The sequence below is a fragment of the Triticum aestivum genome, chromosome 3A (genome assembly GCF_018294505.1).
Source record: "Triticum aestivum cultivar Chinese Spring chromosome 3A, IWGSC CS RefSeq v2.1, whole genome shotgun sequence".
Lineage (NCBI taxonomy): Eukaryota > Viridiplantae > Streptophyta > Magnoliopsida > Poales > Poaceae > Triticum > Triticum aestivum.
In genome coordinates, this window is record NC_057800.1 from 98,896,050 (window position 1) to 98,968,138 (window position 72,089).

Sequence of the window (72,089 nt, forward strand, 5' to 3'; positions counted from 1 at the left end):
TATTACGATCTAGTACGTGTTTCTTTTCAAAGATGTTAACTATTCAAGTATCTCTGCCCTCTACAACGACTCAACGTCAAACGACTAGTCGAGACATGGACGATGCACACAGTCACACCAACTCTGAGCTCTGAACGCAAAACATGCGTGATTACGAGGAGAGGAGACACCGGATATTCGCCTCGAGGTCCGTCCTAATGCGAGGTCTTTGTTGGAACATTGGACAACTGTGGCGATGGAGACCATGAGGCTGGTTGTAATGGTAGTATCATAGTTAGTATTATGCATTGGCAACTAGGCAATTTTGATGAGATGTCATAACATTAAATGAAGAAAAAGAGGGTGTAGTATCATATCATGATACCATATCATAATAAATGTTATACTACTTTGCGTCATGCATGCCAATAAATAGAGTAGTACATGATACTAATATATGATACTATTCATTAGGAAGGTAGTATCATACACTAATATCATATACATTATACTAGTATATGATACTCCCCGTTACAATCAGCATGATGTAGCCAAGCAGCTGTTCTTGCATTGAATCTTATGATACCTATTACCTAGATAGATTAATTATTGGTATATTATACAAGAAGCAGAGCAGGTGGCAATGCTTTTCGCCGTTCAGCAGTTGACTATCGTATGTGTGCATTCAAGTCAAGTGATGCGTGACATCCAAACCGCCTCCGTATAGATGGTTGGCGTTGATAAACATAATATTCAGATCGGCACGAGCTCCTACGGCACCTTGTAACCAACGTTGACGGGAGAGATAGACTACTGCACGGATGTTCTTATAGCAGAAGCCTTACCTCTCAAATTTAGCCTAAATTTAGCGCAAAGGGTGGGATGTCATCGCCTAATCATCAACTCTGACAATTTTGAGGTGATTGAGACCATGCAGGACGGAGGACATTCAGCGGGAGCGGCGGCGGCAATCTTCGATGACTGCTATCACTATGCTTGTGACTTTATCATGACTAAATTCGAACATTATAATAGAGAGGCAAATAAAGTAGCACATGAACTTGCTAGATTAGCTAGATTTTTTTCGACTTCGGATTGGTTTAAGGAGCCTATTAATGAAATTGTGACGCTTTTCTCACAAACGATGTATTGGTTATTGCTAATGAATAAAATTTCGTTTTATTTCAAAAAAAAAATGTTGACGGGAGAGAGACGGAGCCACGTAGCCGAGGCCCTGTTTGGTTTCAATAAATCACCTGACTTATAAGTCAGGTGACTTAAAACCAGTGACTTATAAGTCACGCCTGTTTGGTTGTCATCTGACTTATAAGTCATCTGAACATACCTTCTCACCTTGTTATTTAATGTAAAGGTGATGGTGATGGGACCCATGCAAAAAAGGTGACTTATAAGTTTTAAGTTGGGGTGGTGCAACTTATGACTTATAAGTTGGGGTGACTTATAAGTTGGGTCCGTTTGGTAAAATAAGTTACTTTTTTCACTTTTTGACTTATAAGTTGGTGACTTATTTGGAACCAAACAGGGTCTGAACCAGGTCCATACATACGTCAACAAAATGTTACTATTAGGACTCCTTTGACCTTTCATAGCACTAGATGACCCGTTGCGCCGAAGGCGCAAGGGGCAAGAGTAAGGCATGTATTGTGAGAGTAAACATAAAAATATTTAGGGGCAGATTGGTACACAGAATATTTATAATGCTATTAGAAAGAAAGGAATAAGCATTATGCTTGGCGAAAGATCAGTAGATGGATGTGGTGCACATGAGTAATAGCATCTGGGGTTACATAGATTATAATATAGGCGGCAGTTCTACAAAAGCAATGCATGGCATCATTGGAGACCACAGGTAAGGTTCATCCTATCATAGAGCCAAATTAGATGTTTTTAAAGCCACAAGCTATGCGTGCAGAAGGCTTGTGTTGCTGTTGATGGTCCATTTAGAGCACATGGATGATGAGAGTCAGGCAGTGCTCTGCGGTAAGGTTGAAATGGAAGGTGCATATATCTCCTTCATGGATGCTTGCACAGCGGCGGAACTCTGACCAGTTTCTGGTTATTGTTGCTCTCTTGTCTGTTCCCAGCATGATACGACAATTGGTGTGCAGACTGCTGTTTGCGAGCTTGACCTTGAGCATGTCATCATCTGGCTTAATGTACTTTTTGAGGTTTTCTTTGGTGTAGTGGACTGGAAAATACTGGTACACGAAAGGAACTAATTAAGTGGATTGCAGAGCGTTGTTTGACTTTGAATAAAAAGCTTCGAATGAACACAGTTTAAATATAGTCAGTGAGAACAATTGTAAGTAAATAATGGCAAGAAAGAAAAGAAGGGTGCAGAGCTACATTCTCTCGTATGTAGAATATAAGTTGTAAATTGGTTGTTTATGGATGTATGGAACTGTAGTGAAGCAGAACAAATATAGTAAGGATGGAAACATGTATATCAGACAATATGAATATTCGTGCTAATAGCGGTGTACAAAGTTTTTTCAATATTTCGCAATAAAGTTTAGTTGTCGGGCATAGTAAAGATAATCATTTTTTTCAATTAAGTGGAAGGAAGGAGCGTACCATCCGTTGGCCTTGCTGTGTGAATGTTTTGTTGACGGTGCAGACATAGTATTTGATATCTGGTATTTTGCGGGGGAATATTGCATACAACTTGTCCACATGGTGCCGATAGAGCTTCACTTCATTTCCCCAGTGACAGTACTTTTCAAGCTCTCCGCAGTATTGGATATTAGGGGGTGGTCCTGAATTTAGTTTTGTTTTGGTAAGATCGAAATGAAGCGGTACAAGTACGAAGGTCGAATAATATCTATTGTTAGGAGACTAAGATTTCATCAAGAGAGTAGTAGAGTTAAACTTTAAACCTATGGTGGGAAGAACATAGTAAGCAAGTTAGTTTAGTTGAGTATTATTGATTGGCCTTATATATGTTTTTCTATGATCGGTACTGAATTTAAATGGAAAATAATTGCCCTTGATTTCGCGTAGCATCAGAAACATAAGTCAAGGTACTACAACCTCTCAAGCCCCAATTCAAATTCACCAATCTAACCACCATATATACATATCTTAAGTTGTGAAGAATAGGTAAACTATGGAGAATAATAGAACATGTTGGTAAGCACTGTAGCCTGGCATTGGCTCACCTCGAATGATGTACTCCAGATGTTCGTATTCTTCACCCTGTATAAATACCATGAGAATTGTTAGTGTGAGACATTAGATAATTGGTTGATGGAATAGCAATTGTGGGTGTACAATTAAATCATGCACTGTAAAAGAGCAGTCAAATTGAAATTTTGTCTTATGAATGAGCAGTTTGATGCTCTCACACGTAGTACCGCATGCACCCGTGATTGGATTACTTCTTGTTGGGGGGAAAAGCAAGCGCAACGAAGTTTCAGAAATACCACTATAGGGAGTGGGGTAGGCGAAGGATCAAGCCTGATAAGCTCCAACAAGGGTTTTAAACCAGTTCGTCAGTAACACACGAACTGAAGGAGTAGATGGATAAAATAATTAGCTTTGACTATCTTAGGCAATACTCCGACAACGAGGACATTTTTTTGAATTAAAGGTATTCCTCCCTTGATTTCATATGGAGAACCCAAGTGTTGTGACAGCCAAAACACCCCCACCTCAAGCATACCAAACCGCACACCAACAAAGATTAGAATACTTAGATGGTATGTAGCATAGCAGGGAGCAGAACTAAGCAGCAGGACAAAGATGAAAATTATACCTGAAATAGTAAAGAACCATGTTTCTAATTATTTGCCTCTCAGGAAAGATAAGGCTTGCATATAATGACCTTCGGATATGATCAATCCATACCATCACCATACTCTTCTAGGCAGGCAAGCAAACGAAAAAAATATAGGGGAAACATTTATGTGTGCCCGTCTCTTGGCGAGGTTGCCCAATATTTAGAGACATACAGAAACAAAAGAGGAACAGATGATGTTTTTTTTGGGTACAACAAAAAAAACTGAAGATTTTTCACCACACATGTTTACTCGATAGTAAAGTATTCTGCTAGAGTAACAGAACAATATCCCTTCTTTGACCACCTATAGTTTAAATTGTCAGCACCACGCCCAGAGTATGGATCGTGTGATGCATAGCAGGTATATAAACCATTGAAGTAAATAACGACAGAGGTTGTATGTAATTATGTCAGAAAAGTCTGAAAATTTGTGAAAATGTGAAGTATTTGCCAAAGGATGGAGAGGCAGGTCAAAGATGAGGTGGTGGATTCATGGATAAAATAAGATTGAGTGATTCTAAAACTCAGTGTGAGTCGCACCTGTTGGGATTCGGAATCGGTGGCCGTCGTTGAGGAAGAAGAAAACGGCGCTTGTCGACGGGGTTCGTCCCGCGCGTGAGATTGGGTCATTGCCGTAGAAGAAGACGAGGGCCGGCGATGATGACTGGGTGCGCTACGGCGGCTTGGATCTGCGTAGCCGTGGTGCTTGGCAAGGTGTCTCCAGTATTGGCGGCAGATCCTGCACTTCGCCATTGTATCGGGGGAAACCCTAGAGGCAGAGGGTGAGTGAAATGGGGAGAAGGGCGTCTCTGAGCAGCCGAGTAGGTTATTTATGTGCTATAATCAGGGTGATATTTACGACTGAAAGCAGAGGCGTCTTTTTTGTAGGGGTCGGAAGTGTAGGCGTCTGCTCCTATTTTACTTGCGTTGGGATGGTGTACATGGGCCTGGGGTGACTCGCGGTGCAGTAGTGGGTGGCACTACCGTGTTTCGAATGGATGAGGTTTTTTCCCTCTGCGAGGAATGGAGGAGGTATTTTTCTTCCTGTGAGGAATGGATGAGTTGTTCTTAGTTTAGTTAGTATTTTTTATAAAATTTATGAAATCTTTTAAAAATATTTGTGAATTTTGTATGGAATTAATGTTTTTTGGGGGACTTATGTTTTTTTGTAAGCCATGTTTTTCTTTTAAGCTTCTTAGATTGTCTTTGACATAGATTTTTTTGGGAAGCATTCTTAGTACATGGCGTTGATATAGAAAAGGCATTTTGTTTGCTAGCTCATGGGCCACTCAAAAGCGTACACAGTATGTGAGTAAATACGGTCATGGACTTCAATACATGGACAGTAAAGAGGTGGTTTAACTATGTAGTCTTCTGAAAATAGTAGGAGAAAGACAATTATTTACATAGAGAACAAGCGATGACAAAGTGAGTTTAACCATAGAGATAACAACACAATTTAAAGTTGATACACTGCTTTTAGTCAAAGATGTAGCAATGGAAGGCTACAATACATATCTTACTTAGAGGGCTCCAAAAGGACCCATAGACCATGTTGCTTGATATGAAACAAAAGGAAGCTGTTCTAGTAAGCTTAGAAGCGTCCTCGTGAGCGCATATTGACCGAAGTTCACCAAAAGCTATCTTTTGTAGTCTCCAGGCGTTGTTCAGACTTCGTACCAATATAGCGCAGCCTCTGTGTCAGTTTTTCAATGCTTGCAAGTGATGATTTCACAGCCCCTTTGGTGTTATCTTGCCCTTTCAAGTGTCGAGCAGTTGTTGTGTTTTGCATTTGAATAGAATATGAACTCATATATCTGACAGCGTAGTACCGGCCTTTGCGTAGCTTCTTGATTGTCTTGTTCGCTGCTACTAACCATCTGACCAGATGCTTGACTTCATTTTCTAGCCTCTTGACATGGGTGTAGTGATAGTCTCTCATTTATCTGCCGTATGCATTTTCCATGTACCTAATAGCTGCGATAGCAGCACTGTCTTCCGCATCTTCATATGCATGTAAAATTGCACCCGATATTGAGGTCGGAACAAGCAAACCATCAATCAATTGCAACGAAGAATTGAAAGTAACCTTCACACGATTCTTGCCGCCTGGACATATCTTGTGATAGTAACTTGCAGGGGGAAACTTCAAAGCTTTTAGCATAAGGTCAAATATGTGGGCATAAGGAATTACTATCAGGTAGGCATCTTCCTGTGGAGGAAAAGTAATGGTATGTCAAATATCATGATTAGGAACCAGTGAGAATGATTGTTAAAATAATAACGATGTATTCTAAATGCATATATAACGCAAAATATAGTGCACTATATTTTCTATGATGAACTATCTATATGAATTCAAAAGCGTGTCCCTGACTATATGTATTGCATCTCAATATGGAAGAAGTATTTCAAACATTTCCTAAAGGATTAGTGCAAGAGAGGTCAAACAGAATTATGTTTTTTCGAGTCTTCTGAGTTTGAAGCACAACATGGATTTGAAACAATTCACCCTTTCAAGTTTCTTTAGTTGAGATGACACTATTATGTCCTGATGACATAAATATGCTATGTGCCTCACATGGAATAAGTGCTACAAAGTGAAAAATTAGTCTAAACATTCTCACTAAGGATTTAGCTACAGAGAAAGGGAAAAAAGAGTGGCATGACCAGTACATTCAAAATGTAGAACAATAATGCTTTCAGCACTAATAACCTGCGAAATTTGACATCTCTAGGACCAAATTATGTGTAACAGAGGCCGCATAACATATATTAAAGTGGCACATTCTAAAATCTGAAATCTTTGTGGATTAAGTGTGATCAAGTGGCCTCCCACTTCCGAAAGATATAGAACATGCAGATTTGTGATGTACGTATGCAAATGTAGTTTGTTTTCTTGGAGGCTGGTTGTTTCACGGAAAACGGTTGCACTGTTCATATGAAACTCTTCCTCTGAGAAATGAGTCACAATAGGGATTCAGAATGTTACCCTGGGTTCAGGTGTTCTTGTCCTGGATAATGCCGAGGCTGAAGATCCCTCGTCACATATAGCTCCAATGTCCATGTCGTCCATGCGTGATTTGTTGGATCTCAGCTGGAAGAAAGAAATTGAGGTGAGGGGAAAGTGGAGAATGAGGGATCAATGAACTTGGGTGGTGAATTACCTTTGTTGTCACAGGCGTGGATGACTCTTGCTGACATCGCTGAGTAGGGGGGAGGCTAGGTGTACGGCGAGGTGGAGGGGAGGAAGGAAAAGAGGCCTTGGAGGGGGCGAGGGGACGAGTAGGAGTGGGTGGAGCAGGTGGGAGAGGACCGAGGAGGCGGGGGCATCTTATCCTCTCGTCGGCGACGTGGCGGCGCCGGGTGCCGCACCTGGTCCAGGGGGGACGAGCGGTGAGGAAGGGGTCACGGTCGGAGGAACAGTGTGCGGGGTGGGAGATGATAGAGGGGGAGGCCGGGCCAACTTGGCCTGTTGGGCTGGCGTGGCCCAGGGTGCAGGGGAAGTTCCCATTTTCTTTTCCCCTTTTCCATTTTTTTACTTCCTGTTTTCTTTTTTAGTGTACACACCCTAGCTTTTCTTTGATCTGCTTTCTATACGGAGGTTGGCTATTGATTTCATGGTTGCAAGGAGGGCAATACCTAGCTAAATTTCATGATAATAGTGCGTGAGTTTGCCACAATTTGCTTGTCGACTGGAATTAGTATTATGTTAATGAGAGCCTAAACCTTAGGATTAAATATTAAGTTTGTAACGTTTACCATACAAGCATGGACTCTAAAGCAGGAAACATTACACTGGTAATTATAGATACGGTAAGTAAATATTTTATAACAGATTTCAATGCCTAACAATGATATCCATAGAATATGAAAATAGCTTAGTTTGAATTTTAAATAAGGGAATGTATGACTGGGGTTGACCATGGCTTTATGAGTGCCAAACACTGGTTTTTCAAATATGCGACAAACATAGTATTTGGCTATTGTGGGTACCTGGACAATCGTGTGAAAACAGCAATTTGTAGGCAGCCCTCTCTTGAGAGTTGGATTTTTTTCTATTCCCAGAAGTAAATGAGGCAAAAGTGTTGACCAGGCCCTGGAACTTTAATCTACCTTGTTAATAGCAATATGTTACTATAGTTTATAAAAGCATACAAATGCTAAATAGATTGTAGAATCATTTTTAGTAGATGAAATCATGAAAGTATAATACATTGATATTGAAGAGGTGTTTTGTTTGTTACCTCATATAGGCTACTCAAAAGCGTACAACCAAGAGTTCCAGCATATACTACACGAGCTAATAGAACTTGTGCTATTGCTAATTGATCCCTTGGCATCTAAGCATTGGTGGATTCTTTCTTGGTGGCAAACAAAGTCCTTATTGCGCCAACGCCATCCTTTCATGTTAGAGTTCTGGCACTGACAAGATAATTTGTGAGTTTTTGAGTGATAAGATATTGGAAATGTGTGCATGTACTCGCTTACCTAGAAGAAGGTAATTTATGAGCTGATGTTGTAGCTGACAGCAAGGGGCCATCGCCTTTGTTGTTCTCTTTGGACTGCACATGGTCAGGACATGTTATTACAGAGGTATTGAAAGCGTACTTGCAGCATGCATATAGATTAGCTGAAAAGGGGAAATAACTGACCTTCTTGGCAGCAGTGAAAAGTTCAGTCCAATGATGTTCATGTGGTGGTGTTGACACCCGTAATTCATTTGAGGTTTTTAAATACAGAGTTAAAAGAGGTGATACGTCTCCAACATATCTATAATTTTTGATTGCTCCATGCTATATTATCTACTGTTTTGGACATTATTGGGCTTTATTACACTTTTATATTATTTTTGGGACTAACCTATTAACCGGAGGCCCAACCCAGAATTGTTGTTTTTTTGCCTGTTTTTAGGGTTTCGAAGAAAAGGAATATCAAACGGAGTCCGAACGGAATGAAACCTTCGGGAACGTGATTTTCTCACCGAATAGAACTCAGGAGACTTGGACCCTACGTCAAGGCACATAACAAGAGGCCATGAGGTAGGGGGCGCGCCCTACCCTACCAGGCGCGCCCCCACCCTCGTGGGCCCTCTGTTGCTCCACCAACGTACTTCTTCCTCCTATATATACCCACGTACCCCCAAACGATCAGATACAGAGCCAAACCCTAATTCCACCGCCGTAACTTTCTGTATCCACGAGATCCCATCTTGGGGCCTGTTCCGGAGCTCCGCCGGAGGGGGCATCGATCACGGAGGGCTTCTACATCAACACCATAGCCTCTCCGATGAAGTGTGAGTAGTTTACTTTAGACCTACGGGTCCATAGTTAGTAGCTAGATGGCTTCTTCTCTCTTTTTGGATCTCAATACAATGTTCTCCCCCTCTCTTGTGGAGATCTATTCGATGTAATCTTCTTTTTGCGGTGTGTTTGTTGAGACCGATGAATTGTGGGTTTATGATCAAGTCTATCCATGAACAATATTTGAATCTTCTCTGAATTCTTTTATGTATGATTGGTTATCTTTGCAAGTCTCTTCGAATTATCAGTTTGGTTTGGCCTACTAGATTGATCTTTCTTGCAACGGGAGAAGTGCTTAGCTTTCGGTTCAATCCTACGGTGTCATTTCCCGGTGACAGTAAGGGCAGCAAGGCATGTATTGTATTGTTGCCATCGAGGATAATAAGATGGGGTTTTCATCATATTGCATGAGTCTATCCCTCTACATCATGTCATCTTGCTTAAGGCGTTACTCTGTTTTTAACTTAATACTCTACATGCATGCTGGATAGCGGTCGATGAGTGGAGTAATAGTAGTAGATGCCAGGAGTTGGTCTACTTGTCTCGGACGTGATGCCTATATACATGATCATACATAGATATTCTCATAACTATGCTCAATTCTATCAATTGCTCAACAGTAATTTGTTCACCCACCGTAGAATACTTATGCTCTCGAGAGAAGCCACTAGTGAAACCTATGGCCCCCGGGTCTATCTTTATCATATCAATCTCCTACTACTTAGTTGTTTACTTTGCTATTTACTTTGCCTTTATTTTAATTTGCATCTTTATCATAAAAATACCAAAAATATTATCTTATCATATCTATCAGATCTCACTCTTGTAAGTGGCCCTATAGGGATTGACAACCCCTATTTGTGTTGGTTGCGAGGATTTATTTGTTTCATGCAGGTACGAGGGACTTGCGTGTAGCCTCCTATTGGATTGATACCTTGGTTCTCAAAAACTGAGGGAAATACTTACGCTACTTTGCTGCATCATCCCTTTATCTTCGGGGAAAACAACGCAGTGCTAAAAGAGGTAGCAAGAAGGATTTCTGGCGCCGTTGCCGGAGAAGTCTACGCAAAAGTTAACATACCAAGTACCCATCACATACCCTTATCTCCCGCATTACATTATTTGCCATTTGCCTCTCGTTTTCCTCTCCCCCCAAGTCACGCTTGCCGTTTTATTCGCCCTTTCTCTCTCTCTCTCTCTATCCTCCCTCTCTATTTTCCCTTTTTGTCTGCTTGCTTTTTGTTTGCTTGTGTGTTAGTTTGCTTGCTTGTCGTTATGGCTAGTTATTTACCCTCTGCCTCTATGTCTGAAATTGGGGATACTATTGTCGATAATAATTTTGATGCTCCTACTAAAGAACCCACTATCTCACATATAAAAAGATTCCGTGTTGGTAGTGGTAATATTATTGGAAAAGGAGTTATTCAAGATTTTTTTGCTTGTGCCAGTGCTTTACCTTCTGTGGGTAGTTCTATTCTTCATAGAAGTAGTAGTCTTGCGGACGCTATTGCCATGCTCGTAGTTGAACTTGAGAGACAATTCATGCACATGCATCCTTCTATACAAAGTATTTTCCTAGAATTTTCTAATATTGAGCATTCTTCTGTTAAGCGTGTCGTTACTATCTTTTTGGCTCATGAGTTTTGATTCATAATAAAAGAGGCCAAAGAAATCTTTGCGCATTATAGGGTGGACGCTTGTCGTCCTCCCATAGAGACTATCCTCTTTGATCAAGAAGAAATAATGTGTTTTCAATCTTTAGACTATGTTGCTTTCAATGAAAATCTTAGAAAAAGGGTTCCTACCAATGTTTTAGTTGATAGAATTTCTGAACTTAATGATGATTTGGCTACTCGAGATAATGAATTGGGATATTCTCTTGAATATAGGCTCAGAAAGTTCTGTCAAAAGAATGCTTATAATGATGAATTGGTTGTGCAATATGAAGGACCAAAGGAGGAACCTATACCTCCCATGGTTGATCTTGGAGACTTTTGTCCCTACAAATTTAGCCATTTTGATTACTTTTGCTTGCCTCAAAGAAAACTTGCTGCTGAACATAGAGAATATGAAATGAGTTTTAACAATCTATCTTATTATTATGGCAATACCTAGATCTATTCTTGCTTGTTATGCCTATCTAGGGGCGTTAAACGATAGCGCTTGTTGGGAGGCAACCCAATTTTATTTTTATTCCTTGCTTTTTTCTCCTATTTAGTAATAAATAAATTATTTAGCCTCTGTTTTTGTTGTGTTTTTTGTGTTTAATTAGTGTTTGTGCCAAGTAGAACCGTTGGGAAGACTTGGGGAAAGTCTTGTTGAACTTGCTGTAAAAAACAGAAACTTTAGCGCTCACGAGAACTGCTGTAATTTTTATTTGGAAAGTGATATTTGGTTAATTCTTTTTTAAGATGATTAATAGATAAATTCCTCACGTCCAGCAATTTATTTTAGAATTTCTGGGGTTCCAGATCTTGCGGTAGCTACAGATTACTACAGACTGTTCTGTTTTTGACAGATTCTGTTTTGCGTGTGTTGTTTGCCTATTTTGATGAATCTATGGATAGTAAAATAGTTTATGAACCATAGAGAAGTTGGAATACAGTAGGTATAACACCCATATAAATAAAGAATGAGTTCATTACAGTACCTTGAAGTGGTCTTTTGTTTTCTTTCGCTAACGAAGCTCACGAGTTTTCTACTTTAAGTTTTGTGTTGTGAAGTTTTCAAGTTTTAGGTAAAGATTTGATGGATTATGGAACAAGGAGTGGCAAGATCCTAAGCTTGCGGATTCCCATGGCACCCCCACGATAATCTAAAGACACCTAAAAGCCAAAGCTTGGGGATGCCCCGGAAGGCATCCCCTCTTTCGTCTACTTCTATCGGTAACTTTATTTGGAGCTATATTTTTATTCACCACATGATATGTGTTTTGCTTGGAGCGTCTTGTATGATTTGAGTCTTTGCTTATTAGTTTACCATAATCATACTTGATGTACACACCTTTTGAGAGAGCCATATATGATTTGGAATTTGTTAGAATACTCTATGTGCTTCGCTTATATCTTTTGAGTTATATAATTTTGCTCTAGTGCTTCACTTATATCTTTTAGAGAACGGTGGTGGATTTGTTTTATAGAAACTATTGATCTCTCATGCTTCACTTAGATTATTTTGAGAGTCTTAAATAGCATGGTAATTTGCTTAAAATCCTAATATGCTTGGTATGCAAGATTAATAATAAAAATTCTCTTATGAGTGTGTTGAATACTATGATAAGTTTGATACTTGATAATTGTTTTGAGACGCGGAGATGGTGATATTAAAGTCATGCTAGTTGAGTAGTTGTGAATTTGAGTAATATTTGTGTTGAAGCTTGTGATTCCCGTAGCATGCATGTATGGTGAACCGTTATGTGTTGAAGTTGGAGCATGATTTATTTATTGATTGTCTTCCTTATGAGTCGCGGTCGGGGACGAGCGATGGTCTTTTCCTACCAATCTATCCCCCTAGGAGCATGCGCGTAATACTTTGCTTCGATAATTTGTAGATTTTTGCAATAAGTATATGAGTTCTTTATGACTAATGTTGAGTCCATGGATTATACACACTCTCACCCTTCCACCTTTGCTAGCCTCTCTAATACCGCGCACCTTTCGCCGGTATCATACATCCACCATATACCTTCCTCAAAACAGCCATCATACCTACGTATTATGGCATTTCCATAGCCATTCCGAGATATATTGCCATGCAACTTTCCACCATTCCGATTATGACACACTCCATCATTGTCATATTGCCTAGCATGATCATGTAGTTGACATAGTATTTGTGGCAAAGCCACCATTCATAATTTTTTCATACTTGTCACTCATGCATCATTGCATATCCCGGTACACCGCCGGAGGCATTCATATAGAGTCATATTTTGTTCTAAGTATCGATTTGTAATTGTTGAGTTGTAAGAAAAATAAAAGTGTGATGATCATCATTATTAGAGCATTGTCCCAAGTGAGGAAAGGATGATGGAGACTATGATTCCCCCACAAGTCGGGATGAGACTCCGGACGAAAAATAAAAAAAGAGAAAGAAAAGAGGTCATAAAAAAAGAGAAAAGGCCCAAATAAAAAAAGGAAAAGAAAAAAATGAGAGAAAAAGAGAGAAGGGACAATGTTACTATCCTTTTACCACACTTGTGCTTCAAAGTAGCACCATGATCTTCATAGTAGAGAGTCTTTCATGTTATCACTTTCAGATACTAGTGGGAATTTTTCATTATAGAACTTGGCTTGTATATTCCAATGATGGGCTTCCTCAAAATTGCCCTAGGTCTTCATGAGCAAGCAAGTTGGACGCACACCCACTTAGTTTCTTTTTGACCTTTCATATACTTATAGCTCTAGTGCATCCGTTGCATGGCAATCCCTACTCACTCACATTGATATCTATCGATGGGAATCTCAATAGCCCGTTGATACGCCTAGTTAATGTGAGACTATCTTCCCCTTTTTGTCTTCTCCACAACCACCACTCTATTCCACCTATAGTGCTATATCCATGGCTCACGCTCATGTATTGCGTGAAGATTGAAAAGGTTTTGAGAATGTCAAAAGTATGAAACAATTTCTTGACTTGTCATCGGGGTTGTGCATGATTTAAATATTTTGTGTGGTGAAGATAGAGCATAGCCAGACTATATGATTTTGTAGGGATAACTTTCTTTAGCCATGTTATTTTGAGAAGACATAATTGCTTTGTTAGTATGCTTGAAGTATTATTATTTTCTATGTCAATATGAACTTTTGTCTTGAATCTTTCAGATCTGAATATTCATACCACAATTAAGAAGAATTACATTAAAATTATGCCAAGTAGCACTCCGCATCAAAAATTCTATCTTTATCATTAAAATTATGCTTAGCTTTGGGTTCAATCTTGCGATGTCCTTTCCCGGTGACAGTAAGGGCAGCAAAGCACGTATTATATTGTTGCCATCGAGGATAACAAGATGGGGTTTTCATCATATTGCATGAGTATATCCCTCTACATCATGTCATCTTGCTTAAGGCGTTACTCTGTTTTTAACTTAATACTTTAGATGCATGCTGGATAGTGGTCGATGAGTGGAGTAATAGTAGTAGATGCAGGCAAGAGTCGGTCTACTTGTCTCGGACATGATGCCTATATACATGATCATACCTAGATATTCTCATAACTATGCTCAATTCTGTCAATTGCTCAATAGTAATTTGTTCACCCACCGTAGAATACTTATGCTCTCGAGAGAAGCCACTAGTGAAACATATGGCCCCCGGGTCTATCTTTATCATATCAATCTCCTACTACTTAGTTGTTTACTTTGCTATTTACTTTGCCTTTATTTTACTTTGCATTTTTATCATAAAAATACCCAAAATATTATCTTATCATATCTATCAGATCTCACTCTCATAAGTGGCCCTATAGGGATTGCCAACCCCTATTTGCGTTGGTTGCGAGGATTTATTCGTTTTGTGAAGGTACGAGGGACTTGCGCGTAGCGTCCTACTGGATTGATACCTTGGTTCTCAAAAACTGAGGGAAATACTTACGGTACTTTGCTGCATCATCCCTTCCTCTTCGGGGAAAACCAACGCAGTGCTAAAAGAGGTAGCAAGAGGCTGAAGTGAGAAGTTAGAAAATATATTCATTGGTTCATTGGTATTGTTCAACCTCTGTTTGTATCAGAAATGGAATTACATGTGGTTGTAGTGGTATACGAAGTGTAGTTGAAAGATATATATCACGTTAAAACACAGGATATGACTGACCATGTCTGCAACTGGAATAGGCTGTATAAACTGTTGTTCAGTAGGCAACATTGACATTTGCAATGCAGCTGAGGGCTTTAAACACAGAGTTAAAGGAACATCAGGCAGGAAGACAGTTGAAAACATAAAATGCTTAGTAAAGCTAAGATTCAAGCCGTTGAATGGAATCAGCTTGTGCGTAGAAGTTCTTAGATGAAAATGGTGGCGCGTGTTTTCAATACACAAACAAAAAACTTGTTCAATTTTCTCAGCAGCATAACAAAAAATTTAAGCTAAATCATATGAGGTACATATCTGTACCATTTATATTTTTTAGAGGTTATACATACACATTTGTATCGAGCAATCAATAATCCTAGATAAACAGCAATGGATGTTTGATTATTCTGCAGCATTTTCTTTGTGTTCTATTCCAACACAACATAATGAGCCATCCCCTGTTTGTACACAACACAATGAGGCATCCCCTGTTTTTTAATTCTAGTCTAATATGAATTTAGGATATGTGTTAAGATAGATAAATATATTCACTAATTAGGAAGAACTAAGCAAAGAATAATTAAATTGCATGATGTAGAAGGTTCAGCCTGTACCTGTTGGTCGGGCTCTTCTATTGCCTGGGGTTGCTGGATTGGCTTACGAACATCACTGTTCTCTTTAAGAGATGCTAATTCCCTCTCTAACGAACCTAATTTTCTCTTTAGCTTGACTGTTTCATGCTCAAATATGTCTGACCATGACTTGGCTCTGACCACCTCTTTTTTGCACTTTTGAAGCTCAAGGAAATTCAGGTCATTGATAATTAGAATGCCTGCTTGCTGTATGTAATGTAGAGCAGCAACGCTCGCTGATTCATGAGCCGCGTTTGTTGTTTGGCAGTTGTGTCCAGCAAATATGGTTGTTTTAAACTGAGGAATATTTTCATGTGCTGGAACATGTATTTCAACAATGGCAAAGAAACTGTCATCATCTTTGTCATAGTGTACTGATTGGCTTGCCATAACTCTAAGGGCATTTACGGATAACTGCAGCATGTGCTTCCTGCTGACGGTGACCAGTGTTGCAACAAGTTGTGGAATGAGTAGTTAACAATGAACATGATTCCTCGGAGATGCTGCAGAGACGAGTAGGTGGCAACAACAGGTTATGTCAGGCGATCTTACCTTTGGGAGCAGATGCACAAATAAGTTGTCATCCATGGCGAGAAGGATTTGACCTTGCAGCGATAAGTGTTTAGCGAGGTTGGAAGGCAGTTGCTCACATACATTGGGCCATCAGGCTATAAGCAGGAGCAGGTAATTTTAGCCAATTGGCATAAGGTGAGACGGTATGAGCATCTAATAATAAAGCGCACAACAGTAAACATCTATAATGGAAACTCTGTGTGAAAGAAAGATGATCTATAATAATAGCTAAGGATATGTTCTTTATGTATTTATCGTAGTGACAAAATATTCTAGTTACTTTATCTTTAGCCTAAATCACATAGTCTATAAGGTATAGGTGCATTTAGGATGTATAATTGCCGACAATTTATAACATTTCTTCTGACAGAGGTGGTGGGCTCTGGTGTGATTTTCGCAGATCTGTGTTATTTTTTCTTTGTGGGATGATGTCATTAGGTGGCAGCGTGTGTTATTATAAACCACAGATGAGACTGCTCAAAGGAAAGAGTTGGTAGAAGAGGCATGCACAGACTTCGTTTGAAGCCGCCGCTTGCTCCTTGGATTCTGAAGGCATAACGTGGCATAATTATTCAGTTAGCACACACAACTATGTAACTAAATCTAAAAAAACGTGGCATAACGCTGAGATAAACTTGGAAGCATAAGAATGCTATTAGAGATCCAAGAATGCTATTAGACATATGATTTAAACACAGCAGAGCGTAGCGAAACAAATAAATAAAGCATGAACATCTAGCAGTAGATTTGGCATAATGGAGAGTGGCATGGTTCGATAGGACATATTACATCATTAGGTTCACATACACACATATATCATTAAGGCTCAACAGATAGCTTCGGAAGAACCGACTGTGCCATGGTGCGATAGGATATATATTACATATGGCTATAGATAACTATATTAGTAGGGAGCAACAGCTAGCTCTAATGATGATAGCAGTGATCTGAAGATTCTTGCAAGGCTGTTAGAAGTTATCTTCAGGTACGACACATAAATCATTAGAGCATTCCTTCATTGTCGAAGATCTGCTCATCATCAAGTGAGGTTGGCAGGTCCTCATCGTCGTCTGTTAACTGCTCCTGGCCATAAGGATATACACACCAGTTTCTTGAAGGTTGACCATGGCCTCATCAGTGTACTGCTGAAGGTATTCACAACTGGCCTATACATTGAGAAGAACATTATTGAGCTCCAGGTCATCTGGAGTAGACCCTGGGCTTAGCCTGCTGTTGACCAGATGGTTAAGGTTGTTGATGATGGTCTGTTCCGTGCTCAAGGATCCATCCCATCCTTTGCTGAGGAGCTTGTTTATGCCAAGGCTCTCTTTCAGCTTTTGTTTCAGAGATGCATTGTCCCTCTTCATTGCCTTAAGCTGCTGACCCAATAGTATATTTGCCTTTTCCACAGTCCGTAGTTGATCATAATGGTAATCTTTTGGAACCGCACCCTCGTAAGCATCCATGTACTTAATTGCTGCAGCAGCCACATAATCCTGAGCTTCTGCTAGATCCTGGTGCTGTGAGGTAGACATTGAAACTTTGACAGGTGACCTCCCGAGCTTGCTCTTGATTGGGTAAAAGGTAATGGTGACCTCCAGACGCGTGCCCTCTGTTGGGAACGCCGAGTAGGTGGCCGCTGGAAGGCCAACCTTCTCTAACATAGCATCAAGCAGAAGAACAGAAGCCATTGCTGGGACCTGCCGCAAGCAAGACAAAACGTCACTGCAGAAAAATCTGGCTCTAAGTATAGTATCACCTGCAGGTCTATATGGGTAGGAAGAAGAAGGGAAAACGGTGGGCGAGGAGTTGTTTCTTCGGGTTGGATTTTGCGATGAGAAGAGTGATTCTAAGTAGATACAGATGCCCAGGGTCAATTTTCTATAGGTGCATCATGCATTGGTGCCTCAAAAGCAGTCACACGCTGAAGAAAAGTGGGACGGAATAGGACTTTACCTGCCGAGAAAGACGACGTTCAGCAGTGGGAGAAGGGGCGCTGGTCAGGTCGGCAAAGAAATCGTGGATCTAGAACAAGCACGAGGGAAAAGGCATGAGAAGGGATCAAAGGGAAGTAAAACACAACGGTGCGGAAGGAACACCGTCGGGAAGAGTCAATTGGCAGCAGCCTTCGTGGCTTCCATGTTGAGCTTGGCGTCGATGCTGCCGCAGGCTAGATCTGAGTAGGCGATGAGGAAGAGTGTGAGGAGATGGATGGATAAGACGAGAGGAGAAGGAGAGGATAAGGGCGTCTCGCCTGGTCGGGGGCTCGGGGGTGAGAGTTACCGCCATCGGGCCATAGGTAGGCTGCGGCTGGGCCGCATAGTTTTTTGATGGCCCATGTATCATTTAGTCAGCCCACGAGTAGCGACGCTTGTGGCCCATGAGGAGCCGAATATGAAGCGGTAGCGAACGGCTCCACCGAATCTTTTTCCTTTGTCCCTTTCTTCGTTTATTATTATTTTCCTTGTTTTTAATTTTCTTCTATTGTTTTCTTCTACTTAAGCCTGCGTAAGATATATAGTTAGGTTGAGCATGTAGGATTTATGAGTGTGATAGGAACGAGACTACCATTGTAATTGCACATACCTGGGCCTAGAGATGCAACGGCCGAGGAAAAGCCGGGTGTGTGTAGGGTCGGTACAATTTATTTGGGCATTTTCAACAGTAGTAGGCTCATGAGCGCCTAAACCGTAGGATTAAATATCAAGTATGTTTACCATGCGAGGATGGACTTCAAAACAGGACACGCTACAGTGAAATTGTACGTACGTTACGTAGCCTGGCTAAATAAATATTTGTAGTAAATTAAAATAGCCATGAGGTACAGAGGGCACACCAACAAAGGGTTAATAACGATATCCATAGAGCATGAAAATAGCCTAGTTCAGATCATAAATAAGGAAATGTATGATTGGGGGTTGCCAAACACTTGGTTTGGAAACATGCGACAAACATAGTAACAGGCTATTCTGGGCACTTGGCCAATCGTGTGAAAACAGCAATGGCAAAGCAATTTTCACTTGTCTTTGTGGACAGGGCTTTAGTTATTAGATCCAAAGCAGCGAAGTGCAGCCTCCATGGCATTATCATGTGCAATCGCAAGAGCATCATCATCAACATTAGTGGACGCAGATCCCTGTGACATGGGCAGCTTAATTATTAGGAATTCCGAAAGAAGAAACCATGAAAAAGAAAGAAGAATCTAAATTTGGTAGAAATACTAATAGCAGATGAAAGAGAGGATTTAGTGAAGTTGGTGTTATGACCTGCCCATAATCTTTTTCAGCCAAACAAGGACATGTGCATGGGGCAGAGTCCTCTTCTGGAAGTCCACGCAGTGGAGGACTGGAAAACAAGACGACAAGTGCAGAACAGGGAAATTAAGATGCATGGAGAAGAAAAAGTTAAGGAAACCAAGGGAAGACACTGGCTACATTACCAGTAACTACAGGCCCAAACACCTGTCCGGTCTTAATTTTTTCCACGTATTCAAGGAGTTTCAGTTGATACACTTGAGCAGTAAAATCAGCCTCATCGACTGCTTGTTGTCCATGCTCAAGACCCTGAACTATCTCAGGCCAGTTTGGATCATACGTGAAGTCTGTGAATATATCAAGTAAGCCATGGACACGTGAAACAGCGACAGCATCATGGAAGTTTTCAGTCATGTAGCGAAGTTTGCCCGCATAAGATACTGGCATTATATTTTTCTTATTGACCTCAGACTTGGTAACTCTATCAAATCCATTAGCATCAGCAACATATTGGTGATTTTCAGTGTTCATGTTGTCCTGAAGATTTTTACAGGATGTTAGTTGAGAAGTGAGAATATCATGCAGTGGTGTAATGGTGTTTCATCGAAGGCAGGAAAGCACATACACGAGGTAAATAGCAAGCAGAGACGACATGATAGCAAGCAATCTATGGTTAATATAAGCAGATGAATCTTCTATATGTATAGATGGATGAAGCAAAATGTGCGGTGCTTGGTGAGTAACAGTCGATTCAGTAGCTGGTATATGTAATTTTATGAGCAAGAACAAGGCAGGAAAATAAAGAATTTGTTGCAGTATAGGAAAACCATGAACTCGAGCGGAGTGCTTTGTTCACCTAGACAAAGTCAAGGGTAAATATCAGACTATTTGACTGAGCCAGTGAATAAACAGGGATTTCTCTCATTTTCATATGACGTTCATAATCTTCAATGTAACGAGGGCAAGCACAGGCGCATTAAACGGTGGAGCGAGATAAGTTGAATCTGAGATCTACAAAAATACCTCTGCAGGCAGAACGGACGGGGCAGCAAGCGGTAGAAATCGTCGTCAAGGAAGACAGAAGGGCGGACGAAAGTCTGCAGATTGAAACAAACTGTAAATTTCCAGGGAAGTAAGGAGGCCTAGAAATCTGGTGCTACAATGGTAAGAGAGCATTGAAGAAGGGATGAACTCACCCGAAGCAGAGAGGATTAGGTTTCGGTTGGTCTGAAGGAGAGGATAAGGCAGAAGGAGTGGACCTGGCAAAAAAGGATGTATTTGTCATGAGGTTCTTAGCCCATGAAATAATGGGCCTGCATATGGGCTGGCGGGTGGAACCTTTATATATGCTGAAGTTTATGTACGTGCCATTTTTTTTGTGGGTGTGAGCGAAGGTGTGCTTGCAGAGTGTGAAAATAGACGTGATTTATTATAGGGTTAATAATTAGTTTTATAGGACACGTATTATATCGCAAGGCTAAACTAATAGAAGTATCCGTTGTATACAGAACATACTATGTGTGTGGAAATAGTGGACATAAAAATATAAGTTTTCAAAAATGTTAATCATGGATTTAAAAAAAATTAAACATGTATATAAAAAAATGTCCCAGATGTAGAAAAAAATTCAATGTGTATGGAAAAAGCAGCATAAAAAATATATGTGTTAGAAATTAGTAGTCATGTATATGAAAAAAATAAGTGTATATATTAAAAATTCCTATTGCAAAAAAGTGTATAATTTTCATGAAAAGTTATACATCAAAAAATATAAGTTCAAAAGTATGTTAATCATGTACTTGCCAAAAATTAACGTGTATACAGAAATATTCCTGATGAATACAAAATATGTACAATGTGTATGAAAAACGTAGACATGAAAAAAAATTCAGACTTTTTAATCATTTGTTTGAAATAAAATAAAATGTGTATATATATAAATGTTCCTGGTATATAAAAAAATGTACAAGGAAAACCAACGAAAAACAAAAGGCACAACAAAGAAACAAAGATAAATTGAACAAAACCGAAGAAAGAAAGAAAGGGAATCAAAAACCAAGTAATAATTAAATAAATACAAAGAACTGAACTGCCTATTTTTTATTTGGGCGGTATGAAGGCAGTAAGAACGTTAATAAAGACTGTGAAGATAACATGTGAAAAACAAAACATTTCCTCAGTAATGAATAATCAGGTGGATCACCATTCTGTAATTTCTACTGCAGTAGGCATATATCAGTTATATATTAGGAAAAAATACTTAGATTGGAAGGGTTCAAAGAAGTGTAATTAAAATCCAGTATCGCGCATGTGAATTTTAAACAACACAACATCTGTTTTGCGAAATGGGCTGGTTAATTAAAAAGAAAGATTGATAAGGAAGAGTTATCCTTAGGAGGACAGCTCTGGAGTGGCATAGCCAGAACATAAAAAGAAAAGGTACGCAAGGGAGAAGTAGTTGGCAGCAAGCGACAGATTGCATGGCGCAAAAGCGTAGACATAGTAGTCTGACTTATACTTATTTACAGAAACACCTAAATAATGAAGGTTGCCCAGTTCAGGTAGATATGTCAGCACTGTGATCTCAGCTCCTGAAGCATGGTGTTATTAGTTGATAATAATTCTTTCATGGTACAACTGCAGAGGAACCTGAAGATCTTGAACAGGTGACTGCTCCACTGTTAATCCATTTGGAGCAGCCCAAATAGATATGACCTCTAGAATATCTTTGTTTTCATTTGTCCACATGGCACAATCATAGAACCAAACATCAGGAGAATCATCAACTTGATGGCTGCTGTTTTCTAACATGTAGTGAGGGCTCATGATGTCTGCAATTATAGCCGGTCTGTAAAACTCAGTTGTCAGCCCTGTAATTCTTATTTGTTCTTTTTGAGAGAGGCTAGAAGATACTGCTCCAGCAGACGTGGACCATTTCTGAACTAAGAATGCACCACAAGGTAGCTGGATTCCAGCAGCATCAGTACACAACATGTGAAACAAAGTTGTAGTTACTAACCCTTGGAAATATATAAGGTATTTGAACCTACCAACTTGCTTGACTATGACTTTTCCAGGACATTCAATCTGCATTTGCTGCAAACAACGTGTTAACTTATCCTCTGTGATAATTTTTCCCTCGTCGCAAGACGTCAGGAGGAATGATGATTCCAATATCCGCATTTGGTCAGCTGGTATGTCAACATCATTTAAATATGAATGGGAAACCATTCCTTTCTTTAGTGCCTGCAAGAAAGAAGGAATCCTCCTGTGTGTTCTTTGAAGAGACTTGTTATGATGAGCTCCAATATTAATTCTGTCAACACCAATACAAAATGTCTCTCTGTTCTTGTGGCCACTACTTTGGTTTCTTCCTTTGTCATACTTGCTAGAGACATGAACGAGTATGTACCATGGGAATGGCACAACAATTCTAACAGCCCATGCCGTGCAATTTACCGATCGAAGCTTGTGAAAGTTGAGATTGGCTTGACTAACATTCTCAACAATGCAATGTGGCTGCAGGGCACACTCAATTGCTCTTCTAGTCCAAAGATGTAACGGCAAACCATAGATCTTTACCTTTAGATGTTCAGTTGCCGTCTCCATCATTTCCTCAATCTGAAAATCGTATAGTATTGCTTCCATTGGCACACCAACATTTTTCACAGGGTAACATAGAACTTCAGTCCCATCTAGTGCCATGGTCACTCCACTGGACAGAACCGCACATGCATAAGCTGTGGTTGCCTCATTCATTAAATCTAGCACCAACCAGGATTTGTTTTCATATGGAGCATACAGATGGTTGATATGGCAGATGAATATGTTTAGAAATGAGTGGCGTGACGTGGTGCTCATCCATAGGCAATCCATCCCACCGTGCTATTATGTAGTGGGAACACAGCTCCAGAACCTCTCTGGTCTTGTGTTCTACTGCGCTTATAAAACCTTGTGAGGAAGAAATACCATCAATCATGCATCTCTTTGTTAACATCCACTCTCTTAATTGATCGGCCGTGGTAGCAATAAGTGTGTTAGGAAGTTAGAAAGATAAAAAGATATGTATGCCTGCTCAAATGGCACTTGGTGTAGCATTAGTAAATTCATACACCTGTGGGTAGGTCGAAAGGCCAGGATTTGTTCTTCTTCATGAGATGCCCTCTGGTAACACCGAATCGATGGGTGAAGAGGGTTGTTTTTGATCTGTTGATGAACAAGGAGAATTGAGTAAAAAGGGCAAATAGTTATCTGTATATTACGCTAGCAAATGTTCATTGATTTGATCTTGGAAGATTAAAGAAAATGAATGTATGTTCGTAGCGAAGATATTGAAAGGAAGAATCACAGCGGATAAAACCAAAGGCGTAGCACATATAAATAACACTGCCTTAACATGAGGACATAGACTTTATACTTATACATGTCCAGATTGAAGTTCAGAAAGGATAAAGATTTCTAGGCCGAAGCTATGAGTAGACAGCTTCGCATCTTATTTAAGCAACCTAGGAGACTAAATACAACAAACACAGAGCCGCTTCCTAGCGATGAAGCCATACATATACAGCTTCACATGGCAACGAGACAGTTCAGCAGGCTCAATATGACGCTCATGGCGATGGGACATAGTCATCATCCAGGTGTTGATGAATATCATCGGCTGAATCTTCATCTAAGTGACCACTGTAGCTTTGTTCAGGCACTTCATCATCTGAGTACATGCCTTTTTCCTCTAGGAACCGAGATGTCGTAGTTGTAGAGCTTTGAAGCACGACAATTGAACTGTGAATCTCCATGATAGCTTGCTTCATATTAGAAACACACATTGAGGTAGCAGGGTCCAAGAAAACGGCAGCAAGGTCTTGTATTCTGTTTGATGCATTGCGCACTTGTTCCACATAGTTGCATGCTTCTTTAGTTATCTGCTTGATGGTTTTGATGTGCTGGTTGATTTCATCTGACTGTTCTGGCAACCTGGTTGATAATCTTGTATGTGCCATTTTCATTTGCTCTAGCTGATAATAGTTATAGTCCACAAGCACCTTACCCTCTCTGTTCTGCATGTATTCGATGGCCTTATCGAGTGCATGATTCATTGATGCTACCCCATTCTGACATGTACGGCTTGATACTTTAGTCCGGCGCGCTGAAGCATCGTACCGTGCTTTTGTGCGGTGAAATTGAATCTCTGTTCTAAATCGATCTTGTGAAAGATGATGCACAAAATACACTGGTTTAGGAAGACCGAGTTTCTCGAACATTGCTTCAGCCAGTGATGTGCTGGATAGCTCAACCGACTCCATGAGAATAGATCCACAAGATAAACCCAGAGGGCTGGCAGAAGGTATAAACACAGCGTCCATTAAGAACAGTAAGCACTGAGCTTTAGATTATATATATGCACTAACAATTAAAGAACTTTGTACCGAACCTATGGAAAAATGAAACTTTAATATCATGAGGACATCGGGAGAGCCAAGCATGTACCAGGACAGGAAACGAAACCTATCAGACCATTCCTCCAACCGATTTTATGTGGATAAGAAAATAATAATAAAGCATTTATACGGGCAGTGTATTGTAAAGCAGGAGTATGGCTGGAGCTAAAATATAAGGATATACCTTGGTAATTAGATTTGTCCTGGGTGGAGGATCTTGTTGCCCTTGGTGAGCATCAGAACGGATGAGCGGATCTAAGATGCAAGAAATCAAAACGAGTCAGAGAGAGAGAGAGAGAGAGAGAGAGAGAGAGGGATGGGGATTTCTCCATCCAGCAACACCACGGGGGAATGAGAAGGAGGGAGCGAGAGGTTTCCATGAGGATTACCTGCAAGTTGGCTGGCTGGGAGCTCCTCTGCTTGCGGGGGATCCAGGCGACCGCGGGTACAGTGCAGGTAGAGAGCAGACGAGGGTGAGCGGACGGATTTTTTTTCAAAACTATGACGTATTTTGTAGCAATTTCGGAAACTATAGCACATAATGAAAAAAATGCAAAACTAGGACCCTGTGCCACGTGCGGGCCGAAAAGGTAGTTTTCGGCCAACTGTTGGCCGAAGTAGGGTTTTCGGCCTTGCCATGGCCGAAAAGTGGTTGAGCTGGCCGAAATGGCTGTTTTCGGCTGCTGTTTGGCCCAAAAGGTTTTTTTGGTCAAATGTAGGCCGAAAAGTACTTTTTGGTCTATACTAGGCCGAAAAGTACTTTTTGGTCTAGTGTAGGCCGAAAAGTTCCTTGGGCCCACCTTTCCGTTATCTGTTGGGCAAGACTTCTACATCCTCGAAGGGCAATAGTTCTGCATCGACGGATGGCAAAAGGACCACATCGTCGAAGGGCAAGAGGGTTGCATCAACGAAGGGGTTGGCGGGACAATACATTGGCCAACAGTTAACGGAAAAAGGTGGTCCAAGGGACTTTTCGGCCTAAACTTGACCAAAAAGTACTTTTCAGCCTACGATTGACCAACAAGTATTTTTCGGCCTACACTAGGCCAAAAAGTCCTTTTCGACCAAAGGGTGGCCGAAAACACCCCTCTTCGGCCAGCTTTGCACCTTGGCCGAAAACCCTATTTCGGCCTAGAGGTGGCCGAAAACACCCTTTTCGGCCAACACCTGGCCGACAGGGTGCTAGACTTGATATTTCTCCAAAGCATGCTGTAGTTTCCGAATTTGCTTCAAATAATGTGATAGTTTTGAAAAAAAATCGAGCAGACGTGGGTGAGCAGATGTGGGAAGGAGATAAGAACGGGGCAGCAGACATAACTATTTTTTTAGAGCAACATGATAAGGTTGGGTGGATGTGGCAGGCTAGAAGAAGGGCCTCGGTTATGGTTCGATAGAAATGCCATTGGGCCATAGAGTAATATTAGACAATATTGCAATATATTGGTATTATAAAGTATAAGGATAAGGACGGATAATATTTTACATTATAATATATGTAGTGCATATTTTAAATATAGTTGAAAATAGTTATTAGTTATAAAAATATTTTGTAGAATGTAAGGATGATATAATAGATTAAGATTATATAATTTTGCATGTTACTATAATGAGTAGAATAATTAAATAAAGTGTATATTTGTTTGATGTTTAAATACGGTAATCGCTGTATTGTGATAAAATAATAAGAGGTATAAATAATCTATCTACTATACGGATATAAAAATGTTAATAATAAGTTTTTCTCATAATTTATTATAAGTTTATAGTATATAAATATAATTGTAAAAAATCCTTGCAGGGCGTGAACATGAATTCTATGCTCATGTTGTGAGGTAACTAATATTGATCTTATTAAAGGAGTGAGGACTTAAAAATTAGCACCGTATTTGATGTGACCATATATAAACCTACAACCTCTGATACAGCACAAGGCGGAGCTTGTGCGCTCAAGGTAGGGTCGGACATGGATGAGGAGAAACTACAAGAGCTTCTCCTTCTTTGGGACGGAGCAACTCCATGTGCTACGCCCGTGGTTTCCAACATGGAAAAGCAGAGCGTGGAGCATAGCCAGGCTCAAAGGCGAACCCACCACCTTGCTCGGAGGTTTAGTTAGTTCAACGGAATGAGTGGTTAGCTATGTAGGTGATCCTAAGGGTGTGCACTCTTGCAATTAATACATTGTAAGAATGGTATGCGAACGGGGCTCTTTTCCCCACTCCTTTAATATATGATTTTGATTCCAGGGAAAAACAAATGAACAACAGAAATCAAGCTTTGTGAAGGACCGGGACACGAGAGGCAGCGAGCATATGGATCTACTTAAATCTAAATAGGAAGGATGACCTGCATAAGTGCTCGAAAAAACACCTGGTAGCAGGTAATAACCCGTCAAGGACACAAGGAAAATGAAGTAAGGATGATACTATCGGTTCTAAAAATTAAGATTTCATAGCTTTTAATCCCTAATGCTTGTACTAACAGAGAGAGAAGAGGAAAACAAGACTTGAATGATGCAGTGTTGCAGTCAATCAACTGGAAAAAATTAGTATGTCTGGCAATGTGAGATAAACCAGTAAAGGAGAACCATTTTTAGATCATCAAGCCCAGCAGTAAATGAAAAGCACAAGCAAACACACATAATATAGTAACAACGGTAAGATCTAGATAAAGCAGGATATCCTAGCTGTATTTATAGAGAGCAGAAATTGTCATGCGAAGGAGGATAATGTAGGAAAGGATAAAGGTGATATTTACAATGCATAGTAGCTGGTCTTTTTAACGGCTTAGATAGAGGAATTGTTACGGCAGTGGCTTGACATACGTCTGTAGCTGTCAAAGCCTTGCCTTACAAAGACACACAAAATATATTAAGTGCATGTCCAAAAGTGTGCTGAGTTGACGACCTTCAAATCTGCTATCTAGATCGTTCTTGTGGTGCAGCAAAGTCGAAATCTCTCGTCAGCGACACAACCATCCAGCGGTAAACGTAGCTTGATAAGCAGATAGAACACAGAAGTAGCCCTGAGGAGAACAAAAAGCACAAGCATTGTATGATTACATATCATCTAGCATGGTAACAGCAAAAAGCGAACGGAAAGCACGCTAGTCATACCGTATGTACATATCTAGTGCAGTTCATGGAAGAACTACTGTCTTGCCTTCTTTGAAGCGCTACTCCCCTTTGCAGCAGGGTTTGCCCTAAGTTTTGTCCATTGGCAAAGCGAGGAGGCGTGTTAGCAAGTCCAATTGCATCGAAAAGGACCCAAAGACATGGAATGTAATAAAAACAACAAGGTCATAAAGATTAAGCAGATGAAATGGACGATGCCATAAACAAGCAGAAAGGAAACCAAACGCTAACACACAGCTAATTCCACTGTATGGTTAATCAACTCGAGTTCATGAATCAAGTTATCTTGCATGGGACAAGGAAAATGGCATGTGCATGTAGTAATATAAAGTAAGGAGAATGAAGTCACATTCTATGCTAAAGGCACTGAATATAACAATTATGAATTTTAACCTTTTGGTTATAGACTGGACAACAAGAACGCCCTTTGAATCCTCAGCAGCTGCAGCTTCGGTTTCCTCGCCAATCTGTTTAGTTTAGCAGCATTAAATTCTATTGAAAATGAAGCTTTGTCTATACATAAGCAGAAACATATTTGCATAGTAAAAATGTCCACGAACATTTGTCACGGATGTAGGCTGAACAGCTTTTCCAGCAGAAGCATCGCCTTCAGCCTGGGGATCTACATTTGTAGTTGAGTCAGATAGGGTGGCGTCCTGAGACAGCGGTGGTCCAACAAGGAGCTTGCGGCGAGCGTTCTTAGGACACGGTGATTTGCTGTAAAAAAATAGTTATTTGCAAGAGAACACACTGAATTTTCAATATGCATGACATGGCAAAGACAATGACAATACCTTGGTGTTTTAGGCTTTATACCATGTCCTTTCCTTTGAACACAGATATAGGAGTGTTCATCTGCCAAACAAATAGTTCAGGAGTCAAACGACTGAAAGGAAATTTGAGAAAGAGAATCAATAGCAGATATACCTCATTGGGAGGCAACATGACAAGCGTAGACGATCCTATAGGGTAAGAAGTGAGGATAGGCACGGTCGTGCCTGAGCTATCAGCAGAAGATGATGCGCCAGGTGCATGTGACGCACCAGCAATTCCCAAGAGAACAAGATCAGGTTTAAAGGCTTCAGCAATCCTGCTAACTTGAAAGGACAGCTGGGTGCTTGAAGGCTGGAAGCTCTTCGTGGAGATAGTGACGACAAGGGTAAACTTCCGGGTAACAAGACGGGAAATTTCAACAGGCAAGCCTACATCAGCACCTCCTATCTCGGCAAGTTCAAGTGCACTTGTAAAACCTGGGTACTTGCGGTAGATCAAAGTCATGAGTGGCCTGCCAACAACACTCTTTGCAGCCCTATCAAAGAACATAAATTCTGCCTCATCTGCACCATCGCTTCCGAAGGTGCATAGACAGTACCTAGACATTGCAAGGCAAACGGATTGAGAAATAATTTATCAGATAAACCAGAACAGAAGCTCTCGTGGGAAAAGCACTCATGAAGGATCTGCTGCGACAGAAGAGCACGTGTTGTCTGAGCATCGATAATGTCTGTCGCAGGTATATGTTGTTTTATGGCAGTCCTTGCATGAGAGAAACCACCAGCGATTGTCGACGCCCAGACCTATAATATTAACCTTGACCATGAACTTTTTTTCTGCGTTGATGAGAAACACAAGCGCAGTGAGAAGCAAGTAAAAAACATAGCAGGAACATCACAGGGGAAATGAAGAGAAGGAGAGAATACCATATTATCAAACGGGTCAAGAGAAAGCAGCTCCCGAACGCTCATCTCAACAGGAGGTTCACGAACAGGCGTCACAACCACTGCCTATTCTCTTAGGATGTGAGCAGTGACAACAGCAAGACCTTCCGGAAGGCTGGATGAAGAACAGTGTAACACCCACGATGCGGCTATATCTCCCACGTGTCGGAGCATGACTTAGAGGCATAACCGCATTGTTGGCAATGTCGCAAGAGGGGTAATCTTTACACAACCCATGTACTGAATAAGAAAGAGGTACATAGTTGGCTTACAATCGCCACTTCACACAATAACATAAATATAACATTACAATCATCCAGATACAATCAAGGTCCGACTAAGGAACCAAAATAAAGACAACCCCAAATGCATAAGATCCCCGATCGCCCCAACTAGGCTCCACTACTGATCGTCTTGAAAAGAAACGTAGTAACGTCCTGAGTCCTCATCGAACTCCCACTTGAGTTCAGTCGCATCTCCTGGAATGGTATCATCGGCACCTGCATCTGGTTTTGGAAGTAATCTGTGAGTCACGGGGACTCAGCAATCTCACACCCTCGCGATCAAGACTATTTAAGCTTATGGGTAGGGAAAAGGTATGAGGTGGAGCTGTAGCAAGCACTAGCATATATGGTGTCTAACATATGCAAATGAGAGCGAGAAGAGAAGGCAAAGCACGTACGAGAAACTATGATCAAGAAGTGATCCTAGAACTACTTACGTTCAAGCATAACACGAGACCGGGTTCTCTTCCCGGACTCTGCCGAGAAGATACCAGCACGGCTACACAAGTTGTTGATTCATTTTACTTAAGTCTAGTTTCAGGTTTTCTACAACCGGACATTAACAAATTCCCATCTGTCCATAACCGCGGGCACGACTTTCGAAAGTTCAAAACCCTGCAGGGGTGTCCCAACTTAGCCCATCACAAGCTCTCACGGTCAACGAAGGATATTCCTTCTCCCAGGACGACCCAATCAGACTCGGAATCCCGGTTACAAGACATCTCGACAATGGTAAAACAGGACCAGCGAAGACACCCGAATGTGCTGACAAATCCCGATAGGAGCTGCACATATCTCGTTCTCAGGGCACACCGGATTGTCCAAGGTTCCGGTAGGCCAACCCAGAGTTGCCCCTGGTGGCCACCGGCAGCTGACAGGTTGGACCAACACTCAGAGGAGCACTAGCCCGGGGGGGGGGGGGTTTAAAATAAAGATGACCCTTGAGTCCGCGGAACCCAAGGGAAAAAGGCTAGGTGGCAAATGGTAAAACCAATGTTGGGCCTTGCTGGAGGAGTTTTATTCAAGGCGAACTATCAAGGGGTTCCCATTATAACCCAACCGCGTAAGGAACGCAAAATCAAGGAACATAACACCGGTATGATGGAAACTAGGGCGGCAAGAGTGGAACAAAACACCAGGCATAAGGCCAAGCCTTCCACCCTTTACCAAGTATATAGATGCATTAAAGTAAACAAGATATAATAACGATATCCCAACAATAAACATGTTCCAACAAGGAACAAACTCCAAACTTCACCTGCAACTAGCAATGCTATAAGAGGGGCTGAGCAAAGCGGTAACATAGCCAAACAACGGTTTGCTAGGACAAGGTGGGTTAGAGGTTTGACATGGCAATATGGGAGGCATGATAAGCATGTGGTAGGTATCGCGGCATAGGCATAGCAAAAGAGCGAGCAACTAGCAAGCAAAGATAGAAGTGATTTCGAGGGTATGGTCATCTTGCCTGAAAGTTCTCCGAGTTGATGTGAGGTTGATCCTCGTAAGCGTACTCAATGGGTTCCTCGATCACGTACTCGTCTCCCGGCTCTACTAAAAGCAAGAACACAAGCAAAGGGGACCACAATCAACCACGGTGCAATGCGCAAGCAACATGATGCAAAACATGGCATGTATGCGGGATGTGATATGCAATGCATATGCATACTCCGAGAGGAAAAGATTGAACCAGGCCTCAGCTTGGAAAACCAAGAGCGCCTCTGGATAGATGGGTTGATTTCGGTCGGAATCGATATAAAGATCACCGGAATCGGATGCATGGTTTGCAAATGGCAAGCAAAACAATAATGGCACAAAGCTGCAATTAACAGCACGATGCCATCTAAATGCATCAAGAAAAATAAGTTACTGCACTCTAACATAGCAACAAAGCACATGGCAGTGTCCACTCAAGATACTTGACAAAAGATGAACGTTGAGCTACGGCTAAATCACACAATAGCAGGTTCAAACAAGCATGGCAAAAGTGCAAAAGATATCAGGTTCACAGACTTAGTGGAAATAACAACATGCCAGGATTTAACATCAGGAAGCAATGTTTAGAGCAAGAAAACAACATGCTACAACAACATAACATGGCAAAGCAAGGCATGGCATGAAACTACTCAAAACATAAAACAAAAGTCCTTTACTGACCATAAGCCAAAAAGGATCAGAAGATACAATGGCAACCATGTAAACATAGCAAGTTTCGTTAACAGATTCAGACTTAGCAAAAAACTGGACATGGCAAAAACAGAGTTACGTAGGCATGTTTGCGAGCTTGATGCACTCACCACAAGGCATTGCATGACAAACTAAGCATACACCCAGCAAGAAGACATGATCAATAATCTAACCATGGCAAAAACACTCTCATAGCATGCATGGATCAACTACAACAACCTCGGCAAAACTGATTAACACGTAAACAATCTGCCAGGAACATTATAGCAAAAGTAGAGCAAGATTGAGTCATGCTAGGGTACTCCATAATTGCGTACAAAGACATGGATGGATAGAGCATAACAATATCTCAAAATCATCCTTACTGAACATGCTCAAAAGAGGCATGGATCACTCTGTAGCAACATGTATACATGGCATAAAAATAACATCAGGGAAATGACTTAGAAGAATTCTAAGTCCCTGAAATCAGCAACATCACGAGAGCTACTTTGCATGCTTGTGCTAGTCACCACAAAGATCACAAAAATACATGGCATACACCCCTGTAAAGATGGCATGGCATAGCCCAAAACACATGTAGGGCTCAAGTTCATAGGAGGCACACATTAATCATGGCAAAAATGACAAATGTCCATAATCTGTTAAGAATCAGAACCTAACATTACATAGCACTCTTGCAACAGCATTTACGACATCAAGATGAACTCAAACGAACATGGTGCAATGGAATGAAATGAATAGCACATCCAGATGAACAATTTGATATGCTACACGCCCAAAATGGAGCTACGAATGATGAGATATGAAATGATGAAGATGCCTAGAAAATATGAACAAAAAAGACTTGGTGACGAAAAAGGTCAACCCTCTCAGATCCAGATCCAGCAGGGCACACAAACCGAGGTGGGCTCGAGCTCTCGCCGGAGCTCTTCGCCGGACGGTGGCCGGGACTCGCCGGAGTCGATGAGGACGGCAGGGCCGGTTCGGAGGAGGGTGGATCCGGCCACGGCATGACCTTGGCCGGCGGAGGCGGCGGAGCTCGCCGGGGTCCGGCGAGCTGCGGGCGGCGGCAGAGATGAGGCGGCCAGGCAGCGGCCGGCGCCGGTGAGGAGGAGGTGCGGCGGCGCGGCGAAGGCGGAGCGGGGCGGCGCGACTCCTCGCGCGGGCACGAGCGCCGGGGAGACGCGGGCTGGGGAGGGCCTGACCCGGGCTCGGGCGGGCCAGCGGCGATGTGGGCGCGGGCTACCCACGTGGAGGCTCGCGATTGGTCAAGGGCGGCGGTGCGGACGCATTTGGCACCGGGCGGACGTGTCTAGCGCGCGGAGGAAGGGGAGACTAGGGTTAGGGGTAGATTTGATCCGAGATTTGGACGGAGAAGGCCTATTTATACATAGAAGGAGCTAGGAGACTCCAAATGAGGTGCGGTTTTCGGGCACGCGATCGTGATCGAATGACCGAGATGATGGAGGGGTTTTTGGTGGGTTTTGGGCCACTTTGGAGAGGTGTTGGGCTGCAGCACACACGAGGCCTTTACGGTTCCTCGGTTAACCATTGGAGTATCAAATGAAGTCCAAATGACACGAAACTTGACAGGCGGTCTACCGGTAGTGAACCAAGGCCGCTTGGCAAGTCTCGGTCCAATCTGAGAACGTTTAACACCTGCACACGAAAAGAGGCAAAAGGGGACGCCGAAGGACATAGGAGTGCCGGAATGCAAAACGGACAACGGGGAAAATGCTCGGATGCATGAAACGAACACGTATGCAAATGCGATGCACATGATGACATGATATGAGATGCATGACAAGGACAAAAGCAAAACGAAGACAAAACCCAACCACGAGGAATATCATAACTTAGTGCCGAAAATGGCAAGAGTTGGAATACAAATATGTCAAGTTACATACGGGGCGTTACAACACTCCACCACTACGAAAGGATCTCATCCCGAGATTGAGGACTGGAAAACTCCGGGTATTCGGAACGGAGGTGGTCCTCGCGTTCCCAGGTGGCTTCACGGTCGGAATGATGTGACCACTTCACTTTTAGGAATTTGATAGACTTGTTGCGAGTCTTGCGCTTAGTTTCTTCAAGAATAGCAACGGGATGCTCATGATAAGACAGGTCTTCTTGGAGATTAATCTCTTTGAAGTTGATGGTGCGGTCAGGAGTCTTGAAACACTTGCAGAGTTGAGACACGTGAAACACGTCGTGCACATTTGCAAAGTTGGATGGAAGCTCAAGTTGATAGGCGAGATCGCCTCTTTTGCCAATGATCTTGAAAGGACCCACATATCTAGGGGCAAGCTTCCCTTTGATACCGAAGCGACGAGTACCTTTCATTGGAGAGACACGGAGGTAGACATGGTCTCCGATCTCGAAAGCCAAGTCACGATGCTTGCTATCATAGTAACTCTTCTGGCGCGATTGCCCGGCTTTGAGATTTTCACGAATGACTTTGCACATTTCTTCAGCCTCTGTGATCAAGTCATTCCCAAGAAGTTGGCGTTCACCAGTCTCTGACCAGTTAAGCGGAGTACGACACTTTCTGCCATAGAGAATCTCGAATGGGGCCTTGCCCGAACTTGCTTGGAAGTTGTTGTTGTAGGAGAACTCGGCATATGGAAGACAATCTTCCCACTTCATACCGAAAGAAATGACACATGCCTGAGCATATCTTCAAGAATTTGATTGACTCGCTCCACTTGGCCACTAGTTTGAGGATGAAAGGTTGTGCTGAAGGGAATGCTGGTGCCCATAGCCTTCTGAAAAGAATCCCAGAACTTAGAGGTAAGATGCTTCCACGATCTGAAGATATCAACTGCGGAATGCCATGCAGAGAGACAATCCTGGAGGTATATAGCTGTGCCAACTGAGCTGTCGTGATAGATTCTTTGATAGGAAGAAAATGCGCCACTTTAGTGAGCTTGTCGATGACAACGAAGATAGCATCATTCACTACAAAAAAATACACTTCCGTGATGATACGTGTTTGTCACAGTAGGTCGCTTATTTGTCATGCATGTACATCCATGACAAATTTATGACAGAATCAAGATAGTCATACCTGTGCTGTCGTAGAAGTGTTCCATGACATTACCAAAATTATCATCACGGAAGTTTCCACTTCCATGACGACAACTCGCGCGTCACAGAAGTGCTTTCGTCAAGGGTGACCGAGACGTGGCATCCACCGTAATGGAACGCCGTTAAGCTATCGGGTCGGGTTTTGGATCCGATAACCCGTTAACAGCCCCGACCAATGGGGATTTTCCACATGTAAAATCATCATTGGCTAGAGGAAACACGTGTCGGCTCATCATCGGGACAGATGTCATCCACTCACTAGACAGAAGGCGCCTATGATACGTCGACACGTGGCACGGCCCAACAAGTTTAAATGGGCCGGCCCAACTAAAGGCCCACAAGATTTTGCGGACCATAATGGGTCGGCCCAGCTAAAGGACCACGAGATTTTGCGGACCATAATGGGCTGGCCCAGCTAAAGGCCCACAAGATTTCGCGGGCCATAATGGGCCGGCCCAGGTATAGGCCCACAAGATTTTTGTGTGCCATAATAGGCCAGCCCAGGTAAAGGCCCAGAAAATTCTTGCGGATCATAATGGGCCGGCCCAGCTAAAGGCCCATGAGATTTCGCCGACATTAATGGGCCGGCACAGCTATAGGCCCACAAGATTTTGAGGACCCTAGTAGGCCGGCCCGTTAACAGGCTGCCATGTTTTGGGCCAAATGCCGGCCCATATTTGATACGGTCTATTAATGGCTTGCCACGCTCCTGGCCTAATAGTGGTCCCATATGAGATCCGGCCCGTTAAAAGCGTACCACGTTCTGGGCCAAATTACGGCCCAGATCAGGTCCAACCCTTTAAGAGGTTTTGGGCCTAATTATGGCCCATATCAGATTCGGCCCATCAACTGGACACTATGCTTTTGGGCCCACTTGTTAAAGGCCCACTTAGTAATTCGGCCTGATATTAGTTTTGGCCTGTTAAGGGCCCGTTTAACATTTCGGCCCTATATTAATTTCAGCATGTTAAAAGCCCGTAATATAGTTGGGACTAACTACGGCCCGGTTTGCATCCGGCCTGCTCGCAGCCGATATCTGATTGGGCCAAACAAGGATCGAGACAATTTTTCGGCCTGTTAAAAGCCCGTGATTTGATTCGCACAATCATGGGCCGGGGTTCATTTCGGCCTGCTACCGGCCCGTGAGCTGATCAGCACGTTTCAGGCCCAACCTACATCATGATTGCATGACGGCCCGATTATGTACCGTAATTTTACGGTTTGGCCGGTTTACTACGAAGACAGGATATATATACAGTAAAATAACTGCAGATCGTGAATAAGAAAAAACCTATACTATACAATAAATAAATTACGGCATATTACATCCATCGGGCATCAAAGTTCGCCACTATGATAATAAAGCACAAGCAGACAGTAGATTACATATTGTCGGTGTCAAAACCAGCGGATCTCGGGTAGGGGGTCCCGAACTGTGCGTCTAAGGCGGATGGTAATAGGAGGCAGGGGACACGATGTTTTACCCAGGTTCGGGCCCTCTTGATGGAGGTAAAACCCTACGTCCTGCTTGATTAATATTGATGATATGGGTAGTACAAGAGTAGATCTACCACAAGATCAGAGAGGCTAAACCCTAGAAGCTAGCCTATGGTATGATTGTATGTTATTGTGTCCTAGGGACTAAAACCCTCCGGTTTATATAGACACCGGAGTGGGCTAGGGCTACACAAGGTCGGTTACAAAGGGGGAGATATCCATATCCGTACTGCCTAGCTTGCCTTCCACGCCAAGTAGAGTCCCATCCGGACACGAGACGAAGTCTTTAATCTTGTATCTTCATAGTCCAACAGTCCGGCCAAAGGTTATAGTCTGGCTGTCCGGAGACCCCCTAATCCAGGACTCCCTCAGTAGCCCCTGAACCCGGCTTCAATGACGATGAGTCTGGCGCGCAGTGTTGTCTTCGTCATTGCAAGGCAGGTTCCTCCTCCGAACACATGACGGAAGAATTTGAACACAAGGATAGTGTCCGACCTTGCAAAATAAGTTCCACATACCACCATAGAGAGAATAATATTTCCACAAATCTAATTTGCCGACTTGTTTTGGCAACACGAAATTATGTCATGGCCCGGTGATTATTCGAACCGTTTCCTTTAACTAGCCCCGCACATAACGCGAGGAAGTTTTTTGACACGTCTTATCAAAGCAGAGATTGTGCCCCCTTATCACGGGATTCTCATCAATACGGGCGCGGGTAACCCAACCACGCCATCGATTACGGCACTTGGGGGATAAGTGAGTTTTACCAGGCTAGTGGGGACGCATAGTTTCATACGCCCATATAAAGGGATAAGGATTCACCTTTTCATCCACGCCTTCTTCCTCCTTTGCTCATCCATTTTCGCACACTCGAGCTCCAGCGCTCAAGTCTGCATTTCCCACCTCGACCTTCTCCAACCATGTCCGGAGCGGGAGGTAGGTGGATGGTCTCCTCCATCACGGAGGGACACATCAAGAAGCTGAGGAGAGCCGGATACCAGCCCGACGACATCGCGCACCGGCTCCCAGATGAGGGGCAGCTCATCCCACCCCCAAGCCCCATGAGAGGGTAGTGTTCCTTACCCATTTCCTCCGTGGACTGGGATTCCCTCTCCACCCATTCGTCCGGGGGCTCATGTTATACTACGTCCTGGATTTCCATGATCTGGCCCTAAACTTCATCCTCAACATCTCGGCGTTTATCATCGTGTGCGAGGCCTTCCTCCGCATCAAGCCCCACTTCGGCTTATGGCTGAAGAACTTCAATGTCAAGCTGAAGGTAGTGAGCGGCTACCAGGCGGAGTGCGGAGGCGCCATGGTGGGCAAGATGCCCAACATCACATGGCTCGAGGGCTCCTTCGTGGAGACTGTAAAGGGGTGGCAATCGGGGTGGTTCTACATCACCGAGCCGCGTGACCCTAAATGGGCAGCGGCCCCCGAGTTCCGATCTGGCATCCCATGCGGCTCACCTCCTGGCAAGAGAAGGGCCTGTCCTGGGGTAGTTCGGGAGAGCTGACCGGACTCCAAACATGTATTCAAAACATGGTGAACAAGAAGCTCAAACTTGTCAACGTAGTCCAGGTCATGCTCATCCGCTGGATCCTCCCGTGCCAACAACGGGCTTTCAACTTGTGGGAGTTCGACCCGGCCCAGCACCGAACTCTGAACAGGCTCTTCGACACAACTCACGAGGATGCCTGGAAGGTGCTTTTCAAGGGTGCCGAGGTTCCCCCTCCCACTACCGAGGATCACGGATTCTACGCAAAGCGCCAAGCCAGCGCGGTAAGCTGTTTTACCTCTCACAGGATACTTGTTTTTCATAGTTTGACTCTATACGGGATCTAAGCTCCCGTACCTTTGACCGGACTGGCAGGAGACGGCCGGACAGATCGACCGTCCGGCTCCTTCGCCCGAAGGCCTAGCAGATGCTCTCCTGACGAAGATGTTGACTCCGGCTCCTTACAAGGTGCCGGAGAAGATCAAGAAGGCCAAGGGAACCCGAAAGAGTTCCCGATGCCAGGCGTCATCGGACTCATTGTCCGATAACTCTGTGACACACTCCTCCCCCGAAGACGAGGATGAAGAAGAAGATGCTCCCCCTTCAGATGGGGGAGACAAGAAAAGGAAGTCCGCGCCAACTGGGGAGGCCGAGGGGTCCAAGAAGGGAAGGACTCTCCTTCCGGACAGTTCCACCACTGCCGCCGAAGGCGAAGACGACTGGCTGCTCAGGGCCAAGCCCCTGGCGAAGTCGTCAGTATCCGGATACCAGAGTAACTCATAGCATTCCTTTGTCGCACTGCTTCCCCTAATGCCGAATATGACTATGCAGGCCGCCACGAGCCCGTATCGATGTATCATCGGACGACTCCCTGGGCTCGTCGGATATGGATAGCAATACACTTCCGACCGCCACCTCCCCTTGCCCTGCGGACGACGCCGAGGTATTGTTTCAAGAGGCACTGGGTCAGGGGGGAGACAGTCCCGGAGGCGCCTCAAGGCGACCTTCCGGACCCCGGGAGCAGAGGGAATAAGGCCCCTGAGGGCTCCGAGTTCGGCCCTCAACCGAACACCGCACCGAAACCTCCAGTGGTTCCGGGCTCGGGCAGGCGGCCTCCTTCCAAGAGAGGCAAGATGCCCGTGCCGGTGACCTCTGTCCATCCAGAGGCGCCGGACAATCTGCTGGGAGCACTTCGCAGCGCTTCCATCGACGAGGAGCACCGTACTATTATGAGTATCGGTGGTTCAGAAGGTTCGGTCTGCCAAGAGCGGATTTACTAAAGCCTGTGCCAGCCTTCTAACAGGCTTTGAGGTAAGTGTTTAAAATATAGGAAAAATATTACCGCATAGATAGTAGCCCCTGATGCTCTGTTCGGTGTTCAAAAAAGAAAAGCCGAATAGAGGATCAAATAATACCGCAGGAGTCTAACATAACTATGTCTATATGCGTATGCAGGCTTCCCTGCTGGCCTCAGCTGCACTGACTGCGGAGGTCGCCACACTGAAGTAGGACCTCGAGGGGTCCAAGAAAGAGCTCGGCCTTGCCAAGAGGCAGCTCGAGGAGAACAAGGGTAAGTAATACCCTATCTATAGATATGTATATATAAAAGAAGATGCGATTGCAAAATGATAGGATCATCGTATATTTGCCAGGGGCCACGACCGAGGTGGCGACCCTGAAGCAAGCGCTATCCAAGGCCGAAGACAAAGCGACCAAGGAGCGCACCGAGCGGGAAAGGCAAGAGGCTCGGGTGGGCGAGGTGCATCAAGAGCTCCAGGCTCTCGTGACGAAGCACGAGGCGTTGGAGCTTGACTCGAAGACGCGAGAGTCTGAGCTTGCCGCGGCCCTCGAGAGCATAAATAGTGCCAAGGCCGAAGCCCAAAAGGCCCTCCAAGAGATTGACGCCATGAAGAAAATAGCGGCGGGTAAGGCATTCTATATGCAAAGCAAGCATGTGAAAGTAAATTAACTATTACTTACCCGAATCTGGAGCTCTCCAGGAGCATTCGCATATTTGCCCCGTAGCGTGTCGGATGCCGCACAGTTTTACCAGGCCGAGGAGGGAAGCTCAACGGAGAAGCTGTTCTGGTCTCAGTATACTGGGACCGAACACCCGGTGCCTATGAGCGACCAGCTAAAGCAGCTGGTCGAGCTACACAAGGCGGCCAAACATGCCATGAAGGGCTTTATAGTCTGGCTGTGGCCTGGCGATGCCCTTCCGAACAGCTACTTCGGCCTGGTGAGGCGGCTCGTGGATGCCTGCCCACGGCTGGAAGTCGTCAAGCGGTCCGTCTGCATCGAAGGTGCACGCCGGGCTTTCGCCCGTGTGAAGGTGCAATGGGCCAAGCTAGACGTCGTGAAGCTGATCAAGGAAGGGCCGCCGCAGGGCAAGAAGCATCACACCCCTGAAATTTATTATGAGGGTGTCCTGAAGGGTGCCCGTCTTGTAGCAGACGAATGTCCAAAGGATGTAATCTTTGAGTAAACTTGCTCGTGTGGTCCTGTATGATGAAAACTTGTTTCATATGTGCTATGCAACACTTGTTTGAATTTAAAATATTACCTTCTGTTTGGCTATTTATCCAATCTGAGAGATGGCTAGTCCTCAGCTTCTACCCCCATGCCACTAGTGCTGGGGTGTTCGGGATAAACCTGAGCACTCTTGTTCCCATTTTTGGGTCCTTCGAGGGAGGTGCTCAGCACAGCGAACAAGGCAACCAGGCTAATAATGCTTTATCACTCTCACTTAGCCATAGAATTCTATAATTTTAAATTTCAGCGAAGCCCCTGGTATTCGGAAGGCCGAATTCGGGGCGCGATACAAGCCTTTGAGCCGGACAGGACCGGCTCCTCGCTCTAAGCGGCATAAGTCTTTAGGGACTTGAAACCTCGCCGAATAGTGACCAGTCTCTCGCCTTATCATGACAGTCAGTTTTAGCTTTCTCTACTGAGGTGCTTAGCCCAGCAGAACCGGGGCACAATCGCAGTAGTTCTCCTAGTGCTACCTTAGCCGATAGAGCGGAATGCAGGGTACCAAAACATAGGAGCGGGCAAAACCAACATTTGACCAAAGACATGATTCGGAGCTGATGCATATAATGCTATAAGTTCGGGGTGCCGCACTTGTGAAAGTGTTCGGACTTCTCACACAATATTGTGGGGTACTTAAGCCCCTGGTGTATTGGCCGTACCGAAGTGTACGGTTGCAAGGAGTCATTAATGAACACACATATATATATAAAAAGAAGAATGCAATAATAGTCTTAATGTTATGCATTGTTTATTCAAAAAGGTGCGTTAAAGCAGAATGATACAGATAGTGCGATAAGCAAAAGGTAGGACTATGTCCCTTCCAAGGGCAAGCTGAGGAATAGTATTAAAGCAAATATTTCACTTGTTATCGTAATCCACCTGGGAGTTCCGTGGTGTGACGTAGCTTTCTGCCTCCTTGGTTGCTGCCTCATGTGTTCGGCAATCATGCTGCCGGACAGGGTTTCCAGAGATTAAAGTCCTGAAAGAGAAAAAATAATGAAGCGGGAAGCCCCTAGTGCGGTTTAAGCCGTGAATTGGGGCGTGCCGTAGTTGTGCCCCCCTCCCCGCCTGTGCCCATGGTATTTTTAATGCGTAATTATGTGCGCGTGGCATGAATTTTGCCGTTTGGCTGGGACTGGGGTGGGGGCCGCATTGCTACGCGAGCTCAGGTCGTGCCAGGTGGTCTAGTTGCCGATTACTCTGAGCGCGCTTGAAGGTGTCTGGGTCTTGAAACACCGAACTGGTGGATTGCCTAGAAAGGCTAGTTTTCGCTTCTGCTGCGAGGGCCGCAGTGTGCTCCTCCGTGCGGAGAGAGCGCTCTGTGTTTCCATTAACTGTGATGACCCCCGAGGTCCTAGCATCTTGAGCTTGAGGTATGCATAATGCGGTACCGCATTGAATCTCGCAAATGCGGTTCGCCCGAGCAGTGCATGATAGCCACTGCGGAATGGGACTATATCGAAGATTAATTCTTCGCTTCGGAAATTATCCGGGGATCCGAAGACCACTTCCAGTGTAATTGAGCCTGTGCAATGGGCCTCTATACCTGGAATGATGCCTTTAAAGGTCGTTTTTGTGGGTTTGATCCTTGCGGGGTCTATACCCATTTTGCACACTATGTCCTGATAAAGCAGGTTCAGGCTGCTACCTCCATCCATAAGGACTCGAGTGAGGTGAAATCTGTCAATGATTGGGTCTAGGACTAGTGCAGCAAATCCGCCATGACGGATACTAGTGGGGTGGTCCCTGCGATCGAAGGTGATCGGACAGGAGGACCATGGGTTGAACTTTGGGGCGACTGGCTCCAACGCATATACGTCCCTGAGCGCACGCTTCCGCTCCCTCTTGGGGATGTGGATTGCGTATATCATGTTCACCGTCCGCACTTGTGGGGGGAACCTCTTCTGTCCTCCGGTGTTCGGCTGCCGGGGCTCTTCCTCGTCATCGCTATGTGGCCCCTTATCTTTCTTTTCGGCAATTAACTTGTCGGCCTGCTTGAATACCCAACAATCCCTATTGGTGTGGTTGACTGGCTTGTCGGGGGTGTCGTGTATTTGACACGAGTGATCGAGTATGCGGTCCAAACTGGACGGGCTCGGAGTGCTTCTTTTAAATGGCTTTTTCCGCTGACCGGGTTTAGAGCCTTTGAATCCGGCATTGACTGCCGTATCCTCGGTATTGTCGCTGTTAATGCGGTGCTTATGTTTATTTCGACGTGACCTGCCATTGCCGTCCTTGGTATCTGAAGTACCACAGTTCTTTGATATGTTATTACTACGAGCCAGCCAGCTGTCTTCTCCTGCACAAAAGCGGGTCATGAGTGTCGTGAGGGCTGCCATAGATTTCGACTTTTCCTGACCAAGGTGCCGGGCTAGCCACTCGTCGCGGATGTTGTGTTTGAAAGCTGCTAGGGCCTCTGCATCCGGACAGTCGAAGATTTGATTTTTCTTTGTTAGGAACCGAGTCCAAAATTGCCTGGCCGATTCTTCTGGCTGCTGAATTATGTGGCTTAAGTCATCGGCATCTGGTGGTCACACATAAGTGCCCTGAAAGTTGTCGACATATGCGGCCTCCAGATCTTCCCAACAGCCAATGGAATCAGCTGGCAAGCTGTTAAGCCAATGCCGTGCTGGTCCTTTGAGCTTTAGTGGGAGGTATTTGATGGCGTGTAAGTCATCACCGCGGGCCATGTGGATGTGGAGGAGGAAATCCTTGATCCATACCGCAGGATCTGTTGTGCCGTAGTATGATTCTATATTCACGGGTTTGAAACCCTCTGGGATTTGATGATCCATGACTTCGTCTGTGAAGCATAAGGGGTGTGCGGCGCCTCTGTATTGGGCTATATCGCACAGCTCGAATGGGTCTTGCCCGCTGTGTTCGGCCCGGCCGGATTTACTTTTAGTGTATCCGGCGTGACATTTATGGTCTCGCATAGTGGTGCGCCCTCGTGATCCGTAGATTGATCTTGCATGCTTTTCTTTTTCCTCCAATACGTCTCGTAGGTCTGGCGTATTTCCCCATGCCTCTTTATTTGAATGATGTTGGGGTGCGGGCTGAGTTTTTGGCTGGAATGCCTCTCTATCGCGGCCACGAGGTGGCCGATCAGCCGCGTCATACGCTTCTTCCTCCAGTCGGGGTAGCAACCTGCATTTTGGGTAACTCTTGGAGGGGCGTTCGAGTTTATATTCCTCGGCCGCAAGGACTTCAGTCTATCTGTCAGCTAGCAGATCTTGATCAGCTTGAAGCTGCTACTGCTTTTTCTTAAGGCTATTGCCCGTGGCCATAAGCCGGCGCTTGAAGCGCTCTTGTTCGACGGGATCCTCTGGCACGGCGAATTCGTCATCGCCGAGGCTTGCCTCGTCTTCAGAGGGGGGCATGTAATTATCATCCTCTACCCCTCCATCTGCCGCTCTCAGGAGGGCTGGCTCCTCCATCCTCCTGCTCTAAATCTTGCTAGAGGGGATTGTTGTTGTCTTCAGCACTATCCGGAGTGTTATTATCTCCTGTGCCGGTATCACCACTTTTGCTTTGGCGGGACTTAGAGAGGCGCCGCTGTCGTCGGCGCTTGGGTTGCTTCTTGGAGGGGTCATCCTCCGCTGTCTCGTCGCCATTGCCTTCTTTGGGTGTGTCCACCATGTATATATCATATGATGAGGTGGCTATCCAGTGCCCTGTGGGCAGTGGTTCCTCTTCGTCTCCCGCATCATCGTCCATACCGTCAATGTCTTCGGAGTCGAAGTCGAGCATGTCGGTTAAGTCATCAACAATGGCTACTAAGTGGGTGGTGGGTGGGCCGCGAATTTCTTCATCGTCCGCATCCCAATCCTGCCGGTCATAGTTTGGCCAGGATCCTCCTGACAAGGAGAGATACCTTAATGAGTTCAGTATGTCGCCAAAGAGCGAGTGCTGAAAAATATCTGCGGAGGTAAACTCCATGATCGGCGCCCAATCGGATTCGCTAGGAACGGGCGCAGGCGGTTCGGAGCCCGTGGCCGAAGAAGGATCCGACAGTTTGACAACACGGCTCTCATGCAGGGTAAGGTCAATGTTCGGCTCGATCACCGTTGGGGATGTGGCCTCTGTGACAGGGTCTATCCAGCCGTCCATGGGAGGCGCAACTGGCTCCGAATTAAGGGTCGGAGCGGCTGCCGGTGTGATTTTTTGAACACTGTCCGATGGTAGAGCTAAATCGTACTCATCGTGACCGCGTGGCGCACAAGGCAGGGGCTTGAATCCGTCGAAGATCAAGTCCCCACGGATATCGCCCGTGTAGTTTAAGCTTCCAAACCTGACCTGGTGGCCAGGGGCGTAACTTTCGATCTGCTCCAGATGGCCAAGCGAGTTGGCCCGTAGTGCGAAGCCGCCGAACACAAAGATCTGTCCGGGGAGAAAAGTCTCACCCTGGACCGCATCGCTATCGATGATAGTAGGAGCCATCAAGCCTAACGGCGACGACATAGAGGAACTCTCAATGAAAGCACCAATGTCGGTGTCAAAACCGATGGATCTCTGGTAGGGGGTCCCAAACTGTGCATCTAAGGTGGATGGTAATAGGAGGCAGGGGACACGATGTTTTACCCAGGTTCGGGCCCTCTTGATGGAGGTAAAACCCTACGTCCTTCTTGATTAATATTGATGATATGGGTAGTACAAGAGTAGATCTACCACGAGATCAGAGAGGCTAAACCTAGAAGCTAGCCTATGGTATGATTGTATGTTATTGTGTCCTACGGACTAAAACCCTCCGGTTTATATAGACACCGAAGGGGGCTAGGGTCACACAAGGTCGGTTACAAAGGGGGAGATATCCATATCCGTACTGCATAGCTTGCCTTCCACGCCAAGTAGAGTCCCATCCGAACACGAGATGAAGTCTTCAATCTTGTATCTTCATAGTCCAACAGTCCGGCCAAAGGTTATAGTCCGGCTGTCCGGAGACCCCCTAATCCAGGACTCCCTCACATACACTGGGCATCAAAGATCGCCACCAGTGCAAATAAACACGCCGACAAAATAATATACAAAACCGACAGCACTTCAATAGAGTTCAAGAAAGGTTAGCCCTGCTGGGGAGCTGCAGCGCAAGCAGCTGAGCAAGATGATGAGACTGCGCTTGTTCAACACTTATATCTTCCTCACTCTGAAAGATAAACAAGCAGACAGATGACAAGTTTTGCACGTAAAAGTATCAGTGATGACAATTCATCACATTTCTTACTGACGAATAAAGTGACATAGTTTAAATTTGAATTAACACAATATGGTATTGTTCAGGTCAAGACATGGCAGGAAATGACATTGTGAAGGAGTTGGCAGCTTCACAACACCACTGGATTATAGATCAAGAACTCATAAGTATCAATGGATAGTGTGCTGTCAATTTATACCATTTCAGATTGGCAAATAAAGAGACGGTTTAAATAATAGTAGAATGATATGACATTTTTCATAGTTAATACATTGCAGAATATGACATTGTGCTGTAGTGTGTAGGTTCACCACACCACTGGATTACGGATGAAGAACAGAAGCATACATGCAGTGCAAAAGAAGATCACTTGCTCTGTATACATTAATTTACATGGTATGAATAAGGAACTTGGTTGTATAACTGAAAACTTAAATTGAGAAAGGACGAACTTTTGTTTATGAACTACATATAATAAACTTTAAACAAGCAATTTGATGCAAACACCAAAAATAATCAGCTGTTGCAGTCATGCCTAACCAAATATATACAACAAAGTTTGAAGGCTTGAGATGGACAAACTTACATTATTGGTGAAGACAGGCTCTATAAAGGCCTTGTCCATGCTGATGGGGGGGGGGCAATTCAAGAAGTTTACCACAAAATCTTCTTCAAAAGCATTGCCTTTATTCTACATTTTGTTAAGAGTAAATATAGATGTGATAATATACGAAAAAATGGAGAATATTTAAGATAAGATGAAGAGTGATGCTACATAACCAAGTAGCTATAAATGTAAGTGCAGCGATACGGGCAAAAGGTACAGCCAAGAGCAATGCACAGCTAAACTTCTTCAGTACCAACCTTATGGTAAGAGTAAATATAGATCTGATGTGTAGAAAATGGAGGGCAAAGGAAAATAAGCTACAAAGTGATGGTACATGAACAACTACCTGTCATTATAAGTACACTAATAAAGGATAGCATGTACTTACAAGAACAATGCAGAGCTAAAAACATTGGCATTGGATATATTCTACACTAATGTAACCATTCATACAGATCAGATAATTTGGAGCGAACAATTGATAAGCAAGCTATCATGCATACTGCTGTCACATAATGAACCAGGTATGTATGCAAGTACAGTGATACAGGACAACAGGTACTAACAAGAGCAAAGCAGCGGGCATCATATTTGAGATATCATGTCGTTCTTGTCAAACCGGAATTCTTCTTCGAGCAGATTTCCTGCAAAAAAGATCCATAAGGCACATGCGAAAAAGTAGAAGTTCAAATTGTCATGTGATTTCATAGATAGTACCTCATCCTGGGAACGAGACCAGTGCATAACAAGGTTTTTCCATTAAATGTCTTCTAAATTTAGCACAGGAGACTTCACAAGAAATTCATTTATAGACTTGCCATCAAAGTGTGATTTCCTCAGGTAACACTGATACTGCTGCAATGCTTCCTTGAAAAGCACAAGCAAGTTTTGCTCGTCATGACTATCCAGATTGACCCTCGCCTAGTTACAACAATGTAATGTAAATCATTGATGTGTTCAATGAGCAGAAAACAGGAAAATAATAGCCATGAATAATAGCACTTACACGTAAGTTGGACAGGAAGATGTGAAAATGGTGTTTGTCTTCACAATAATCTTCCCATGATGGAAATATATGCACGTAGTCCCTAAGAACATTGAAAGCATTGTATTTTAAACTGGGAATAAATGGAATGGGGTTCCAATCTGCAGGAATTGGCCGTCTCTGCAGTTGGGATAGGTCTTCGGCCGGTGGACTTGCTGTACTTTTTGCTGGAGTGGGATTTTTCTATGGTACAACTGGTTCTATGGCAAATGAAATCGGTATAACTTTTGCTGGAGTGCAGGTCCTGTGTGGTGGGGCTAGTGGTGTGGCCAGTGAAGTATGGGTACAGTCTGCTGGAGTCGGTCCTACGTTTTGTGTCACTCGTTGTATGGCCAATATAAGTGGGGTGCTGTGTGATTTCTCCGGAACTACCACGTTTTTCAATGACTTTGCTGGTGCTCCTTCAGGTTCGGCAATCACCCTCTTCCTTTTTGATGTCTGATGCACAAGAACAACATTTGAGTGGAAAACATGGTATGATGACAGATGGAATATGTATTGATAATGGATGGGCATGGCATCTCGACATATATGATGAGTAAACTAAGCATATGGCGGTGCAACAAAGTAGAAGAAATGCAAGACAACATATGCAAGATACCCGCAATCAGTAAAACATTGCCAAATTAGAACATGCACCTTGATGGGTGAACAGGACAGGCCATCTGCCTTTGACTCCTCGAGGTTAGAATAGTCATTAGGATCATATTTTGAACAAGAATCAACAGGTGGGGAGCGTATGAGTTTCATTGCATCCAAAATGGCACTCAATGCCTTGGTGCCAATTTATTAAGTCATTGCAGTGTTTAGCTTCAAGAGTGGACTGCTGCTAGTGCGACACAAAGCAGCTACACAGATCATAGTGTAGATATAACGGGAAAACCTTAAGCATCAGAGTAAAATCAGCAAAAGTGGAACTTGCTGGAATATATGTGCTAGTATTGTCGGTACGGCTAGAAAGGCTTCGGATACCAACTCTCTTAAAGTGAAGGTGCATTACTGTTAATATCAATGTAACTCTCAAAGGCGACACAGCTCCCCGCATTTCCTTGCTATTCTTATAGGATTCAAGTGGGCAGGCCACTACAAATCCTATTCCTATGTTTACAAGATCCTACGAATCAAAGAGGCTCAAAGTGTCCATCACAACCGACCATATAGACCTCTACATTGCAAATGTCTCTGCTCATCTTCAGTACAAGGAACATACTATACTACTATCATACTCCCTCCGTTCCAAATTATAAGTCTTGGTAGAGGTTTCCACTATGGATCACATACAGATGTATCCAGGTACATTTTAGAGTGTAGATTCACTCATTTTGCTCCATATGTAGTCCATGGTGGAATCTATACAAAGACTTGTATTTAGGAACGGAGAGAGTACATATTAAAGAAGAACAAAAGAGGAACATGGTAAAGAAGAGCAAGCAGATTTTGGATAATAAAATGTTGGTTGCGCAGTGCCCACACATGATGAACCAGAGCGCATTAAGAATGCAACTCCTAGTTGTCTCTCGACCATTTCAGGTGGTTGGATGAAGATCCTACATCTCCTAACCCTTCTTCTTCCTCGTCTCTGATTCTTCCCATACAGAACACCGCACGGGCCGCCGACCGGACCACCGGCCCCCACCGCCTGTGTTCCTCTGCCACCCCCACCCCAACCCCCACCCGCGTCGAGTTTCTTCATTCGACGAGGCCCCACAACCACCTGAGCCCCTTCGATCGCACCGGCGAACTCCGGCGAGCTATGAAAAATCGACTGACCCAATTTTGAAATTTAGTCTACTGTGATTTAACTAGTGTGGAATATAAAAGGGGAAAACCATAAGCATTGCAAGTATGGTGTTGAGCGTGCCATGGCGGATCTGAAGGTGCAAACCGGACAAAGGAAACTTCGCAACCAAGACAAGAAATCAGAGTAAAGCAGTGGCGATCTATTTTCTTGCTACGATAAATAAGTTGAGCAGATACGAAAGAGTACCGCCTCTGGTGCGGCGCCGTGTACGCATCTGCTAAGAATTTGACGGTGTTGCGGTAGCGATGGCTGTCAGCGGTGTGGAAGCAGATCTAGGAGGGTAGATGGTGGCGGCGGGGCGTGATGGACGAGACGGTCGTAGGAGCGGCGCCGGCAAGGTGGACGACGGCGGGGATGAAGCGAGAGGACGGGATGCAAGAATCCCGGTCCGAAGCTGTGGATGAGAGAGGTCGATCACTTGTAATGGATGGCAGCGTTGGGGTATCAGCTCCGGCATGGTGGAGGAGGACAGTGGTGGATGGGGTGGCAAACGGCGGCAGACGGAGGAGGATGGGGTGGAGAGGGTGTTTTGGCACCCACTGATTACGAATGGGGAAAAGGGAGGTAGAGAGGAAGGGGGAACCATGTATTCAGGGTGCGCTTGTCTCAAATGCGCGGAAATTTACAAACTTAGCCCCCGTTTCAAATTTCTACTACATCACAGCAACACTAGTCGGTTGGGGATAGGACGGTAATCTCGCATACACCGAATATTTGCCAACGAGAGTTTGTTTTTGGCGCCCACCGTGTATGAATATGAATCGGGGAGGGAGTCGATTTCGGCCGAGGACACACTGTGTTTTGGCGCCCACCGTGTATGAATACGGGTGAGAGGCGGTTATGTCATGTTTGGGTGAAATTACAAACCTACCCCTATCGAAACCTATAGAAATCCAGCATATAGGCTTTGCGTGGCAGGGATAGGCAGTAGTGATTTCCATCTCCTATATTTTGGTTTCGGGCGGTTACTGCGACTTTCCCCGCTTCGTTCAAATTTTGCAGAGTGCACGTTTACCGTGCCAACTCAATTCGAATCCCGTTTGTATTCTATATACATCATTTATATATATATACTTTCAAAAGCACAACAAAGAATTCTTCTCCTTTATATGTATAATATGATTTACAAATACAACGATCTCGAAATCTTAAGGTTGAATTCGAAAAAATTTAACCAAATTATGTTCTACTAAAATGTATGGATCAGTAATATCTACATATTAAATAACATAGATGTGCGCGAATTCATATGAGTATGCATGTTTGATAGATCAATTTTGGTTCGAGTATGGATTACATGTATCATCATCTCGAATTCAAATATTTGAATCCCTTTTTTGTTCACTCCTTTCACGCCCATCTCTCTCGCATGCATGCTCCTTCAGGTAGCTATCACTCTCTTTTCTCCAGCTCACCCGCACGCTCACTTCATGTTGCTCCTATCCTCGCAAACATGGTCTCTCGACGTCTCCCTTGAGAAGTGTCACACTCTCCCTATCATTATAAATTACACGGTTTTCATTATCTCTCACGTCTCTACTGTTCTCTGGTATCACTCGGTACCTAAGCTTTCTTTTTCACCGCCAAACACACAGTCTCCACTCGTCTTTCACTTTGTCTTTCTCTCTATGGGATTCTCTCACACACCCTATATGTCTCTACATATGACTCATACCACTAAAATTACTCTCTCTCTATCTCTCCTGTAGACACAACATTTGTTGCGGTCTCCTTTTCGTCTCCATCCCAGACTGACATTATTCATTTGTTTACCAATCAGACAACCCCGACTACCGTCTCCTCTCTCTCTTTCACAGACACACACGCACAACTCCTACCACTAAAATGTGAATGGAAAACGAGATTTTGTTATACCCAAACAAAAAAGGACTGGAGGGAGTGATTGCTCTGACACAGACGCGACCTCTCATAGTGCAGGCATTGAACCGGCGCGCCGGCCAAGAGGGCCGCACTCGCTGCAGGCCCGACTGAGCATGCCTCCTCGCCGCGTGCAACCAGCTTAAGACGGCCCCGCCTGCCTTCATTGAATCCGCGCGTGTGCCGGCAACACATCCTTCCACGAGCCGGCAGGCATTTTAGAACACACAAAATGACTACAATATAATTAATTTACGCATGGTCTTGACTTGTTGTGCTCGCATTGGTAGCAGGAACTAGTAGAGGATTTTCTTTATTTATAACTCTCCTCACATTTTTTGGCTTTGAAGTGAATCATGGTTGTGGACATTATGTATGAATGTGCAGATATCAGTGAACATGAGTTTGATGTGGAAGTTGAACTTGGAATGTCGGGCTTGCGCGTGAACTATACCATGTCCAATGCTTCGTCTATTATTGTTTGGAAAGTAATTGCTGTTATTACATGACCCGAAAAAAACATTTTGTGCCACATCAGTAGATGCACGTACATCACAACAGGCATGCTGACTGGATAAACATTTTAACCTAGCGATTATGAAGGAAATTTTGTATTGACAACAGTTTTAGATAGCAGGAGACGCCTAGCCTGCTCTGCCTCTGCTAGCTTATTTCTGGCTTCTTCCATCTCTTCTTTGGCTTGGGTGAAGAGAGCATCTGATTGCTCTTTTCGCTTCTTCAGGAACTCAGCTACATTCTCAAGGGCTGCTGCACGCTTTCTTTCAGCCTTTACTAATGCCACGAGGACACGAACAGCTGACGACTCCACCTGGCTTGTGTGTAATCCAACATCATCTGGGAATTTGCACCTTGTTTCTAATCCAGCATCATTAGGGAACTGGCACCTTGTGTGTAATCCAGCCTCATTTTGGAAACATGATCTCAAGGTTGACCATACTTCCCTCCTCGCAGGAACTGCATCCTGACATGAAGTTACTTCTTTTTTAGATCAATACTCAGAGCGACCTAGATCCATTTAGTAGAAGCCAGATAAACAGAACTCAGAGAAGTGAATTCAAAAGGAATAAATAAATAAAAACAGACTACAAGGTGAGAACACCCACTTCCTACATCAAGCTAAAAACGAAAGCATTAGGACGATTAAGACTCTTCTTATTACACATCGAAGAACACCACGCTTAAGAGAAACAGAAACTACAACATATACACATCGAAGAACACGACGCTACACGAAAGTAACTGAAAGGGTGTTACTTACGAAAGCTCGTTTTACAGGTTCGGTGCAGCTCTTCTTTAACTTGCCACACTCCTTGAAGATGTCCCGAATATCCCGTGTCTGATCTTCATTGCTCCTCTGCATGTTCGCACTAATGGTTTTAAAATCTCAACATGGCAAGAAAAATATAGTACTAGTAATACTCATGCATCTTGTGGGCAACATTAAAGCACTCATCTTCCATGTTAGAGCATCTCCAACAAGATAAACAACTCATACAAATGCATTTTGACGCGTGCAACGCATGGGCATTTTGCTAGTTCTAAAAACCTTTCCATCATTTGCCACACTACTGGTTGCAGATGAAAAACCTACCCAAGCACAACACGATACAGGAGCGACGCACAATTACAAGCTGATATTTTGTTGGACAATGGAGGCTATAACCAATTACTTTTACGGGAACAATAGCACCCAGGAAATTTAAAGGGTAGGTATGAACAAAACTGGAACTGCACATGTACTGCTAAGTGATTCAATACACACATTACCAATCGAGGAGGAGAACGATGGTTGCGGCGGCCTCTGTGAGTCATGGTCAACAACGGGAGTCAGTTCATTGTCCACGACGGTGGTACTTCTGCGCTTGGCGTCGGCTTCCGAGAAGCAGATACGAGATCGTGGAAGACGATGCCGGGGAAGAGGCCCTGTGTACGACGACGACGGTGGACCAGCTCCAGTGCGGCGTACGAGGTCGTCGATTAGGCAGATGCGCTGCGGTGGACGAGTGCGCCGATGTAAAGGGGAGGAGCACGAAGGCTGCGGTGCCGTGGAGAAGTCTATTTTGCAGTGGGGATAGAAATTGGGGAGTATTCAGGTGTACTACTCCGGGTGCCGGGGTGGGGTTGGCTGGGTAGGGTGAACCTGAAGTTACGAAAATAGCCCCCTACCAAGCGTCATCCGTAGGCCTGTTCCGAAGGCTATGATGGTAACTTCCCACTGCTCGAATCAGGGTCGCGGGAGATTTTCCCGCCGACCTCAAAATTTTGTGACACTGGACTCCCCGTGTGGCGTGTTGAGTGATTCGGCTAAGCAACTAGCGAGTAGTAGTAGTAAACTCTGCATATTAGGTTTGACCAAAGTCAAACTTCCTAAAGTTTGACCAAGTTTATAGAAAAATATAAACATTTACCATAACAAATATGTATGATGTGAAAGTACATTCAATAATGAATCTAATGGTATTTATTTGTTATTGTATATGTTAATATTTTTTGTTATAAGCTTTCTGAGAGTTTACAAAACTTGACTTTGACCAATGCTAATACGCAGACTTAAATAAAAACGGAGGGAGTACACATTGTTTTCTTAGTTTGTAGTGAACTAATCATTTGTTGAAATTGTGAAATAAATATATTAGGCTATTGACTTCGAATGTAATGGTCTATACAATTCAATAGTTACAATCATTGTCGAATCCCAAGATGTATACAAGGTCTATAGTACTTCACAACATGCTCAAACTCACATAATCCCAGTCAAATGAGAATCTAAATGCATTTCATAGTTATTACTTTGTAGGATGCAACAAGAACAACCATAACTCTACATCATCCATTATAGAAGCAACATTTTGACATATCCCAATGTGTGAATGAAACATGCAGAGAGAGCTTTTGAAGATGGAGCAGATAGGGCGGGAAAGATTGTATGTATGTGGACGAGAGAGTAGGAGACAAACCTAACGAGACAGAGAGAGAGAGAGAGGGGGGAGGAAGAAGTTAGGTCTGTGAGAAAGATGCATACATGTAATATACATGAGATGCGTGTGCATCTGGATTCTGTATACGTGGAAGGAGAAGAGACAACATGTTTGATGAGAGAGCAGGAAAACATGGACGAGAGGGGAAGGATCTCGTGGGTTGAGGGATTGACAATTTTGTGCGGGGAAGAGAGGGATTGGTAATTTTGTGCAAGAGAGAGAGGGTGGGGGGAGGAGTCGGTCAGCCGTCGTCACATCACCCTCCTTCCAAATGATCCCGCATTCTCTAGCGCGGTGTGGTCGCCATCTTCGATCTGCTCGTTGCCCTCTTTGAAGATTGAGGTGTTGTGCATGTTGGGGTGCAAAGAAGCACAAGCGAGAGTGGTCGCCATATAACCATGAATGGGGATGAATTGTGTGCTCGGGGGAGTGTGTGTGTGTTGTGCTGCCTGTGTCTCTGTGTGTGTGTGTGCGTGCGTGCGTGTGTGTGTGTCAGATATAGAGAGAAAACAAACCTAAGGAGAGAAATGGGTATTCACTACGAGACTGTGCGGGCCTTGAGGTGGGCAGGGGCTGGGTGAGGGTGTCAAAATGTGCGCGTTGATGCATGTGTTGCATGCGACCGTGCGAGGGACGGACGAATCGAGAGAGATGGTTGTTGTGTTACAGATGCTCCTCTCTCCGTCTCTCTCTCCCCCTCTCTCTCACACACACAAGTAAACTAGAAGACCGTTCTCTCATGTATACACAACATATCGGCATCTGTCTATGTCTCACTCATGCACGATCATTTGCACATTCACACCTCTCTATGTCTGTATCACACGCACACCGTCTCCATATTGCCCTTCCGCCACAACACACATATGGACACATACACACGTTTTCTCTCAGTCACACACACAAAATCAGTATTAAAAAAACTAGGGCGCACCTAAAACGTCCAAATCCAAATAAACACGAACTGGAGCTAAATTCAAATATATGGAAATATTGCGGCGTCAAGAACTTTCACAGGAAAAAAAAGTTGAGTAATATTCGAGGATTGTTTTCACACACACAAAAAGGTTCGGTGGATGTCCTTCGAGCGCGACATGGTGACACACCGTTTGATCGACCGCGCGGCCGTGGTTCACGCGCTTGCACAGGATTCCGTATCGTGGCCGTGGTACTAAGGCTGGTCACAATGGGCAAGAACATAAGCTAGTAACTAATAAAAGTGCTGCCTAAGTCTAATGTTTACGTGTACTAGTATGGTTTTCTTTTAAGTTTGACCAACCTTATATATAAAACTAAAGTAAGCTCCCACGTGGCACTCATCAATATACCGCCGCCGCCGTTGCACATGCCGGCGCCCGCCTGCTCCGGCCAACAATTTCTCGCCCATCACCGCCGTGTCGCCGCCATCCCTGTGCCATGAAGCCAAAGGCTCGCCCGCTCACGTCGTCTACAGTCCCTCCTCGCGATGCCGCTGCGCTGCCAAGCACGCGAGCAGCTGGTGGAGCCGCGTCTATGCACGCAGCATACGAAGAGGAGGACGAGCGCATGCTCCAGCACGCCGGCGAGGAGGAACTAGCATGTCATTGTCGTCTCTGCCCGCGCGGAGGAGGCGCGCATGGTGGCTGTCACGGCGGAAGCCGGTCGCGCGCGTGTCGAGCCCGCAAACCGGGTGCGGACGCGGAATCTACCTTCGAGACCTTGAATGCCATGTGGATCCTGCAATCTGAAGGAGCAATTTGGGTCAGTCGACTCATGTGAGCCGTTTGATGCAACATGGATGGCTAGAAGGGCTTCTTCCACCTCTTTTGCTGTCTTCTTCCTTCGCTCCGTCGAACCTCTTTCACAAATCGACTGACCCAAATTATACTACTAGTATGAACGTATTTAGTACAGTAGGAACACGAAGATACGAGCAGTAGTACCAACTGCAAGAAGAACAGTAGTAAGACATAGTACTAGTACTACTGTACGTACTAAAGAGTTCAAATAATGAGAAAGAACATAAACATAGTTCTGCTGGGGCCTCAGCACAACACACCCTTGAAAATAAACTAATAAACAACTAGTCCACTTGACACTGCAGTAGAACCAGCATGAGCGACGGCACTGCCACCTACTTGGAGTCCGAGTCCACGTCCTCGACTTCGTCCTCGTCCCTCTTCCTCTTCGCCGATGCTTCTTTGCTTGAATCGGACACTGGGCTCTGCTTCTTCATCCAACCCTTGTAGATATTTAAACAAATGTAGGCATCAATTGCTACGTACAGGATGTGATCTTCATCTAATGTCTTCGAATCTCATGCATGATGAAACTCGTGATGAGGTTTCTTTAGTTTAGCATATGAAGGATCAATCATGGCTTCTGCTAGGGTCAGCATTGAAGGTTGAGAGGAGGACACCAGTCTTGCCTTCTAGAGATCGAAGGGCTGGCCTACAACGAGACCTATCTGACGTAGGACGTCACTGTCGTTCTTAAAGCCTACAGTAACGAATTTCACTCTTTTGTCCTTGAGGAAGTTCTTAAAATCCTGACACTCAACATCGGCATGGCATATGTGGTAGACCAAGCAAACGTTATGTACGCAAACCTGGATCACGGCGGGCTTCTTCCTCTCTTCGTCCTTTAGATCCTTCTCTCGTCCCAGGACTGTGGTGTACTCAACATCTAGCCCAGCGACCCACTCATTCGTTGAACTGTTGAACATGCGTAGGAAGCGAGCAAGCCATGCTTTCACCGTCTCGGATCCACGTGTGTAGATGACGATGAACTAATCGCCGGTGATGGCTCTAACTTGGTACTCAACGGCGACCATGGAGATTTGGGAGGCCATGGATTTTGGAGGAGGGTTAGGAGAAGTTGAACTGTTGTACCCCGCAAAAAAAATTGGGAGCGAACTAATGTGAAAGGACGGGACGATTGGGAGCGAACTGTCGTAAGGTAGAATACGGGGACGAGTAGGGCATGCGAACGGTGTGGGGTTGCTGGCTTGCCCGGTGGATAAACGGCTGCAAGCCCCCAAAGAGTTCTCAAGAACTATGCGGGACCCACTAGATGTCATGTCTACTAGACCCATATCGTAGGCCTGACGGTATAGCTTCTGCCTATTCGCACGCCATGCCGGCGCGTGGATGTAACTTCACTTAATTCCCTCAAACGCCGCGCCTCCCATGACCTTCGCCTCCCTCGCGCGGTCGCGCCCTTTGAGACTTCGACCTGCTATAAATGAGCAATTTTTTTGCCTTTTTTAGACAAGCAATTTGTCACACCCTCGATGCGACTATAGCTCCCACGTGTCGAGGCACGACTTAGAGGCATAATCGCATTGAAGGCATATGTCGCAAGTTAGGCAATCTTCACAACATCCCATGTAATATAAATAATAAAGGGGAGAGAACATAGTTGGCTTACACTCGCCACGTCAATCAAGTACATAAATAACATTACATCAACCAAACACTCATGGCCCGACTACGCGCCAAAATAAAAGAGAACCCAACATGCGACACGGTCCCAATCACCCCCAACTGGGCACCACTACTGATCATCGGGAAAGGAAACATAGTAACGTTGAGAGTCTTCGTCGAACTCCCACTTGAGCTCATACGCGTCTCCTGGAGCGGAATCATCAGGCCCTGCATCTGGTGTAACAGTAATCTGTGAGCCACAGGGACTCAGCAATCTCGCACCCTCGCGATCAAGACTATTTAAGCTTATAGGTGTGGCAAGGTAAATATAAGTGGAGCTGCAGCAAGCGACTAGCATATATGGTGGCTAACTTATTTGCAAAAGAGAGCGAGAAGAGGAGGCAAAGCGCGAGCGAGAAACTAGAGAGCGACCTGCACAAACATTACTCCAACACCGTGTCCACTTCCCGGACTCCGCCGAGAAGAGGCCATCACGGTAACACACTCAGTTGATTCATTTTAATTAAGTTAAGGTTCAAGTTATCTACAACCCAACATTAACAAATTCCCATCTGCCCATAACCGCGGGCACGACTTTTGAAAGTTCAATCCCTGCAGGGGAGTCCCAACTTAGCCCATGAGAAGCTCTCACGGTCAACGAAGGAATAGACCTCCTCCCAAGACGTTCCGATCAGACTCGATATCTCGGTAACTCAAGACACTTCGATAGGTTAAAACAAGACCAGCAACACCGCCCGAATGTGCTGACAAATCCCGATAGGAGCTGCACATATCTATTTCTCAAGGCACACTTAGATGAGTGCTCCATACAACTAAAATCAAACCTCGAGTTTCCCCGAGGGGGCGCTCCACAGGACTCTAGTTTGGACCAACACTCAGAGGAGCACTGGCCCGGGGGGGTTTAAAATAAGATGGCCCTTGAGTCTGCAGAACCCAAGGGAAAGAAAAGGCTAGGTGGCAAATGGTAAAACCAATGTTGGGCATTGCTGGAAAAGCTTTAATCAAGGCGAAATATCAAGGGGTTCCCATTATAACCCAACCGCGTAAGGAACGCAAAATCCGGGAACATAACACCGATATGACGGAAACTAGGGCGGCAAGAGTGGAACAAAACACTAGGCGAGAGGCCGAGCCTTCCACCCTTTACCAAGTATATAGATGCATTAAGATAACATAGCAATATAATGATATCCCAACAAGTAAATAAAAGATGTTCCAACAAGGAACGGCCTCCAATCTTCACCTGCAACTAGCAACGCTATAAGAGGGGCTGAGCAAAGCGGTAACATAGCCAATCAATGGTTTGCTAGGACATGGTGGGTTAGAGGTTTGACATGGCAATTTGGGAGGCTTGCAAGCAAGTGGTAGGCATCGTAGCAATGGCATAGCAAAAGAGCGAGCAGACTAGCATAGCAAAGATAGTAGTGATTTCGAGGGTATGATCATCTTGCCTGCATAGTTGTCAGAGTTGACTGGATCCTCGAAAGCAAACTCAACGGGCTCCTCGTTAGCAAACTCGTCTCCCGGCTCTACCCAAACAAGACAAACAAGCAACAAGGATACAATCAACCACGTGCAAACTCAAACAACACAATGCAAAGATGATATGCTATGCGGGATGTGATGCAGGATGCAAAATGCAAGATATGACAGGAAATGCAAGAACCTGGCCTCAACTTGTAATTCCAAGTGTGCAACTAGAAAGATGAGGTGAAATCGCTTGAAAATGATATAAAGAACGCCGGAATCGGAGTTACGGTTTAGAAAAGGCAAGCGATTCAAAAATGACACCGGTCTGCGATTTACAGCAAGTAGGCCTCTAAATGCAATGAAATGAACATTCTACAGCACCCAAACATGACAAAAAAATACATGGCAGGGATGCACAAAAAATGCTTAACAAAAGTCTAGCACTGAGCTACGGCCAAATCATCCATTAACAGGTTCAAACAAGCATGGCAAAAATGCAAATGGCAAAAAGATCTCAGACTTAGTGAAATTAACACGTGTCTGGAATTTCAGATCAGGTAGCACTCTTCGGAGCAACAAAACTACATGCTACAGGACCTGAACATGGCAAAGTAAAGCATGGCATGGAGCTACTCAAAGAGCTTAACAAAAGTCCCTTAGTGACCTTGAGCCAAAAGGGATCAGAAAATACAATTGCAAGCATGTGAACATAGCAAAAACATAATTAGTTTTCAGACTTAGTGAAAACTAACACATGCTGAAATATAGCTCAAGTAGGCATGTTTACGAGCTCGATGCACTCACTATAGAGCAAGTCATGACAAGACAAGCATACACCCGTCAAGAAGGCACAAAATGCAATCTAGACATGGCAAAAACAATAGCATAGCATGCATGGATCAGCTACAACATCATCGGCAAAATTGCAAACAAGTTGACAATCTGCCCAGATTCATAAAGTAGCAAAAGTAGAGCTCGATTGACTCAAGCTAGGGTGCTCCATAATTGCAAACAAAGGCATGGATGGATAGAGCACTACAATATTAACAAAACTCCCTTACTGATCATCCTCAAAAGAGGCACGGATCACTAGGAAACAATAAGAACATATGTCATCATGAGATAAATAGCTCCAGGACTTGGTGGAATTTCTAAGTCCCTGAAAACAAAATTAGCAAGTGCACCACTTTGCAAGCTTGCACAAGTCAACACACACATCCTAAAAATACATGGGTTGCACCTCTGGAAAGATGACAAAACCCTTCACAAAACACATGTAGAACTCACGGGCATAGCATGCACACAATAATCATGGCAAAAATGACAAAAAGCTAAATGGAGTAGCAGATCTAACAATAAACTCAAGTAGCCCTCTTCTAACAGCATTTCGGGCATCAAGATGAGCTCCAATGAAAATGATGCAATGGAATGAAATGAGTACTCTCTGAGATGAACATTTTGATATGCTATATGCATGAATCGGAGCTACGGATGCAAAGTTACGGAGCCGTGAACAGGGGCACTTGGATTGAAATTTCTGGGACTTAGTAGAATTTCATCGAGCGTCAAATAGTTATGAGCCGCACGGGCGGGATTTAGTCGGGCTGCTCACCACTGGGCCGAGCCCAAAATGAAGAAGAAGCGAGGCAGGCCTAGTGAGGCCGGCGCGTTGGGCCAAAGACGGGGCCCGCGAAGAGGTCAACGGGGACGCGAGGATCGGGCTCCTGTCGATCGAGCGAGGCGGCGGCCACTCCGGTGCTCTGGCGACAGCGAGCGGCGCCGGACGAAGGGCGTCGGAGGGCGAGGGATCCGGCGGTGGCGGCTCTGTTCCCGGACGAAACCGACGATGGGAGGCGAGGCCGGCGTCGAGAGAGCTCCGCTACGGCGAATCCCCATGGCCGCGAGGTCGGTGGAGGTCGCCGACGAAGTTCGCGGTGAAGGTGGCGGCGTCCGGCGAGAGAGAAGGCGGCAGAGGAGAGCACCGGCGAGCAGGCGCACGGCGGCGGGCGCGTCTCTGGCGGCGGCAGCTTGGGCCTGGGCGGGCCGGATCTGGGCGCCGCAGGCCGCGGTGGTGAGGGAGCTGGCTGGGGACGCGTGGAGGCGCGCGATTGGAAGAGAGCGGCGGAGGGGGTGATGTGGCATCTCCTCATTGGCCGGAGTGAGGTGGCTGGGCGGGGTGGACATGTCCGGCCGGTGAGGACGCGTCCGGCGGCGCGCGGGGAGGAATTTTAGGGTTTGGACTGCGGGATTTTCGGAGGGAGACACATATTTATAGGTAGAGGGAGCTAGGAGAGTCCAAATGAGGTGCGGTTTTCGGCCACGCGATCGTGATCGAACGATCTAGATGATGGAGAAGGCTTAGATGGGTTTTGGGCCACTTTGAAAGGGTGTTGGGCTGCAACACACACGAGGCCTTTTCGGTCCCTCGGTTAACCGTTGGAGTATCAACCGAAGTCCAAATGATATGAAACTTGACAGGCGGTCTACCGGTCGTAAACTAAGGCCGCTTGGCAAGTCTCGGTCCAATCCGGAAACGTTCAATCCCCACACACGAAATAAAGCTAGAAATGACCACCGGAGGAGAACGGAGCGCCGGAATGCAAAACGGACAATGGGGAAAATGCTCGGATGCATAAGACGAACACATATGCAAATGAAATGCACATGATGAGATGATATGCAATGCATGACACGCAAGCAATGACAACGCAACAACATCGAATAACTGCACGACACCTGGCACATCGGTCTCGGGACGTTACACAATTTTTTTTGCCTACTCCGCATGCATGATACTCCCTCTAGTCCTTTTTACTCCCGTCAACCGTTTGCAAAGTGTTTGACCAAATTTATACTTTTTTTGAACACCACCTTATATTAATTAACCAGCCACACCAGTACACTCATTCGATACAATATTCACCACACAGGGTGGTACGTTACTTACAAGAATACCATCTAATCTATTGTCAAAGCTATACTTAGCGATTAAGTGTGCCACCTTATTGGCCGAACGACTAATCTTTGACAATTGAAGATTGTTGATCAACTTCGAGATGCTCAACGCTTTCATCTTCAGGTCACGCATAACAGACCTGTCAACACTTTGACTGGCATCAATTAAATCCCACGACCAAATTTCTACTAAAAATATCAATATCTACAATACTCCCAAAACACTTAGGCGTTGTGCATTAACTTCTACCTCGTTTCTTGTTTCTTGACATATCAACCAATAGGAGATGTCGGTGTGCATGCTTTTAATGACTTGAGACTACCAAACACGACATGCAGTGGTTAGTTCATTGCATGCAATGCTATTAATTAGCAAATAAACATTAAGATCTCTCGTTTTCCCCTCCTCCTTGGTCACAGTGCACAATCTAAGATGACTTGCTCACCTAGACGGAGGGAGTACTGATTATAATGAGTACTCCCTTCTTCCATCTATATAGGGCCTAATGCGTTTTTCAAGACCGCCTTTGACTATTGATAAAATTAATACTACATGACATGCATAATGTGAAAATTATATCATTGAAAGCTCCTTTCACATACGAATTTGATGATGTGCTTTGTGTAAGGTGCATGTCATATATTATTGCTCTAACATTTGCTCAAAGTTAGCCTTGAAAAACGCATTAGGCCCTATATAGATGGAAGGAGGGAGTATAAGAACTACGTTTTATAATGAGTGTAAAAATATTGATTTGACATTGTGAATGTTGACACATTGTGGAATAGTTTTTGAAGTCTGCAAAAATACTCAACTAGTGCTGTCGTTCTCCACAAAAAATGTGTTTACCAATGCATGCATGAACTCTAGTTACTCTACCCCCCCTCTCAATTCTTTGCCACATCAGCATGTTTGCTATTCCCGTGTGCATGATACCAGCTAAGATACCACCATTATGGCCAGCCTTAATCATCGCATGCAATAATTTAGTGCACCTTGAAATATGAACATGTGTGGGGCGTGTTTGTTTTTAATGACTTGAGACTATACCTAGCCCGGCATGCAAGATGACTTATTATGCACCGTTCCCCATACCTGCAGGAAGCCCGTTCGTCTCCAATTTTTTTCCTCTCCATGTGTGGAAACAATATGCCTGCCAAACTCTCCTTCTCCCTCCGGCGGTCCCACCACTCCACCCCGTGTGAAAAAATCTGCATGCATGACTCTCCTCCCCACACGCTCGTCCAATCCGTTGTGACCAGCAATATTTCCACCCCTTCATTCCCCCATGATTTACTCCAACAAATATGCCCACGTAACTGTTACTTAACTGCAGGTGCATTCGATCACTGACATATGGGCCCAACAGGGGTCTGGCCCACATGTCAGTGACGCAACTGGACCGGCAGTTAAGTCAGTGCAGCTCAGTCCATATCTTACGTAGGTGTGCCATTGCTCGCTATAAATACCGCGCCTCCCACGACATCGCTATCTCCTCCCCCTCACATTCACGTTCATCGCTATCTCCTCCCCCTCCCTCTCATGTCGACCACCATGGCATCACCCCTCCCAAGCCCTAGGAGCCCCGCGGTGCACCGTGCAGACGGTCACGCGTCGCGGTTCCGTTCCTCGCCGCCACTAGTTGAGGAGGACGCGTCGGTGGTCCTCTCCTTGCCGCTACGCGACGCGTCGCCGTTCCGTTCCTCGCCGCCACTAGTCGAGGAGGACGCGTCGGTGTTCCGCTCCTCGCCGCGACGCGTCGAGGTGGACGCGTCAGCGTTCCCAATCTCGCCAACATGCGCGCCGAAGGACGCGTCGGCTCCCCGCTATGAGGAGAACGCCGCGCCGCCCGCCGAGCCCCCCAGCCTTGAGGAGCTTTGGAAAGAAATGGATGTCGCCTTGTGGGAGGCTTTGCCTCCAGCAGAGTGCCAAAATAGAGGCGGAGAAGAAGGCCGAGGAAGAGAAGCGCACCGCGGAACAAGCTGCTTGGGAGGCCTATGTCACGTCCGAGAGAGTCAGACAATTGGCTCTTTGGCAGAAAGCTCGTGCGAGGGCCATGAGGGTGGCGGAGGACGCCCGTGCTAACGCCCCGAGTGCAGTCGGGCCCAAGCGCCTCATCTACACTTGGCGGTACGTGGACCGGGTGCACGCTTCCAGCAAGGAGGACCTGTTGGCGCCAGATCACCACACCGGTGAGATCGCGCTCGCCCGCCGGCAAGCCGCCAATCAACACCTCGCGAGTTGTGAGGCTGAGGAAGAGGCGTTGTGTCGACGCACTGGGAAACGGCCGCGCACCAGGGCACTCGTGGCGCGCCGCGAGCGCTCCTGCGAGCGCCGTGGCTTTTAGGAGGAGTATAATTTTTGTTTTGTAAGCCGATCTCATTAGTTTTGGGACGCAAATGATAAATCCCGAACGTTCAGGAATTTTTAGCGTCCTTAATTAAGTATGTAAAAGGGAAAGTTTGGAAACCCTGTGTATTCGTACGCATTTTGCAAGTACGTGCATATAGCACAAACTTTACTATATACTATCGCATGAAAAGAATTCTATGAGACCAGGTCTCACGCGAGACCCATCCAGATGGATGACACGTGGCATTCACAAATCACAAAGCATCCCCCACCCCCACTTAAAAGCCACGTGTCATCCATCAGGACGGGCCTCACCTGCTAACCGTGAGACCTGGTCTCATATACGAGTAATTTTTTTCCACTATCGCACTACACGTCTCTCTCGATATATGCTTGCAGACTGTGCTACTCCCTCCGTCCAGGTCAATAAGTCATCTTCGGTTGTGCACCGTGAGCAAGGAGGGAAGACTTATACACCTAGATGGAGGGAGTACTACTATTACTTATGGACGTGCAAATGCATGTTTTAACATTACGATGCGGTTTTTGTAAAAGTAGAAAAAACAGCACTAGTCAAGCTTGTGAAACAATTCAATGCAAAACAAATGCAAAAATGCTCGTTTGATTGTTTACTTTTAGCTTCCTTCTCTGTGGTTATTTCTCTGTCGTACTTTGTACGGAGTATCTCAGTGGTTGGAAAGGCATGCAAATTCCCAAACCGCTTCCTACACCCTGTATCTCACTGGTTGCCGGCATTGACGTTGTCGCCCATGTCGTCGAGGATGAGGTTGCCGAGGTCGGGGAAGAAGTCGTAGTTTGCAACTAATCATGTGGACTAGCATAGTAGTAGGATACAGAGTAGAAACATGAATTTTACCACGATTTCGAACAAGAAGGACAGAAACACATACGGTGCAACGGGAGCTGCACCGTTGGCGTTGAGGTTGTCGCCCATGTCCAAACACCACGTAGACATGGTCTTTGAGCACGGTTCGTAGTCGTTCCACGCTCGGGCATTGATGTTTGTAACTATTTTAGATTAGAATATACTACTCCTCCGGTGCTAGTAGTAGAGCAGAGTCCTACTCTACTACTCTACTCAAGCAAGTTAGGGCATAGCATTTTAGGGAGTACCAGTACTGTGATCACTCAAGCAAGTTGTCTGGCATCGACATGACCCTACGCTGCTGGTATGTGTCTCGTATGTCAAGCGGCGTGCTGTAGTCATCATCACCTGTCCACTTCCCGCAGCACATATTCGCTTCTCCATCTTTGTCCGCACATAATCTCGTCCAATCTTCCATCCCGCTAAGGCGCCTCCCCCCCTCGTCCGAAACCCAAGCACTAACAATGGCAGAACCGATCAGCGTCTGCCGAAAGAGTGGCTGGAATTCGCTCCCCACAGAGGTAATCAAGCTCATTGTTTCGCGTGTGGACAATCTCAGTACCATGCCGCTCGCCGCGTGCTCGTCGGGGTTGTACCGTTTACTCAAAGCCCTCAGGCCGGAGCTTTTTAAGCCAGCTCCTTGCTTGTTGATGCCGCCTGATCTTCAGAAACGGCGTGTCACTCAGCATAACGATCATAGGGTGGCGAGCATCAACCGCCTTGACCGTGATCCGATCCCCGTCAGCCTCAAATACATTAACGGTATGTACTGGGTCGGCATGAACATGTCTTGGATGATGCTCGTCGACGGTCGCGGCAGTTGGATGCTCATGGAGGTCTACACCCGGCGATTGATCGCCCTTCCTTCGATTAACACTGCACTGCTTTGGCACCGCGGCCCAGAATACTCGGAATCTTACAGTAGCCAACATGATACCAAGTTTGATTTTCTCAAGGTTGTAATCTGCCAAGTGCCCACAAGATCTGCGAATTATAAAGACTTCAGGCTAATTGCGTTCTTCAACCGCGGTCTCGCCTATCTGACAGGTCACTGCGGTAAGTGGATAAATCTGCACGTCCATCGCAGGATCATACATCCTCCATGGTTCTCTGATGCCATTGAACACAAGGGCTTCATTTACGCTGTCGACTCCTTCTATGGCTGGACGTATTGCTGGCCTACTCCAGTCATCGCTACAAACGGCTGTTACAGCAGTATGTTACTTTCCTATGATATCATGATGGCTTGCTTATATTACTGTCAACATTTGCTGAAAAAATATTCATGCTCATAACATGTTGTTCTTAAGATTGACTAAACCAAGAGCCCTTTTTTATTTGACTCCAACTTGATATGATGTTGTAGGCCGCCTGGTGTCCCTACCCTTCCTAATCCCAGAACCTTTCAAAGAAAAGCGGCATGGCAGTTGCAGGTGGTTCCTGGCTCGATCAGACGACGGCGAAAGATTGATGATCGTTCGCACGTACCGGACGTGTTGTTTCGCGGAATACAATCACAGTCACTGCAAGGTCTTTGAGCAGGATCCCAGCTTCTCTGGGCCTTCAGGAATTTTTGACTGGAGGCTGGTAAGTAGCCTTGGTACACGCTCTCTGTTTGTCGGACTGAATTATCCGATTAACCAGGAGATAACCGACGGCAAGGATCATGATGGCAGCGCAGTTTCGTTCATCAGGCAAAACTGTGTGTACACAGCGTACCATGCGTCTCTGCATGCACCATACCCTGATATGTGCCGCCACGCTCTGCAGCCCAAAGTAGGAGAGAGGGTCGCAAGTATCAGACTTCGACCTGCTGGCTGGAGTTTCCCCCGTCAGGCACCCATCTGGTTCAAGCCGTCAGCCAATCTCCACAGCTTAATAAATAGTAACGTCTAACTGAGCCAGTTAGTTAGATGCGTACACTTGGTGTAGTAGGATCTTTATTTAGTTTGATGCATACACTTGTTCTTTTTTGGTAGCCCTTTTGTAATGATGGCTGATGTTTGGTTTGGAAGAGAGAGTTGCGTCTTCACTCTTCTGGCCTGCTTACTGCTTCTGTTGCACCCCCAGCCCTGGTTGCTGCTGCTGCTGTTTTCAATGTACAATCAGTAGTATATTTCGTCTGTTGGTTGAATAAATGTGTTGTTAGAACGACAAACACAATGTTTTGGAAGTCGTTGCATGGTTCGATCCTTTAGTGCCCCGTACCGTACGTAGCGCATACTATTTATCGTACGGAACACATTTTTTTTGAAACTCGGAACACATTTTCCACTTGTTGATAACATGCAGCCCACTGATGAAGGCCCAATAGAGAAGCCCATAATTAACTGGAAGGGAGGCTCTCACATGAATCCGGCCCAGGTACATGCTCATGGTCCCCTAAACATAAATAAGTAAATAAATAAATAAATAAAGCTAAATGCTCATGCACCAGTTCTTTGGGAAAATAGGTAGCCCAGTATTTCTTTTTGAAGAATACCCAAGCTAGGCCTATTTGTTTTCTCCGAATTACTGGGCTGCAAATCTTTCAAGACGAGGAGGGATGCATTCCGGCCTGGCTTAAGAGTATGGTCAATGTCTGTTAAAAGTAATATCAAAAGGGGTTGAAAATTCCAAAAAAATTATAGCAAATGGGATATAAGTTTCTTTTTTTGTTTTTGTTCTTCACTGATATCTTATACGTATTTCATTGGATTTAACATGACATAGTACTAATTTATTTTTAAATTTGTTTTAGTATGGCTATTAATTTTTGGATTAAGAATATTTCGTTCCCCAGCAAAAATTTGCGAATTTTCAAAATTTCCCACATATTTAGTTAATTTTTTGACCCTGGTACTGACCAGAAAATGGCCAGCAATTCTAAAAATGGAAAACGGGCTGCAATAAATTCCATATGAATTAGAAAATGAGTAAAAATTATAAAAATAATAGCAAATGGGCTGTACACGCCACAGATTTCGAGGCTGACTTGTTTACGCAAGGCTTTGTCAGTGAACACACGATTCTAGCAGCAGTTAGTGTTGGATGTCCATCCAACGGCCGACGTGCTTCTTCAATCTCTGATCTTCCTGCTCCAGCCGCCTAAACTAGCGCCGGCGGGACTGCCTGCTCCTTCCTCTTGTGGCCCGCTGTGATGCCGCGCAGGCTTCCCCGGCCCACCCTACTCCCTCCGCTGGCCTGGCCGCACGCAATCAACTGCCTCCTTATTACGCGAAAAAAATGATTCCTCCCACTGACATCTTGGGCGCACCGGTTGGGAGGCTAACCTGTGGGCCTACTAAGTTGACGCGTATGCAGGGCTTGTCAACTTAGTCAACAAATGATTCTAGCAGCAGTAACCGTTGGATTTGAATCGAACGCTCCTGCTGCTTCTTCAATCGCTGCTCTTCTTGCACCAGCCGCCCAAACCAGCGCCGAGGAGACCGCCTGCTCCTGCCTCCAGTGGCCGGTTGTGCTGCCAATGAGGCCTCATCGCCCCCTACTACTCCCACCGCTAGCCAGGCCCTGCGGCAACGGTAGCCTCACACCGCAGCCGAACCAGTGAACCATCATACTCCTCTCTGCGTGGGCATCCACTGCCGCGTCCTCCCCGGCTCCGCGTCGTCCCCTTCCTAGGCCTCGCTGTCGTCCACCGCCTTGGTGCTCTCGGCGCGGCGTTGTCAACGTGGTCGACGACATTCCATCGGAAGAGTATTGTACGTGGAGAGGCTGACAGCTAGGTCCACGGCCACAGCCCAGTTTTTTTGTGATTTGCCAAGTAAGTCGCTTTGTCAGGCCTGTTGGGCTGCAAATCTTTCAAGACGAGGAGAGCTTTCATTCGGCTGGCCGAGAAAATGGCCCATCAGTAATGAGAAATGGGATGTACATTTTTAAAACACATCAAACCAGCAATTAGTTTCAAATATCTTTTCTTTATTTCGAGATTTGAAATTACATTAATTTTTATGCATGGAGAATTTGTTGGATTTATATTGATATACATTTATTTTTTAAATCAGTTCGAATGTGAGTCGAAATTTCGGGATTAAAAACAGTTCGGACCGCACCGAAATATGCAAAATTTCGTATAATTTTTTAACCGTGGCCACAATATGGGCTGTAATGCTAACAAAAAGAATATGAGCTCCAAAAAACCTTAATAATTAGCAAATGGGCTGTAAATTATTAGAAATAATGGCAGATGGGTTGTGTGATGTTTTCCATAGATTTGAGGCTTTCCTAAAAAAAGGTTGACGCACAAGCAGTGACTGTTGGATGGCCATCCAACGGCCGTCGTGCTTCTTCAATCTCTGCTCTTCCTGCTCCAGCCGCTCAAACAGGCGCCGGCGGGACTGCCTGCTCCCTCCTCCCTGCGGCCGGCTCTGCTGCCGCGCAGGCCTCACCACCCCACCGTACTCCCATCGCTGGCCTAGCCATCCCTCTACTCACCCACACCTCCTGTTATTCTCCGGTGATGGCAGATGAACTAGTAAACCCTCGTACAGTTGTACTCCCCTCCGCATGGGAAACAATTGCCGAGTCTTCCCTGCCTCCGTGTCGTTCCCTTCCTAGGCCTCGCCGTCGTCCACTGCCCTGGTGCTCTCGGCACGGCCTGGTCAACATGGTCAACGACCGACATGCATCTGAAGTGGACTGTACGTGGAGAGGCCAACAGCTGGGTCCACGGCCGCACGCAAGGAAATGCCTCCTTATTACGCGCAAAATAATGATTCCTCCACCTGACATCAGGGACCCACCGAAAGGGCCTCTGTATTTCGTGAAAAAACGTTACCGCCGCTGACAGCTCGGACCCACCAGCTATATCTTCGCACGCAAGGAAGTGCCTCCTTATTACACTCAAAAAAACAAATACCCCCCTGCTAGCTGGGACCCACCTTGGTGGGAGCCTGACTTGTGGGCCTACTAAGTTGACGGGGACGGAGGGCTTTGTCAACTTAGTCAATATGCACGATTCTAGCTCCAGTGACCGTACGATGTCCATCCAACGGCCGTAGTGCTTCTTCAACCTCTGATCTTCTTGCTCCAGCCGCCCAAACCAGCGCCGGTCGTGCCTCGTGCTCCTGCCTCCCGTGGCCGGCTGCGATGCGGCGGAAGCCTCACCGCCCCTATACTCCCACCGCTAGCCAGGCCATCCCTCTACTCACCCACACCCCCTACTATTCTGCGGCGACGACAGCCTCACACCGCAGCGAACCAGTGAACCCTCGTACTCCTCTACGTGGGCATCCACTGCCGCGTCTTCCCTAGCTCCGTGTCGTCCCCTTCCTAGGCCTCGCCGTCGTCCACCGCCCTGGTTCTCTCGGCGCGGCGTGGTCAACATGGTCAAGGAACGGCTTCCATCGGATGTGGACTGTACGTGGAGAGGCTGACAGCTGGGTCCACAGCCACAGTAAGGAAGTGCCTCCTTATTACATGCAAAATAATTATTCCTCCACCTGACAGCGGGACCCACCGGACAGGCCACCGTATTTCGCGAAAAAAATGTTTCCCCCTAACTGCTGGGCCCACCAGCTACCTCTTCACATGCAAGGAAGTGCGTCCGGGCAAAAAAAACGATTCGCCCCCTGACTGCTGGGACCCACTAGCTACATCTTCGCAGGCAAGGAAGTGCCTGACAGTCGGGACCCACCTGGTCGAAGCGTACATAGCGTTGTCATTCTGGTCACGAACGTGTACGTACATACTGGTCGATGTAGAGGCGTGCACGTGTCGTAGTAGAGGCACACACGTAGCATTTACACGTACGTACATCGGCCAGGGTGCAAGAAAGAAAATACGGCCACGTATGTGTACATACGAGCGGGGTCTCGAACGCCTACTCGCGCATACGTATGGCCAGGGCTCATGTACATGGCTAGGTCGGAACGGAGAAACAGCGTCGTCGTCGTGTTCATGGGGAGGCAACGGAATCCGTCGTGTTCATGGGGAGGCAACAGAATGCGTCGTGTTCATTGGGAGGGCTTGGACAGAACATGCGATGGAAACGAGGCCTGGCGTACCGCAGAGCGGAGGAAACGGCCTTGTGTTCCACCGGCCACGTTCGAAACAGGATCCTGTTCATCGGGAGGGGTCTGGCGTACCGCAAAACGGAGGAAACGGACCTCCTACGGTCAAAACGGGGGTCCTGTTGATCGGGAGGGGTGTGGCGTACCGCAAAACAGAGGAAACGGACTTGTGTTGGAGCGCTACGGTCGAAATGGGGGTCCTGTTGATCGGGAAGGGTGTGGTGTACCGCAAAACGGGACTCCACGGGATACTGTTCATCTCCACCGTCGACCTCCTCCAGCCTCCACGGGCTCCTGTCATCCAGCCTCCACGGGCTCCTGTTCATCCAGCCTCCACCGCGCGCTACTCCATCAGCTACTGTTCAACCACCCTCCACCGTCTACTATTCATCCAGCCCTCCACACCACGGGGTCCTGTTCAACCACCCCTCCACGGGCACCCCTCCACCATCTACTGTTCATCCAGCCCTCCACACCACGGGGTCCTGTTCAACCACCCCTCCACCGTCTACTGCTCATCCAGCCCTCCACACCACGGGGTCCTGTTCATCCACCCCTCCACGGGCACCCCTCCACTGTCTACTGTTCATCCAGCCCTCCACCACACCATGGGGTCTTGTTCATCCAGAGGCAACGCCACCGCTCACTGTTCATCCACCCCCCCCCCGCGCGCAACGCTCACTGTTCATCCCATCGATCGGCTTCAGTTAGCAACAGTAGCGAAGGAATCGCTCGATCAGGTTCAGTTAACAGCCATCAATC

General features: G+C 45.3%; 2 protein-coding genes across 3 annotated transcripts; both read right to left on the reverse strand.

Moving 5' to 3' along the window:
• Positions 1-18,919: 18,919 nt before the first annotated feature.
• On the reverse strand, positions 18,920-20,635 carry LOC123060487 (uncharacterized). The gene is made up of 5 exons (XM_044483235.1): positions 20,529-20,635; positions 20,356-20,429; positions 19,518-19,679; positions 19,345-19,423; positions 18,920-19,214 (listed from the first exon to the last, which is right to left on the reverse strand). The coding sequence occupies exons 1-5, from the start codon at positions 20,615-20,617 to the stop codon at positions 19,043-19,045; spliced, it is 576 nt and encodes a 191-aa protein (XP_044339170.1). The 5' UTR covers positions 20,618-20,635; the 3' UTR covers positions 18,920-19,042.
• A 1,155-nt stretch (positions 20,636-21,790) lies between these two features.
• LOC123060488 (uncharacterized) lies at positions 21,791-25,270 on the reverse strand. Of its 2 annotated transcripts, none has more exons than XM_044483236.1 (3): positions 25,160-25,270; positions 24,955-25,025; positions 21,791-23,538 (listed from the first exon to the last, which is right to left on the reverse strand). In XM_044483236.1, the coding sequence occupies exon 3, from the start codon at positions 23,206-23,208 to the stop codon at positions 21,940-21,942; it is 1,269 nt and encodes a 422-aa protein (XP_044339171.1). In that variant the 5' UTR covers positions 23,209-23,538; positions 24,955-25,025; positions 25,160-25,270; the 3' UTR covers positions 21,791-21,939. The 2 variants fall into 2 exon arrangements, 1 of the variants encoding a protein (XP_044339171.1); XR_006427987.1 differs by lacking the exon at positions 21,791-23,538 and adding an exon at positions 23,687-24,666.
• Between the last annotated feature and the right edge of the window lie 46,819 nt (positions 25,271-72,089).

Bases quoted from the DNA above. Each gene is read 5' to 3' on its own strand.
- LOC123060488 (XM_044483236.1), bottom strand. From the start codon at position 23,208: ATGGATTGCCTATGGATGAGCACCACGTCACGCCACTCATTTCTAAAC.
- LOC123060487 (XM_044483235.1), bottom strand. From the start codon at position 20,617: ATGACAAATACATCCTTTTTTGCCAGGTCCACTCCTTCTGCCTTATCC. The intron at 20,430-20,528 runs GTGAGTTCATCC...TTCAATCTGCAG, and splicing joins CCTAATCCTCTCTGCTTCGG to ACTTTCGTCCGCCCTTCTGT. The intron at 19,215-19,344 runs GTCATAACACCA...CCCATGTCACAG, and splicing joins CTGAAAAAGATTATGGGCAG to GGATCTGCGTCCACTAATGT.